The sequence below is a fragment of the Lathyrus oleraceus genome, chromosome 4 (assembly GCF_024323335.1).
Source record: "Lathyrus oleraceus cultivar Zhongwan6 chromosome 4, CAAS_Psat_ZW6_1.0, whole genome shotgun sequence".
NCBI lineage: Eukaryota > Viridiplantae > Streptophyta > Magnoliopsida > Fabales > Fabaceae > Lathyrus > Lathyrus oleraceus.
The window spans coordinates 132,764,513-132,836,601 of record NC_066582.1 but is presented as its reverse complement, the minus strand read 5'-3'; the positions used below and the strand labels follow the sequence as shown (position 1 = coordinate 132,836,601).

The 72,089-nt window shown below is 38.2% G+C and overlaps 1 non-coding gene across 1 annotated transcript; it reads right to left on the bottom strand.

Moving 5' to 3' along the window:
• Window positions 1–41,703: 41,703 nt before the first annotated feature.
• On the bottom strand, window positions 41,704–41,810 carry LOC127077859 (small nucleolar RNA R71). The gene has a single exon (XR_007787626.1). It is a non-coding gene; the product is annotated as a small nucleolar RNA R71 (small nucleolar RNA).
• Between the last annotated feature and the right edge of the window lie 30,279 nt (window positions 41,811–72,089).

Here is a 72,089-nt window from a genome sequence, read left to right as displayed (position 1 = left end):
TGATGCCTACTATCTAACCTATAGACAAACAAGTGTATGAAGAACAATCCTCTTCAACACCAACCCTTGTGTCCAACAATCCTGGATCACAAGTCAAACAGAAATAATTTCTATGAATGATTTTAACAAAGATGTAATAGTATCAATCTTCTCTTGATTGATCTTCTCCTTAGACAAATAAGTCACTCAAAAGATAATATGCAAGTGTTCAACAATAGAATGAGATGACAATTTTTATTATGAACACTTTCAAAAATTATTTAAGAAAAGAATATGAGAGAATGATTATTTGAAGTTTGTATGAAAATTCTTGGAGGTGAAAATTCATTTTGAAAATTTAATAATTTATATTGCCAAAATACCTTTTCAAAGAGGTATCATTTCTCTCATGAACTTTGATGAAAAGATATAATTTTTTCAAAAACATTTCTGCTGCAACGAACAGTGTTAACCGGTTAACCATATGGGTTAACCGGTTAACGCATACAAACGTTAACAGAGAATTTGAAAAACTGGGCTGTTAACCGGTTAACCCATATGGTTAACTGGTTAACACTGTTGAAATGCAGAAAAATACTTAAAAATAAATGTGTCTTGCATTTCAAGGTGTTAACAAATGGTTATGTTAAAAGATGCAAATGCAGATCATGATTGTTGAACACTTGTATACTAATCTAAGAGTGAGTTAGATATACCTAAGAAGTGAATCAACAATCTTGCAAATGGTTGACTTGAAAATGAAGCTTGATCAAAATGCATATGCGGCTTTGAATACATGATGCTTGAAATAACTTTGTAGCTCTTCTCTTTTTGCATTGATGCATGTTGTCTTCATCAAAATACTTCTTGGATTGAAGCTTGCTTCTACATCAAGCAATATCAATACACAAATAGCAAGATGAAGAGCAAGGTCATCAAATAAATATAGCCACATCCAAGCTTAGCAACTTCATGATCTCCTTCATAATTTCCCATATATCAGATGAATTTTAAGATAGGCACTAGGCACAGGTTTAAAGTAATAACTTCAATAAGACCATATAGCAGATGAACTCAAAGATAGGCACTAGGCACAGGTTCAAAGTAAAAGCTTCAATAAGACCATGTAGCAGATGAACTCAGATGGGATCACAATACTTGCTTCAGATGAAGTTTCAAATCACAAGCACTTGGTTTCATGAAAGTTGGCATTGGCCAAGTGCTTTTGCATCGAGAGTGTTGCCTAATTCTAAGTCTAATGTCTCAGATCAAATCCAACAGTCCACACAAATGTCTTTTAGGGTTTTGGTTGTTATTATGCACATTAAGGTCAAAAGACCAAAAAAATAAACAAGTATATACAATCATAATATAATTACAAAATGAGGCTCATATGAGCAAAGTGAAAATGGCATTAAAGTAAACAAGTTGAATGGTATGAATAATGGCAAATGAATAAAGACTTAAAATTAAAGTGCATAAAAGTAAATGACTTGAAATTAAATGTTAGTTGTTAGTTGATTAGAAGTTAGTATTGCTTTTGCTTTTGTTTAAGCCATTCTTTGGAGAACACTCAACCCATTATTCATAAGTATGGATCCTTGAACCAAGACATCTTCCAAAGGAAGGGAAAAAGGCCAAGTTTCCATATAATACCATGAAAGAGAGGAGACTTACAATCTCACTTACTAGAATGTTATGCCTTTTATGTCAACAATTTAGCGCTATGTTAATCAATCGTAATTGGACTTATGTAGAATTCACAACTATTTGAGGTCGGGCAATAGAAATTTTAGTGTTAATTCATGTTAGAGATATGGTATAATGAACCATACTCCTAAAACATACCACACTTAAAAAATATGCAAAAGGGGTGGACTTAATCTCATCCACACTTATGTTGATTTTGCAATCAACTAGCCTTAGGATATAGAGACATCATAGGTCCATGAAATGAATGAGAAGAGAATGGGATTGAGATGAAGAGGGAGGGGAAATGGAAACAACATAAATTGGTCAAAGTATGACTTTTATCAAATTAAAATCATTCATTCATTTTGGGATATGAAATGTATATTTCATCAATCCCCTAAATCCAATGATTTTAACTCAACAAAGTCAAATCAACCTTGACCAAGGCCCAACAACACAAGTCAAACTTAATAAGTCAATATCAAAAGCTCAACACAATTTATTTTGCATTTAAACAATTAAAATCAATTAAATAATGCATTAAATTAAATTTTGGTTGGTCAAAATCCTAAAACCTCATCTAAACACCAAGTAAAAGGCCATGAGATTTATCATAGGTCAAACAAGATCAAATGACCTTGGAGAAAAAATTTCATTAATTTTGGAAACTTAAAACTATTTTTAAACAATTAAAAATAATCACAAAGACAATTAAATCATGAAAAATATTAATAATGATCCAAAAAATAATTTTAATTCAGAAAATGAAAGAGGAGTTTATTTTTAAAAAATGGTGAAACTTTCATATTTTTTGGATCAATATTAAAATTAATATGAATTAATGAAAATAAACCGAATAAAATGAAAAATCAGAAAATAGAAAAAACGTGGACCACTTGATCTCCCTTATTATTTGAGGTGGCAGATCAAGTGGTTACTAGTGCGCGTTCCATGGTGGACATAATTCAAAGTACTGCAGAGATGGTATGCAAAACCAAGGCATGAGATTAAAACATTTGAAATGGATCATGTGGTTCAGATGAATGTCAGCACACCACCGGAGCCAAAGCTTCGGTATCCTTCTCTGGTGAGTTTCATCAGACTGGTTCACTCACAACCATCACCAAAATTAAAAAGAAGGACATGAATTTAAAGTAAAAATGCTCAGGAGCTCGAATCTGGCCTCAATTTCTCCTAACTCCAAGTATATTGAAAGATATAGGGAGTTGAATTTTGAGGTGTATGATCTTAGTTGCTTCGATTTAACCTCAAAGCAACTCAATCTTGTTGCCTACATTCGTAGGACTTTAGACAACCAAAGATCAAGAAGAATTATGGGTAATTGAGTGAGAATCGAAGAGATGAAAATTTCACGAAAATACCTTCAATGTACGTCTGTATTCAACCGATCTTGCTCTTGCTTGCTATTGATCTTGCTCAGGACACTTGATGGAGTGGAATTGGATGAACAAAAGGCACAAGACTCTTGGAGTTTTGAATCTCAAAATAGTGGAGATTCAAACTTAATTTCCAATGGAAATTCTCAAGATTATCCTTAAAATGAAAGGGTTTGAAGGTTGGGAATCAAAGCTGGCGTGCAGGGTGCTTAATTCTGATGGCAAGGGGTTCTATTTATATCCATATTGATTGATATTTGCACACTTGAAATGAAGATCCAAAAATAGCAATGTACATTGCATGGGTGCATGGGCGTGTGATAGGCCCATGTAATCACTCCTTCTGGTCCATAATTGAGTACAAACATTGCTGAAGTCATGTTGGAAAGCTATGCAATTGTGTATGAGAGTTTTGAGCTCACTTATGCCAAATGATGATCCAATGTTCAAGCCATGCGCATGTCACTCATATCTTGTCCAAATGGGATGAAATTAGACTTTTTGGAAAGGATAGATCAAGAGGAACAACTTTCATGTTGAACACGTTTTCATTTGAAGCTTGGGTCATGATGAATTTTAAAGTGGAAGTTGGGAAAATCAAACATGTCAAAAAAAATTCTAAGGGTCAAGCCATATGTTCACTTATTCCATTTTGGCTAACTTTTTATGTGAGCTTCAAATGAAAAAGGTTCCTTCATAAAAGTTGTATCTATCTCAAATTAATTCAAAATAGTCACAAATTTGACCTTATTTGGATTTAATATGAAGGAGTTATGCATTTTTGAAGTTGAGGAAAATCACTTGTTCAATGGCATTGGTCCAAAATGACCTATAATGTATCCTCATATCACATGCACATAAAAGTTGAATTTGCTATTCCTACAAACATAAACATTGAAGTATACATCTTTAATTTTATTGTGAAACTTGTAAATATTTCATATCATAAAAATTGAGCAAGTTATGACCTTGGGAAGTTGACCTCCAAATTAGGGTTTAGACAAAATGACCTATAATATTTCACTATAAAAAATGACTTTCCAAGAAAAAATAGCTCTAGACCTCAACATGAAAGTTGTTTGGAATGTCATTTAGAGTAACTTTGATCTTGGAATCATTTTCATATAAGAAAAATTGTAGGAGATAGGGTCTAGGGAACCCGAGTTTTGATAAGGTGAATTCCTCTGGTCAACCACCATGAACTAACTTGCTAGTTTGGTGTCCTCTTGAGTTTTGGGAATCATGAAGGATCATATATGCATAATATGATGGAATTTGAAGTATCCCTTGAAATATTTGATCAATTGGTGAAGAATCTTGTTGAAGAAGTTACACAAGATACCCAGATGAATTAGGGTTTCCAAGGCAAACCAACTCCAAACTCTTGATGATTTCTTGATCAAAATAACATGTGAAGACCATGGGGATTCATATATGATGCTTAAAGCCATAGTAAACCAATTTTTATTGAGCTCCTTGCCTTGAGGGTCTTAAACCCTAGATGTGAGCTTGATAGATCAAAGGTGAGCACATGCCCTACCTACAAAAGAGTTAGTTTATACAAAGACATATTTTTGGTATTTTGGTTAGTAAAGATGATAAAATACAAAGTATGATACAATCAAATGTGCTTGGTGATATCTCCCAATGCAAACCTAATGAATGAGGGGTAAGGAGGATTCCAAGATGTGATCCCAATTCCAATGCATATGATGAGATAGCATGAGGGATCTTAGGGTCAAAATTGGGGTCTTACAGCTGCCCATATTTAAGGACGTTCTAACTGAGGAGATGAAGGTTAAAATATTTGCATCAACTTAGTAGAATAGGCTTAAATAACAACATATAGAAACAAATTTTGGTCCCTAAGAGACCTCATGATGCATATGAAATGAATGTTAAAATAATCTTTATGGGGAAATGTTGCCACAAAGGAAAAGAATCCAAAGAGATTGAAAGTCCACAGGAGTATAATGCATTTCTAAAGGAAAACTCAATGGGGAGACAAAGACTCTGGGGAAAAAGGGTTGTGCGTAGGCCAGGCTACGACTTAAGAACAACTGGGGGACTCGAGGGATTCCATAAAAATGAATCGATGGAAAGACTCAGTTGGGGAACAAAAGGAACACTTGCAGGGGAAACGGGTAAATCATAACAAAGCTGAAATACTCGAACCAAGCAGGAAATAACGATTCCACAAACGGAATGCACACTCAAACTCGATTGGGGAATAAAAGATCTTCAACACAAGAGGAGCAGAAATCTATTATCCATTACCGGTTACTGGGTAAAGGGATGACAAAAATCTGACGGGGAGGACATCCGTTACCGGTTAGGGTAAACATATCAAGGATGACTTGCTGAAGGCAACCAGGAGGTGTATTCATTACCGGTTATTGGGTAAGAATAATAATGCTGGGAAAATCCAAAATAGGATTTACAACTACCGGTTACTGGGTAGAAGACCATAGAGAGAGAATATATTTCACTAGTTAAAGTGAACGTATCAAGGATAGACTCAAAAAAGGAAAGAAAATTTGTCGTCGTTTAGGATGAACATATCAAGGATAGACTTGCTTGGGGAAATCTATGGAGGATATCCGTCATCGGTTAAGATGAACATATCAAGGATAAACTGCCTGAAAAAGTAGGAATTACATCTATCGAATGCTGGATAGAATACTGAACAAAAGAGAATATCCATCATCGATTAGGATGAACATATCAAGGATAGACTCAGAGGGGAAATAGGAATTACATCTATCAGTTATTGGATAGAATGCCAAAAAGAGAGTATCCGTCATCGGTTAGGATGAACATATCAAGGATAAACTCTGCAAAAGGGAGAAAAGCAGGATTTACAACTACCGGTTATTGGGCAGAAAACTGCAAAGAGAAGGAAATTTGTCACCGGTTAGGATGAACATATCAAGGATTAACTCTCTGGGGAACAAGATAGGGATTACAACTACCAGTTACTGGGTAGAATACCAAAAGGATAGAATATCCGTCACCGGTTAGGATGAACATATCAAGGATAGACTCAAACAAGGGAAGAAAATATTCGTCATCGGTTAGGATGAACATATTAAGGATATACTTCCTGGGAGACGTAGAAATGAATCCGCTGGGGGAACAAGGTTACCTTCGCCAGGTATTGGACAAAAGTGACAAACATGAGAAGAATATTACCAGTTACTGGGTAATAGGCTCTCAGGGGACCAAAAGCATCTATCTAGGAAAAAACTAGAAAGAAAAGTCAATTAAAGACTCAACCCAATGAGGAAGTAACTCAAGGGGAGTGGTTCCATCCAGATAATCAACTGGGGAGGAAACTGAAATAATGATCATCCACGAGGAAACAACTCAGTGGGGAAAGAGAACGGTTAAAGTCTTTCTGCTTAATGGGCTGACACTCTACAATTGAAAGAGGACAGACAAATCAAATCTGCATGGGGAAAAAGTAAACCACCATAGCAGAGGATCAAAGTGAACGATGGATCACAAAGTGCAATAAATGAAATTATATGAGTGTATATATATATATGTATATATATATGATGATTATGCTGACAAAACAATCACAAAGGATACAAATGTCACTGATTTGAACCATCGATAGAATCCCTAGCCAATCCTCACGGGAGGGAAACAAATGCTGGAGAGAAACAAACATCTTGAAAACTCAACCCTGGCTGGGTAAAGCACAAGAAGAGGATCTGCTGAGGAAACTGCTACAAACTCTGCGGGGAATTTTAGGTCAACACCATATTAAATGGGAGACAACCCTGCAGGGGACTAACACAATAGCTGCTTAAGATCAGGAGTAACTCTGACGATTTACGGAGAAACAAAATTCTGCCAAAGCCGTGCTAACTGCCGAAGTAACACGCCTACAACTCAAGGGAGGCCAACAAACTTGGCTGGGGAAACCAACAGAACTCGGCTACTGAAATGTTTTGAAATGAATGATGACCTTCCAAGTTTCAAATGAATTTTTTATTAACATGAAAGTTGTTCATATGGTTCTTAAGAATAGTTTTTCTCTGGGGGTCATCTTCATCTGACAAACACATCAAAAGTTAGATCTCAGTGGATTTCAAAATAGTCAGATGATTTGACTGATCAACTTCTCAAGTCCAAACTTCAAAACTTGATGAATGAATGATTGAGGACACTCACATAGGCTCATATATGCATAAAATTATGAATGAAAGAACTTACCTTGATTGTATTTGATCAAAGGTTGAGGTTGCTTCAAGAGCAAGGCATAGTCAATGCACAGTTGAATTAGGGTTTCCTTGGGAAACAATCCTTAAGCCCTTTGGTTTATCTTGATCAAATTGACAAATTGAGATACTTGGGAGACATATATGATGACTGAAAGCTTTGTGAACCATTTTCATGCTTGCTTTCATCTTCATCTGGCCACTTCAATGGGCATAGGAGCCTCCTAGGAGCCTTGGATCACATGACTGCTTAAGCTTCAAAACAAAAGAGGTTAGTGACATATTTTTGTGCTTTTGGTTAGTAAACAAAATAAGAAAAACAATAATATACAATTCAAGCATGCTTGGTGGTCTCAAACCAACTTACACAAGTCCCAACCCTAGGGTTAAGGAGCCAAAACGCTATGATCCTTGAGGCAAAATGCATTGAGCAATGATATGATGTCATGAGGGATATTAGGGTCAAAATTAGGGTCTTACAGATGCCCCTATTTAAGGTCATTCTAGCCGGAGATATGAAGGTTAAAATCTTCGTCTCAACGAGGTAGAATGGGCTTAAATAATAAGAAAGAGACGAATTTTGGTCCCTAAGAGACCTCATGATGCAAATGTATGTATGCAAAAGTTAATACCCTTTGGGGATATATGTCCACAAAGGAAAAAGAAATCAGGAGAAAACTGAAAATCCATAGAAATAATACACCCACTAGGGAGACAGAGACTCTGAGGGGAAATAAGGGTAGAAATGCGTGAGCAGGTCACGACTTGAATCTTGCTGGGAGACACGAAGGGATTCCATGAAAATAAATCAATGGAAAGACTCGATCTGATGCAAAGATGCATATATTAGGGGAAATTGTAACACCCCAAATATTGTTAGAGTAATTTAAATATTATTTAATATGATTATTGGAAGGTAAAAGGAATTATTAAATAATATCGGGAATTATTATTATTATTATTATTATTATTATAGGTGTTATTTATTTTAATAATAATTAAATAATAAAATAAATGGAATATGAAGAGTGGAAGGGTAAAAGTGGAAATTTGATAAGAGGTCAAAGGGAGAACTCAGAGTGTTTTCACGTATTTTTGCCTCAGAGTCAGAGAAAGGGGGAGAAACGCTGAAGAGAAAGAGAAGGAAGAGGAAAAGGCCAAAGATTGCTCAGAGCTTCCTTCAATCCAAAGAGGTAAGGGGTTTGAACCTTATTAAACAATAATATGCTGAAAATGGTGAAATATTGGATGAACGAAAATGGGGATTTTAATCGAAGGAATTCGTAGAAATTATATGCAATGATGTTAGGATTTGTGAAATCGAATAGGGGACTATTGGTATTAGATGATATGAGTGATTTTGTGTGAAATTTGGACTGTGGAAGGATGAATTTGGATAGATCTCGTAGCAGAAAAAGCCATTGCAGATCTGGGAATCTGGTTCCTGGTCATACGCGTATGGCACTAGGCAATACGCGTATGAGATGGCTGGTACGCGTATGGCGCTAGGCAATACGCGTATGGATGAGGAAGATGATGTTTTGAACGTGTTTTGGTCTCTGTTGGTACGCGTATGGGAATGTGATACGCGTAGCATACGCGTATGGACATGGCAATACGCGTATGGATTTGGTCAGGCGTGGGCAATACGCGTATGGGCATAGGCAATACGCGTATGGGCAGACTTGTGGTCTTTCCTGGGCTGTTGTTGTGCAGTTTTTGGTTGTTTAGGCTGAGCGAGGTAACTTAGCTGATGCATAGTATACGAGGGATCATTTCCCGTTGCTTTGAGTGGTATAGATATTAGTAGAGTGTGATAATACTGTGTTTGATTATGTGGCATGATGTGATATGCTTTTGTGATAGAATGTGTTAATGATGATGATAACATGACTATATGATGCTGTTGTTGCTATGTTGATTATGATGCATGCTTGGTGTGCATGCATTCATGAAAGGCCGATGCCTAGTGATGAACGGACTGAGTTCCAATGATGTTGTTGACTCCGGGCTTGTTGAGAGGCTTGGTTCCTTGCGGGGAACTCGGATTCTATGGTGATGAATCTGGGAGTGGTGATCCTGTAGTTGGTCACAAAATGGGTATACCGAGTCGTGTTGAGTCATGCATGGGTGTGTGTATTGCATTTGATATGTTGTTTTGTTGATGTTCATGAATATGTTGATTATGATGATTATGATGAGCTGTGTTGGCATATGTGAAATATATTTATGTTTATATTTCTGTCGTTATATTATTATTTAATAATGTAATTCTCACCCCTTCTGCATGTGTTTATGTTCATCTATGATGAGCAATGTGCAGATAAAGAGGAGTAGCTATTGTTGAGGTTTGAAGAATAAGTGTAGAGTTATTCTGCAGAGTCGAGTCAAATGCTCTGGTCATGTGACACCGGGGTTATGGGATTCGATAGATAATTGGTTATTATTTACGTTGTTTATGATGACTAATATGTTGAGATGCTTGGTTGAGATAATGTTGAACCACTATTATGAATTGTTATATGATGAATTTTAATATTAATATTGTTGTCCGCTGCGAAGTTTTAATAAAATAAATAATATGATTTATGTTGTGATGCGATAATTGTTATGTTGTAAGAAATGTAAACTCTTCTACATGTTGTACTCTGATAATCTATTTAAATATGTCGTTTGGGTAGAAGGGTGTTACATTAGTGGTATCAGAGCATGGTCAGTCCAGTCGAGTCATAATGTGATGTTTTCCCTGATGATCGATTAGTGTAAATGACACTGTCGATATTTAACGGTTGTGGTGGTGTTGTGCAGAGTATGGCTGGAGAAAATGACCGTGTGATTGCTGAGGCTTTGGCTGTTATGGCGCAGGCTATGCAGGCGCAGCAGAATCCGCCGGTCGACGAGTTTAAGAATTTGGGAAGGTTTCTGAAGAATAACCCTCCTACATTCAAGGGGCGCTATGATCCAGATGGTGCTCAGATTTGGCTGAAGGAAATTGAGAAGATTTTCCGGGTGATGACGTGTACTGAAGCACAGAAGGTGCAGTTTGGTACGCATATGTTATCTGAAGAGGCTGAAAACTGGTGGGATAACACTCGACAGAGGATTGCAGTACCAGGTGCTGAGATGACTTGGGAAAGGTTCAAGACGGCCTTTCTGGAGAAATATTTTCCTGCTGATGTGCGATGTAAGAAGGAGATGGAATTTCTGGGACTGAAGCAGGGTAACATGTCTGTTGCTGATTACGCTTCGAAGTTTGAGGAGCTGGTGCAGTATTGTCCTCATTATAATAATGCTGATGCTGAGGAATCCAAGTGTGTCAAGTTTGAGAACGGGTTGCGTCCCGAGGTCAAACAAGGTATTGGTTACCAGGAGATTCGTAGGTTTCCTACACTGGTTAACAAGTGCAGGATATTTGATGAAGATAGCAAGGCTAAGACTGCTCACTACAAGAGTCTTAGTGAGAAGAAGAATAAGGATCGTGGTAGTCCTTATGCATCTCCGAATGGTAAAGGTAAGCAGAAAGTGGTAGCTGAGAAGAAGCCAAGTGGAGGAGGATCTCCCATAGCTGGTAAATGTTTCAAGTGTGGCGAGCCAGGCCACCGTGCTGATAGCTGTGCCAAGAAAGTGCTGAGATGTTTCCGATGCGGTCAGGCTGGTCATAGAGTTACGGAATGTAAGGATGCTGGTCCGACATGTTTTAATTGTGGCGAGAAAGGCCATATCAGTTTGCAGTGCTCGAAACCGAAGAAGGCGGCTACTGCAGCTCATACTACTGGTAGGGTGTTTGCTCTGAGTGGGACTGAAGCTCCTAAAGAAGATAATCTGATTAAAGGTACTTGCTTGATTAATAATGTTGAATTGCTTGCTATTGTTGACACTGGTGCTACTCATTCGTTTATTTCGTATGAGTGTGCGACCAGGATTGGTGTGATTATGTCGTCCCTAGGCGGAAGTATGGTGATAGATACTCCTGCTAATGGTTCTGTGAAGACTTCTGTTGTCTGTCGAGGTTGTCATTTGACGATCTTTGAGAGAGAGTTCGTGGTTGATTTGGTGTGCTTACCCTTGCACCAAATTGATATTATTCTGGGAATGAATTGGCTAGAATTCTATGGCGTGTTTATCAACTGCTATAGGAAGACGGTGCGGTTTTCTGAAGTTGGTGAGAATGATGAGGCAAGATTTCTATCTGCTAGGCAGGTGGGGGAATTTGTGAAAGATGAAGCTCAGATATTCGCTTTATTTGCGTCTCTGCAAGCGAATAAGAAAGTGGTGAGTGTAGATTTGCCTGTTGTCTGTGAATTTCAAGATGTGTTTCCGGAGGATGTAAGTGAATTACCTCCAGAACGTGAAGTCGAATTTGCCATTGACTTAGTACCAGGTACGAGTCCAGTGTCGATGTCTCCTTATAGAATGTCGGCAACTGAATTAGTTGAATTGAAGAAGCAACTTGAAGAATTGCTTGAGAAGAAGTTTGTGCGTCCAAGTGTTTCTCCTTGGGGTGCACCAGTATTGTTAGTGAAGAAGAAAGAAGGTACGATGAGGTTGTGTGTCGATTACCGGCAGTTGAATAAGGTGACTATCAAGAATCGGTATCCATTGCCGAGGATTGATGATTTAATGGACCAGTTGGTTGGAGCTCATGTTTTCAGTAAGATTGATTTGCGGTCGGGTTATCATCAGATCCGAGTGAAGTCAGATGATATTGCGAAGACTGCTTTCCGTACGAGGTATGGTCATTATGAATACACTGTGATGCCGTTCGGTGTGTCTAATGCTCCAGGTGTGTTTATGGAATATATGAATCGTATATTTCATCCGTACCTTGATAATTTTGTTGTGGTGTTCATAGATGATATATTGATATATTCTAAGACGGAAGAAGAGCATGCAGGACATCTGAGAATTGTTTTGCAGGTGTTAAGAGAAAAGAAATTATATGCAAAGTTATCTAAATGTGAGTTCTGGTTGAAGGAAGTGAGTTTCCTTGGCCATGTGATTTCGAGTGGTGGGATTTCTGTTGATCCGGCTAAAGTTGATGTTGTATTACAGTGGGAGACTCCGAAGTCTGCTACTGAGATACGCAGCTTTCTGGGGTTAGCTGGTTATTATCGCAGATTTATTGAGGGCTTCTCTAAGTTGGCATTGCCGTTGACGCAGTTGACTAAGAAGGGTCAAGTGTATGTGTGGGATGCCGCTTGTGAAGCGAGTTTTGTTGAGTTGAAGAGGCGGTTGACCAGTGCTCCAGTGTTGGTCTTGCCTAATCCTGGTGAGTCCTTCGTTGTCTATTGTGATGCTTCTTTGATGGGTCTTGGTGGTGTTTTGATGCAGAATGGTAAAGTTGTAGCTTATGCTTCTAGACAGTTGAAAGTTCATGAGAGGAATTATCCTACGCATGATCTAGAACTTGCAGCTGTTGTATTTGTGTTGAAAATGTGGAGACATTATCTGTATGGTTCCAGGTTCGAAGTGTTCAGTGATCACAAGAGTCTGAAGTATCTGTTTGATCAGAAAGAGTTAAATATGAGGCAGAGAAGGTGGTTAGAATTACTGAAGGATTTTGACTTTGAATTGAGTTATCATCCCGGTAAGGCTAATGTAGTTGCAGATGCGCTGAGTAGAAAGTCTCTACATATGTCTATGATGATGGTTCGAGAGCTTGAGTTAATTGAACAGTTCCGTGATATGAGTTTGGGTTGTGAAGTTTCCGCTGATAGTGTAAAGTTGGGTATGCTGAAGTTGACTAGTGGAATTCTGGAAGATATTCGGAATGGTCAGCAAGTTGATGTCGCTCTAGTTGATCATATTACTATGGTTAACCAGGGTAATGGTGGTAATTTTGAGATTGATGAGAATGGTATCCTGCGATTTAAAGGTAGAGTTTGTGTTCCTGAGGTGTCTGAATTGAAAAAGAGTATTCTTGAAGAGGGCCATAGGAGTGGATTGAGTATCCATCCAGGTGCAACTAAAATGTATCAAGACTTGAAGAAGTTGTTTTGGTGGGCTGGTATGAAAAGAGATGTTGCTAAGTTTGTGTATGCCTGTTTGACTTGTCAGAAGTCAAAGATTGAACATCAGAAACCGGCAGGTATGATGCAACCTTTGAAGATTCCTGAATGGAAGTGGGATAGCATTTCCATGGATTTTGTGACGGGATTGCCGAGGACGACGAAAGGTAATGATTCTATTTGGGTGATTGTGGATCGATTGACTAAGTCGGCGCATTTCTTGCCGATGAAGATTAATCACTCTTTAGAGAAGTTGGCAGAGTTGTATATTGAGGAGATAGTGAGGCTGCATGGTATTCCATCCAGTATTGTGTCTGATAGAGATCCCAGATTTACTTCTAGATTTTGGGAAAGTTTGCAGAAAGCGTTGGGAACTAAGTTGAGGTTGAGTTCAGCTTATCATCCTCAGACTGATGGTCAGACCGAAAGAACTATCCAATCCTTGGAGGATTTGTTGAGAGCTTGTGTGTTGGAGCAAAGTGGTTCTTGGGATATTTATTTGCCGTTGGTGGAGTTTACTTATAATAATAGTTTTCATGCTAGTATCGGTATGGCTCCATATGAAGCATTGTATGGTAGGAGGTGTAGAACTCCATTGTGTTGGTATGAATCAGGTGAAAGTGTTGTACTCGGACCTGAGATTGTGCAACAGACGACTGAAAGGGTTAAGATGATTCAGGAGAAAATGAAGATTTCTCAGAGTCGTCAGAAGAGTTATCATGATAACAGGAGAAAGGCACTTGAGTTCCAGGAGGGAGATCATGTGTTCTTGAGAGTTACTCCGACGACAGGTGTGGGTAGAGCTTTAAAGTCTAAAAAGCTTACTCCGAGGTTTGTGGGTCCGTACCAGATTTTGAAGAGGGTTGGGGAAGTGGCGTATCGGATAGCTTTACCGCCGTCGCTTTCTAATCTGCATGATGTGTTTCATGTATCTCAGTTGAGAAAATATATTGCGGATCCTTCGCATGTTGTTCAGTTGGATGATATCCATGTGAGGGATAATTTGACCGTTGAGGTGTTGCCAATTCGGATAGATGACCGAGAAGAGAAGACCCTGAGAGGTAAGAAGATTGCTCTAGTGAAAGTTGTTTGGGGAGGTCCAGCTGGTGAGAGCTTGACTTGGGAGCGTGAAGATCAGATGAAGGAGTCGTATCCGGCTCTATTTGCTTGAGGTATGTTTTCGAGGACGAAAACTTCTAAAGTGGGGGAGAGTTGTAACACCCCAAATATTGTTAGAGTAATTTAAATATTATTTAATATGATTATTGGAAGGTAAAAGGAATTATTAAATAATATCGGGAATTATTATTATTATTATTATTATAGGTGTTATTTATTTTAATAATAATTAAATAATAAAATAAATGGAATATGAAGAGTGGAAGGGTAAAAGTGGAAATTTGATAAGAGGTCAAAGGGAGAACTCAGAGTGTTTTCACGTATTTTTGCCTCAGAGTCAGAGAAAGGGGGAGAAACGCTGAAGAGAAAGAGAAGGAAGAGGAAAAGGCCAAAGATTGCTCAGAGCTTCCTTCAATCCAAAGAGGTAAGGGGTCTGAACCTTATTAAACAATAATATGCTGAAAATGGTGAAATATTGGATGAACGAAAATGGGGATTTTAATCGAAGGAATTCGTAGAAATTATATGCAATGATGTTAGGATTTGTGAAATCGAATAGGGGACTATTGGTATTAGATGATATGAGTGATTTTGTGTGAAATTTGGACTGTGGAAGGATGAATTTGGATAGATCTCGTAGCAGAAAAAGCCATTGCAGATCTGGGAATCTGGTTCCTGGTCATACGCGTATGGCACTAGGCAATACGCGTATGAGATGGCTGGTACGCGTATGGCGCTAGGCAATACGCGTATGGATGAGGAAGATGATGTTTTGAACGTGTTTTGGTCTCTGTTGGTACGCGTATGGGAATGTGATACGCGTAGCATACGCGTATGGACATGGCAATACGCGTATGGATTTGGTCAGGCGTGGGCAATACGCGTATGGGCATAGGCAATACGCGTATGGGCAGACTTGTGGTCTTTCCTGGGCTGTTGTTGTGCAGTTTTTGGTTGTTTAGGCTGAGCGAGGTAACTTAGCTGATGCATAGTATACGAGGGATCATTTCCCGTTGCTTTGAGTGGTATAGATATTAGTAGAGTGTGATAATACTGTGTTTGATTATGTGGCATGATGTGATATGCTTTTATGATAGAATGTGTTAATGATGATGATAACATGACTATATGATGCTGTTGTTGCTATGTTGATTATGATGCATGCTTGGTGTGCATGCATTCATGAAAGGCCGATGCCTAGTGATGAACGGACTGAGTTCCAATGATGTTGTTGACTCCGGGCTTGTTGAGAGGCTTGGTTCCTTGCGGGGAACTCGGATTCTATGGTGATGAATCTGGGAGTGGTGATCCTGTAGTTGGTCACAAAATGGGTATACCGAGTCGTGTTGAGTCATGCATGGGTGTGTGCATTGCATTTGATATGTTGTTTTGTTGATGTTCATGAATATGTTGATTATGATGATTATGATGAGCTGTGTTGGCATATGTGAAATATATTTATGTTTATATTTCTGTCGTTATATTATTATTTAATAATGTAATTCTCACCCCTTCTGCATGTGTTTATGTTCATCTATGATGAGCAATGTGCAGATAAAGAGGAGTAGCTATTGTTGAGGTTTGAAGAATAAGTGTAGAGTTATTCTGCAGAGTCGAGTCAAATGCTCTGGTCATGTGACACCGGGGTTATGGGATTCGATAGATAATTGGTTATTATTTACGTTGTTTATGATGACTAATATGTTGAGATGCTTGGTTGAGATAATGTTGAACCACTATTATGAATTGTTATATGATGAATTTTAATATTAATATTGTTGTCCGCTGCGAAGTTTTAATAAAATAAATAATATGATTTATGTTGTGATGCGATAATTGTTATGTTGTAAGAAATGTAAACTCTTCTACATGTTGTACTCTGATAATCTATTTAAATATGTCGTTTGGGTAGAAGGGTGTTACAGAAATGACAATACAGTAAAACTATCCACAAAGGATACTTCAGATAAAAATCTGGACTCAGGTGGGGATGTCCATAAAGGACTCAGCCGAGGAAACAACAAATGAGGTATTACCGGTTACTGGGTAATAAACTCAAAAAGAGACATGTGATCCCAAACACCGGTATAAGGGTGAGAGAACAACACGCTCAGGGAGAAAGAATATCTAAGACCGGTATAAGGGTGAGAGATATCAATCGTCCAAAACATTTGAGGAAGACCTAAAAGGTATATTTCAACTCAGGGAAATCTGACTCCATAGGGGACAAAAAGTCATAATAGGGAGCAGAAGGAAGGAACACCAGGGATACCAGTTACTGGGCATATAATAGGTGACCAACCAGGCGTGAATTGGGGAATATTTCCAAGACACTCATCATCCGAAGGGAGGGATGAAAAAGCAAACTCGACTACAGGATGGGCATTCGATTCCATAAGGAAATTCAAATCTTACTCAACTGGGGAAGAAAAAAGACTTCAACTGAAGAGCGCATGAGATATATTATCTATTACCGTCAGAACGTAGATAACATACTCGCATGGAAGATTATCCACAACCGATTACTGGGTTAATAAAGGATAAATCAACCGAAAATAAAGCACATCAGGATACCGATTACTGGGTATAAAATGATGACCAATCAAGGGGAGAAACAATCATTTCCGAACAAAGGGTAAATGAAAGATAACTCGATGGAGATGCATTGACAAAAGCAATGGTCCCAGAAATATATCACCGGTTACTGGGTGGTATACTAAAAAATGGAGGAATATCAATACCGAATATTAGATAAAGATAACCAACAAAGAGGGGATTTCATCTACCGGTTACTGGGTAGAAAACCAAAGGTGAGAGTACCCGTCGTCGGTTAGGACGAATAATATCAGGGATTAACTCTGCAAGGGGACAAAATGGGGTTTACAACTATCGGTTATTGGATAGAAAACCACAGGAATAAGACTTACAACTACCGGCTACTGGGTAGAAGGCCATAGAAATCCGCTGGGGAGAAGAATGAACAACTACTGTTTATTGAGCAATTGGTCACCTGAACCACAGGGAACTGTAGGGGAAATAACAAGAGGAATCAATATAGGAACAAACTAGAAAGACACAATTAACAAGACTCAACCCAATGAGGATATAACTCAGGGGAGTAATTCCATCCTAATACATATTTTGAGAGGAAACTAAAACAACAATCATCCACGAGAACATAACTCAGTGGGGAATATGGAAGAAAATATAGACACTTTCTGCCTAATGAGGGTTGACTCTATAGGGAGAGATCAGACATAAACATCTGCTTGGGGGAAGAGTATTTCACCAATAGCAGGAGATAAACAAGCAAAGATATATGGCACAGAATGCAACATGAATATCTGAATACTATGATTATGCATGTATATGTGTGGTTTATGTATGATTAATGCTGAAAAACAGGTATATCTAACATAAATAGGTCCAAGAATCAATGGACAGACATCCGGTACAACATCTCAAAAGAGAAGGCCATGCCCATAGGAGAAAATCTAATCTGGTGGGGAGAAACAAATACCAGGAAACACCAATCACCGTTGAGAATCAAGCAGAGTCGTTGTCGGGGACCAAGACTACTGCTAGGGGAACAAGCAGGGTCGTCGGGGATCAGATACCGCTGTTGGGGACCAGCCAAAGGACACAACTATCAAAGCTAGGGATCTTCCAACAATTCTCGGGAACATGCAGAAATAACAACAAGATCCAACATGGATGGACTCTCCTGGGGATCTCATCGGGGAATAATGAGAAATTTTATGGGGAACAACCTCCAAACAGAAACACATTAATCAAACATTCACTTCTAACCACTGAAGGAATATCTCTGCTGTGGAGAAGAAGAAACAAATTACTCCACCGGGGAAGGAAACAACACATCCTCCTCAAAGTTCGAAAGTCAAACTAGGACCAAATAAAGTCTCGGCTGGGGAAGCTACAAAGCCATTGCCAGGGATTTGCTGTTGAACAGACAAAAGATCTGATGCAGAGGAAACTCTATCGGGGAGCTCAACACGGATAAGATCCATCATAGAAGAGATTCTACTGGGGAACTTATCAGGGAATGATATGAAATTCTGTGGGGATTAACCACCAAACAGAAATTCCAATAATCAATCAAATTTCCTCATCTCTGCTGGAGAAATATCTCTGCCAAGAGGAGAGAGAACCATTGCTCCGCTGGGGAAGGAAATTATCCAATAAGGAGGGAAGAACAAATATATCATGCTCTGATCAGGCAGCTCCACTAGGGAAAGACTGTTGGTGACTGAACTGGGGATAATCTGTTGGCGACCCAACTGGGGAAAGTCTAACGTGAGTAACCCTACTGAGGATGAGTGGTAAGAAAACTTGTTGGGGAAAGCTGCAAGCCAACCTGCTGAGAATTTCCACTCATGCTGGGAATTCTTGCTCACTCTGCGGGAGATTTGCATTCATAATGAGGGAAAACCAACCTCCTTGGAAAGATAGCATATTAATATTTATCAATCTATAAGGGATTTTAGGTTAATCCACACAAGGGATGACAACCATATATTTGATAAAACACAGATGCTAGACTCAGACTTCCTGGGGGATCTGAGGACGGAGGTATACATCTCTCCAAAAGACCAAGGTCAAAACTCCAGCTTCCCTGGGGCTTGATGATGTACCACCTTCCTCTGCTCGCTGAGGAGACAACCTGAAAGATGATGAAGAGGAATACAAATATGCTAGGAATATGAACAAATGTCTTACCCTTTTGGAGATCATACTATCCTTGGGAGAGCACTGAAGACGTTTCAATTATCCTTTCAGTCATTGTGAATGTTCACTTTGTTTAAAAACAGTTTATAAAAACTTTATTTGCTTAAAACAATGATATTTATCAATTAAAACATGCAAACATTTGTTAAAACAGAAACAAATAAGAGTGCAAAGAATTGGATAAAGGCTCAAACTTATTTGATAGGATGGTAGTCTGTAAATGGCAAGACTCCATGGATCTTTACAAATTTGAAATTGGTGATATACATTGGAAAAAGGGCTACATTGAACATAATGACCATTTCTCTACCAACTCTGAATCCAATGTATTTGAAGTTTTAGTTGACGATGACTGAGCGAGAATCTTTGACAGATGACAGATGTATAACAAAGTCTTGTCAGGATGCAGTTACTTGCCAAATCCCTAATTTTTGCCTAGATTTCCCCAGGGTGAGGTACTCAATCTAGCAGGATATATATATTTATTCTTTCATGTCTCTAACTTTTGCCTGGACCGCCCTTTCGGGTTTTCAATCCACCGAGACGCTCATTTTTGCCTAAGTCGCCCTTTCGGATTTTCAACTTAGCGAGTTATTCTGTTTTTATTTTTAGGCGAAGTATTTCTTGACTGCATCTGAATTCACAGGACGAGTGAAATCCTCCCCATCCATAGTTGTAAGTATCAAAGCACCGCCTGAAAAGGCTCTCTTAACAACATATGAACCTTCATAGTTTGGAGTCCACTTGCCCCTGGAATCGGGCGCGAAAGACAAAACTTTCTTGAGCACGAGGTCACCTTCTCGGAACACACGAGGCTTGACCTTCTTATCAAAGGCTTTCTTCATCCTTTGCTGATATAACTGACCATGGCACGTGGCAGTCAATCTTTTCTCTTCAATCAAATTCAGTTGGTCACAACGACTTTGAACCCATTCAGCCTCAGTCAACTTGGCTTCTATCAAGACTCTCATTGATGGGATCTCAACCTCCACGGGGAGCACAACCTCCATGCCATATACAAGGGAGAAATGGGTTGCCCCTGTTGAAGTGCGGACAGATGTACGATAACCGTGCAAAGCAAATGGCAGCATCTCATGCCAATCCTTGTACGTAACAACCATCTTCTGGATAATCTTCATGATGTTCTTGTTAGTAGCTTCAACAACCCCATTCATCTTGGGTCTATAAGAAGAAGAATTATGATGTGAAATCTTGAACTCGCTACACAGCTCTTTCATCATCTTATTGTTCAAGTTAGATCCATTATCAGTAATGATCTTATCTGGCACACCATAACGGCATATGAGTTGATTCTTGATAAACTTCACAACCACCTGCCTGGTCACATTTGCATATGATGTCGCTTCAACCCACTTAGTGAAGTAATCAATTTCTACGAGAATAAACCTGTGACCGTTCGACGCCTTTGGCTCTATCATGCCAATCGTGTCAATTTCCCACATGGAGAAAGGCCATGGTGATGAAATAACATTCAGAAGTTTCGGGGGAATATGAATCTTATCCGTATAAATCTGACACTTGTGGCATTTCTTCACATATTTGCAGCAGTCATACTCCATTGTCATCCAATAGTAGCATGCTCTCAACATCTTCTTGGTCATGGCATGTCCATTGGAATGAGTACCAAATGAACCCTCATGGACTTCAGTCATTAACAGGTCTGCTTCGTGTCTATCCACACATCTGAGCAAAACCATGTCAAAATTCCTCTTATAAAGCACATCACCATTGAGGTAGAAACTGCCTGATAATCTCCTCAAAGTCTTCTTATCCTTAACAGATGCCCCGGGCGGGTAAATCTGACTTTGGAGGAAGCACTTGATATCATAATACCATGGCTTATCATCTTTCACTTCTTCCACTGCAAATACATGAGCTGGTCTATCCAAGTGCATCACAGTAATATTGGGGACTTCATTCCATAATTTCACCATAATCATCGAAGCAAGCGTAGCAAGAGCATCTGCCATCTGATTCTTATCTCGAGGAATATGATGGAAGTTAACCTCAGCAAAGAAAGTTGAAATCCTCCTCGCATAATCTCTATATGTGTAAGACCCCAATTTTGTCCCTAAGATCCCTCATGGCATCATAAGCATTGCATTGCATAGCCTCAAGGATCATTTGAGCATCTTGTCTTCCTTTCCCTTTGGGGAGAGATCTCTTGTGAGTGGTTTGAGATCACCAGGCATGCTTGCATTATATATCATTGCTTTTCTTGTTTTAATCACTAACCAAAAGCATAAAAATATGTCACTAACATTTGTTTTGTAGCTGAAGCAAGCATCAGGTCAAGGCTTTCAAGGATTTCCTTTGAGCAAGAATTGATGGTATTTTCTTGAGATGAGGACCACATGATATCATCTTGAGCTTATATGAGCTAGGGTTTCATTTTGAAGCAATATCCCCAAGTGGTAAAGGCCCAAGTTTATTCAAGCATGTCAAGGTCATCTGAGGACCAAATAATCAACTGTGCAGTTAACTGAGGGCTTTGAGGTGGGGGAAATGATTTGAAACATCCTAACCATGTTCAAACAAGGCCTATTCATCATGTCAAATATCTATCTTGAAGATTTTGAAGTAATTGCAAAAGTTTCCAAAAATGGAAAGTGACCTATAATTTCAAGTTTCCAAAAATGGCAAGTTTTTGGTCCACATTCAACTTGACTTTCCAATATCAAAGAAGCTTCAAATGGATTTTTGGTGAACATGAAAGTTGAATATTTTTCTCTCCTCTTTTCAAAAAGTCCTATTTCATGATCATCTAATAATTGTTTGAGAAGTTATGGCCAGATGATCACAAAGTATGCATGGAAGTTCAACATGGCATAACTTTTGATTCAAAACTCCAAATTGGTCCACTCTTTTTGCAAAATGTTCCTTGTGACCAATACTTTCCAAATGAATCATTGCCTTGCATGAAATAAGCTCATATGATCACTTGTTCACACATGTGCATTTTGGAGGGAATTTTGATAATTCAAATTTGGATGATCATGCAAGCCAAATACCAATTCCATGATGATTATTGAATGATTTTAAGTGAATTTGAACCTTGCATGGGTATTGTTCACGTGCTACATGGCCATGCTAGGTGCATTTGGAAATTTTGCAATTCACCTCATATCTCTCTAATCTTAATTAACCAAAGCCTAATCCTGATTTCAGTGTGATTAGTGAGTGGTATATAAGCCAAACCCTAACCGTTTTGCAAGGGAGAAGCATTTGAGATCTGAAAATTCACATTCCCTCCATTTTTTCTCTCTCTTCGAATATCTCTATTCTTCACACAAACCTTCAGTTTCTTTGCACATTCATGATCCTGGAAGAATCCTGAGCAAGATCCAACCACTGGTTTGAGGAATTGAGCAAGATTCGAGCAGATTCATGAGCATTCACCTATTGATGGAACTTGAAAATTGAGCTAGATCCAAGTGCTTTCAACCATTACTTCTGCATCAAGCTTCAAGGCACGGATAATGGAGTAAATCTGGAGCTCTAGAGCAGTTGAACACGCGATTTCAGTGCATTGTATCTCAAGTAGGTTAAAAATTGATCTTCTCTTTTTGCCAATTTCTTGCCATGATTGTGTAGATCTTGTTATGCTGAGCATGCTGCTAGGTTTAGATCTTGATTTGGCTGAATATTGATCATGATATGTGAACTTAAAGTTTTGATGTTAATAATGTTTTTGCTCGATCCGTAGAATCCATGAGGTTTTAGGTTGTTTTAATGTGATATTCGTGATCCTGGTGGAAAGAGCTTTCGATCCATATAAAATTTGCTCGATTCTGGAAAATTTCGCATGAATCTCCGCCGGAGACGGCCGGAGAAGACGACCGGAACTACTGTTCCGGCGTCTGGTTATGTTCCTAGGGTTTTGTCCACCGTGTACGCTGACTGTGCGCTTGCTTGGCTGTTTCATTGGCTATGGTGCGTTTGACCGGCTTATGTGTTGTTGACCGTGCTGAGTGTGTAGGCCATGTAATAAATGAAATGTTGCGTTTCATTTAGATGCTTGTGTGTTGCTGACTATATGCTAGCGTGTATGAATGATAGGTTGCCATGCTTTTGACTTGCTTGTGTGTACATTTGACTGCTGACAGTGCATGCCATGTCAATTAATGATACGCAGCATTTTGGCTTGAGCGCTTTGGATCCTTAGAGCGTGTGTTCGATCCTTGGTTATGCATATTCTGAATATTATTTGAATTGTTTCATTTTCCCTCCTATTTTCCATATTATTTCATTTTATTTTACTCATCTTGAAAAAATCATAAAAAATAGTAGAATAATCCAATTTGAGCCCAATTTTTTTTTCACATTCTTGTTTTGATTTCTAGTTTTTTATAGCATTTATTTCATGATTTGTTTGTTGTTGGATTTTTAATTGTGAATTTTTGTTTGAACCTTATGCCAAATTGATATGCTACATTCATTGCTTTGTGAAATGCTCATCTTTAATCCAATGGATCTGAAATTTTGCATGTCTGATCCTCACATGTGATATGATTTTTGAGCTTTGGTTTGGAATTTTTATCATATGCTATCACTGTTTTAGACATATGAAGATATGTTGTGACAATTTGTGTCACATTTTGGATGTTGCATTTGTGCATTTTTGATCACCTATCATCTGAGCTCTTCTGGATTTAATTTTTGGCATGATGTTTATTCATGACATGATGAATTCATATAAAAAATTTCATAGCCATTGGATGCATTTCTGTTTTGATTTGGATTTTCTAACTTGGATGTCCACTTTGCTTACCTTTGCTTACCTTTGCTTTACATTGATCATTTGATACCTTTGCCTTGTGAATTGATGCTGGTCCTTTTGAGGATATCTTATGACATGTTTGAACTTGCTTTGTGCAAAAGATTGAGTTCTGTTTTCATCATTTGATTTGGTTTTGAACCTAGTCTTTGTACTAGTGTTTTGTACGTAAACTAATTGTGCTTTGTGTTTCAGGTTTGGGCATTTAGCATTGATGGTTGGTTTGATCTCACTTTGTGAGATACAAACGCCTTTGAGTACTAACTCTTGCTGTTTTGTAGGATTTTAAATGATAGGCTTGAGCTCATTGCTTCATTTGATTGCTTGACCATTGCTCATTGAATTGTGTAATAGTTGGACTGTTTGTCTGTTTGTCTATTGGTTTTCTGTCTGAGATATTAATTGTTTAGCTTTTGTACAGGTACATTAGTTGCTTGCTTTTAGCTCTTGCTTGAGCTTTGGGTTGTGGTTGATACACCACTTAGGTAGCTACTCTCTTACTTCATGTAGTCTGGAAGTCCTGTCACCTTTTTGGCAGGCATTTTGGCTAAAGTCCTCCTTATGAGGCTCTGTTTGTGATTGTTTACATTTGTGCCAAAGACCTCTAAATGAGGCATGTTATTTGATAAGTCCTCCTAAGTGAAGAGGCAATTGACAGATAGAAGGGATTAGCAATCAATCCCCTGTTATTCAGTGAGTCTTTCATTATGCTCGCACTACGTGCTGATGCTTTTGAATAACACCCAAGATCTTGTTTAGAGTCTGTCAAGTGGAATAGGATCCCACATTCTGGATCCCCACACTTTCTTTATCATAAGCTCACCCAGGCCAGGGTTAAGAGCATGAGGTCTCATCCTCATTTCCTATTTGATCAGCTTCACCCTAACTCTCAATGTAAGTGGTTAAGAGCTATAAACTACACTTGTACAGTTTGGCTTGTTTGTCGAGGTTGATATGACCCCTCTTGACTAAAGCTCACCCATTGCTTGAGCCTCTTGTTTGTATATAGAGTGTGATGCATTGTTTGCTTGATTGCTTTTGCATGTTTGCTTTTGACATTTGTTTGTTTTGAGGAGTTAGATATAAGTCCATCTATTGGCATTCTGTTTCCTGTTTGTTTTGAGGAGTTGGATATAAGTCTATCTATTGGCATTCTGTTTCCTGTTTGTTTTGAGGAGTTAGATATAAGTCCATCTATTGGCATTCTGTTTCCTGTTTTGTTAGGAGTTGGATGTAAGTCCATTGATTGGCATTCTGTTTCCTCTTTCTATGGTTCTCTTATGAGACTTGCTTATTGTTTATACCTTGTGTTGCCTTATTCCAAAGGATGGGACTTACTTGGATCATCCATATGATCTCAAGAGAGAAATCCTACTCATGATTGCATTCTTTTATTCCCCACCTCTTGCATGCTTAACCTTGATCCTCTTTCATCCTTAACCCAAACCAAAAAACCTTTTGTGCAAACATTTTGACTTGTTTTCAACATTAGAAACCTAGGCCTTATGCTTTTGATTTTCAAACTTTCTTTTCATAACACTCATTGTGAATTGAATCTTTAAGTCAGCTTTGACCATTTTGTACATACTTCTAATTGGTTAATGCAACCCACTCAAATGTGCTTTTGTGGCTCCATGTCCACTTCTTAATCAAATTTTTCATAACCTTTAGCTATTAGGTTTGAATTATCTTTGTGGTAGATGTAATACTCACCTTTGTCCTTAGTGATTGGACAATAAGTCTTCCATGCTTATTATAGGGCTAACCCCTCACTAGCATGTCGAAGCTATCCTCACATGGTGGACTTGTGGTTTTTCAGGTCAAGTTTTCTCCCTTTGATAACAAAAGACCTTAAGGCTTTTGGACCAATCAATCCACTCATTGTTTTGAAATCTTTTACCCGAACTACGGGGTTTTGATCCTTATCTTTCATGAGAGGGTACGTCGGCAATGGGTTCATCCATCCAAACAGAAAATGTAAATAAACTTGTATATTCTTTTCTCATCTCTTCAATCATGTTTGCACAAAATACTTCATAAACAATAACCTTTTGCGACAAGCGTGAAAAGGGCTCCCTAGTAGTACCTAGGATGTTGTAGGTGCCTAACACCTTCCCATGACATAACCAACCCCCTTACCCATATCTCTGTCTTTTACTAGTTTTGTTTGTAAAACTCTTTAGGTTTTTGTTCGCTTTCTAACCATTCCTTTGGATAAATAGAAGTGCGGTGGCGACTCGACTTTGTATGATTTACCTTGGATTTAGTTAATATCTCCAATGGTAACGAATACACCGCTACAATATGGGATGAGGCCAGGCTGATTTGTTTCCCATTCACCCTTAATCTGATTAACAACAAGGGCTGAATCACCATAAACATCAAGATGTTTGATCCTAAGATCAATACATTCTTCCAAACCCATAATACAGGCCTCATACTCTGCCATATTATTCGTGCATTTGAAAGTTAGCCTTGCTGTAAAAGGAAAATGTGTGCCCTGAGGAGTAATAATCATTGCCCCAATACCATTTCCATATTGGTTTACAGCGCCATCAAACACCATACCCCATCGGGAACCAGGCTCTGCACCTTCATCGAGTGTAGGCTCATCGCAATCTTTCATCTTCAAATACAGAATTTCCTCATCTGGGAAGTCGTATTGAATAGACTTCAATTGGTTGATGTGCCAGGTGGTCAGCCAAGATACTACCTTTAATAGCTTTTTGAACTCGATACTCAATGTCATACTCAGACAATAGCATCTGCCAACGGGCAATCCTCCCAGTTAAAGCAGGCTTCTCGAAGATATACTTGATTGGATCCATTTTGGATATTAACCAAGTCGTATGATTCAACATATACTGGCGTAAATGATTAGCAGCCCAAGCCAAAGCACATCATGTCTTCTCAAGCATTGAGTACCGAGACTCACAATCAGTGAACTTCTTACTCAGATAGTATATAGCATACTCTTTCTTCCCTGATTCATCTTGCTGACCCAATACACAACCCATAGAGTCTTCAAGAACGGTCAAGTACATAATCAAGGGTCTCCCTTCCACAGGCGGAGACAAAATCGGAGGCTCAGACAAATACTCTTTGATACTGTCAAAGGCCTTCTGGAAATCCTCGGTCCAATCATGACACTGATCTTTCTGGAGGAGCTTGAATATTGGCGCACATGTGGCAGTCATGTGGGATATAAATCTGGAAATATAATTCAAGCAGCCAAGAAAACCTCGGACTTGCTTCTCAGTTTTGGGCGCAGGCATCTCTTGTATTGCTTTGACCTTGGCAGGATCAACTTCAATACCTCTTTCACTGACAATAAAGCCCAATAACTTGCCGGAACAGACTCCGAATGTACACTTGTTCGGATTCAGACGGAGTTTGTACTTCCTCAAACACTGGAAAAGCTTCAATAAGTGCTTTACATGTTGCACTTCCGTTCTTGACTTCGCAATCATATCATCAACATATACCTCAATCTCCCTGTGCATCATATCATGAAACAAGGTAGTCATAACTCGTTGATACGTGGCTCCGGCGTTCTTCAAACCGAAGGGCATCACTCGATAACAGAATGTTCCCCAAGGCGTGATGAATGTTGTATTCTCCATATCCTCGAGTGCCATTTTAATCTGGTTATAACCGGAAAATCCGTCCATAAATGAGAAGACATTGAACTTAGTTGTATTATCTACCAACATATCAATATGTGGTAGAGGAAAATCATCTTTCAGACTAGCTTTATTCAAGTCTCTATAGTCCACACACATTCGGACTTTTCCGTCTTTCTTAGGCACGGGCACAATATTGGCCACCCATTGAGGATATGTAGAAGTCACCAGAAACCCCGCATCAATTTTCTTCTGAACTTCTTCTTTAATCCTCACTGCCATATCAGGATGAGTTCTTCTGAGCTTCTGCTTCACAGGCACGCAGTCAGGCTTCAAAGGCAGGAAATGTTGCACGGTATCAGTATCCAAACCAGGCATGTCTTCATATGACCAGGCAAAGACATCGACATATTCTCGCAGCAACTCAATCAACCCCTTCTTCACAGACTCTTCCAGGAGTGCCCCAATCTTCACCTCACGAACACAATCTTCAGACCTCAAGTTGACTGTTTCCAAATTCTCAAGATGCGGCTGAATGATCTTCTCTTCATGCTCAAGCAGACGGGTAATCTCATCAGGAATCTCTTCAACATCATCTTCTTATGCCTCAAATACAGGGAACTCAAAGTTGGGAGATGGTGTTGGATCATTATATTCAATGGGTTTGATCAACCTGCATAATGATTTTGGATATAAAAGATATTTCAGATTTCAAACAAAGCAAATCATTATGCAGATGAAAAAATTGATTTTATTCTCTTTTTAGGGTTTTTTAGTGATCACCAATTTCATGCAAAAAGCAAAAAGGCAAAATAATTTGGAAAAACAAACATTTAACATGTAATTATTGAATGAATATCATTGTATTAATGTGCCAACAATGTTATCACTTCTCCTTTTGGCATGGGAGAAGGGTTTTTAAATAAAAGTGAACACATTACGTGGACTTATGGACAACTGTTGGAACATCAACAGCGACCCAATTATTGCAGACTCCTCCAGGGATGACAAAGTTGCCCAGATCTTCCTCTGCATCATCTTTCACTATAGCAGCAGCCTCTTGGTCTTTGACCATGTGGATGAAACCTCCACTCTGGAACAGCCCATGCTTGTTGAATGTGCCTGAAGAGTATCCTATGCTAGCCCTGGATTTATTGTCTTCCAAGTTAATCATTTATCCTAAATCAGTAGTTGCGCCATGCTCAATGGCGAACTTCGCATCATTGTAGGACGCAAATGAAGAAAGTCATTTCCTTAAAGGCCCGACAATAGATAAGGCTTGGAACGGTGTCCCAACCTCATCCTCAACATCTATATAAGAAAAGGAAGACAAATGGCTTACCAAGAGAGCCTTCTCTCCCTCTACCACCACCAACTTCTTGTTCTTGACGAACTTTAACTTTTGGTGTAGGGTGGATGTCACGGCGCCTGCCTCGTGAATCCATGGTCTGCCAAGCAAGTAGCTATATGATGGGTGGATATCCATGACCTGAAAAGTGATCTGGAAATCACTAGGTCCTATCTTGATTGGGAGCCCAACCTCACCAATCACATTTTTCCTGGATCCATCAAAAGCCTTAACTACCACTCCACTCTGCCTCATGGGAGGCCCCTGGTAAGAAAGTTTAGCCAAAGTAGATTTTGGCAACATATTTAGCAATGATCTTGTGTCTACCAGCACATTAGACAAGGTGTCATCCTTGCAATTCATGGAAATGTGTAGAGCCAAATTGTGGTCTTTTCCCTCCCTGGGAAGATCAGCGTCGCAAAAGCTCAAATTGTTACAAGCAGTTATATTTGCAACAATGTTATCAAACTGTTTAATTGTCACATCGTGATCCACGTATGCCACGTCCAACACCCTTTGCAACACTTCACAGTGTGGCTTTGAATTCATCAACAAATACAGGACATATATCTTTAATGGAGTTTGAAGCAACTGATCAACAACATTATACTCGCTCCTCTTGATGAGCCTCAACATCTCATCACAGTCCTCTTTCAGAATGCCATGCTGGCCAACAGGGACAGGAGCTCTAGCAACAACGGCGGGTTTATCAACAACAAGTGCCGGATTCAGAGAAGAAGAAAAAGTCCCCACAGGACTGGCAGAATTATCAACAACATTAGTTCTTCTCGAGACGTCTACATGGGGTTTCGGCGGCGCCGAAAAAACACGACCACTGCGGGTCACATTACTAACGTCTAATATACTTGTAACAGAAGTGGAGGGCAACGGCACCTCCTTCCCATCTTCCAATGCAACCACGTTATATCGGTAGGGAACAACTCTATCTGAAGAGTAGGGGACAGGTCCCGCTGGCTTGATAATAAGAGAGGGAGAAACCTTCTTCTTGCTGCCATCATATTTGACAACAACAAGTTTGGGCATTCTGAATACAGGTGATATAACATTCACTTCGTCCTCATCACGATTTTGAAGTATCTCGATCACACCCTGATCCAACATCTCTTGGATGTCCTTCCTGACTTGGCGACATCCTCTCTCGTTGACAGTGCATACTCGGCATCTATCATGGTCATGCTCGTAATGATTGTATCCACATAACAGTTTGTGCATCTCGGCCAACGATTGTGTTATATGACTAACATACCGGACTTTGTACTTGCCAGGGCAACCCTGAACCATGTTAACAGCAGCTTTCCCATGCTTGGACAATGGGTTTTTCTTTACATTCGGACCTACGTCCTCGAAAAACAAGATCCCACTTCAAACAAGGTCTTGAACCTTGGTCTTCAGGGGATAGCAATTCTCCATATCATGTCCGTGAGCATCGGAATGATAAACACAGTGAAGCTCGGGCTTGTACCACCACTGAGGATTGGTCGGTACAGCAGGTGGGTCACATGGAATAATCAACTTTTGGTCTATCAATGAAGGATAGAGCTCGGCATAGGTCATCGGAATTGGATCAAAAGTGACCCTCTTCCTATCATAGCTAGTGTTGGTATTATTGTTGTTTCGAGACTGGTAGGTCTGCTGTTGCGGACAATGTTGTTGTTGTTGATATTGTTGATGTTGATGTTGTTGATGCTGGTAATGTTGAGTTTCCCTGAAGGCAGGTGTTATATGAGCCACCTGGTGTTGGTTACTGGCAGGGCGCACAGTCTTCCTCTTCACAGGGGGTCTTCTTTAAGTATGGGAAGACACGGCATGTGCCTCTCCCTCTTTCTTTTTTGCAAAAGCCCCATAGTGTTTTGCAGAAGAGCCTTCATCTTTGGTCAGGCGTCCTTCCCTGACTCCTTCCTCTAGTCGCATCCCCATGTTCACCATCTCGGTGAAGTCCGAGGGAGCACTAGCAATCATCCGCTCGTAGTAGAAAGAGCTTAAAGTCTTTAAAAAGATCTTTGTCATTTCTTTCTCTTCGAGTGTGGGCAATATCTATGCGGCCAACTCACGCCACCTCCGGGTGTACTCCTTGAACGTATCCTTCTCCTTCTGGGACATAACCATCAGTTGGTCCCTATCGAGAGTCATATCAACGTTGTACTTGTACTGCTTGACGAAAGCTTCGCCAAGGTCGTTGAAGGAGCGGATGTTCGCACTATCCAGACCCATATACCATCTGAGTGTGGCACCGAACAGGCTGTCCTGGAAATAGTGGATGAGAAGTTGATCGTTGTCGGTCTGAGTTGACATCTTGCGTGCGTACATCACAAGATGGTTGAGAGGGCAAGTGTTTCCCTTATATTTTTCAAAGTCAGGCACTTTGAACTTGATAGGAATCTTGACATTTGGCACGAGGCACAACTCAGCAGCAGATTTACCGAAGAGGTTTTTCCCTCTTAGAGTCTTCAGTTCCTTGTGTAGCTCAAGGAATTGGTCATTCATAGCATCCATTTTCTCATAGACATATGGGCCCTCAGATGGCTCAGAGTGATAAATGGTGTCATCAACTCTCGGTAACGTGTGCACAACTGGAGGTGGCACAGCAAGGACCGGGCTAGATGTCGGCATAGAAGCAAAGGTCGAAGCAAGACCCTCTAGAACAAAATTAGCGGGCATCCCCCAGGGAAACTCGACCGGCATAGCAGACGAAGCGAAATGAGCACTGGTAGCAGGCACGGTAGAGGAAGCTACCTCTGAGATGACCGTCCTCTGGGGAGGAGTTGGAGAAGACTGATTTTGGGCGGCCAGGAATGACTCCATCAGGGCAGTCAACCTAGCCACTTCCTCCTTAAGTTCTATGTTCTCTTGTTCAAGATGATCCATTAGCTTTGAAGAATTGGCCATGGTGTTGTACCGGTGCGTCAGCTTGTCTTCAAAATAAATGAAGAACACAGAGTTAGACCACTGATCAAGAAGCCTTGAACAAAACCTGCTTATGTATATGATGCATACAATGCTTGTGCATATGATTTATTTTTATTTGAGGAACTTTTTAGAGATCTATTTGCAAATATTTGGAAATATTAGCCTTTTAAACATATAATGGAATATTCATATCAATAATATTTGGAAAAAAATGAACATCCTATGGAACCCTAGAAACAATCGTCCAAAGCTCTCGAGACCGGAAGGTAAGCTGCACGAAGCCTCTTCACCTCTCTCTCATAGGCTGCCTCCATATCTGCCTTCTCCTTAGTGAGTCGATCATACTTTCTCTTCCAAAACCTGGAAGACTGGGGAAGAAGAGAAGTTACCACATCATCAGGCTCGTTGATAACCTGATGCTCCAGAAATTCTATCAAAGCATCCTTATCTCTGAGTTGCTGAAGTAGCTCCTCTCGCTCACGGACCCAAGCACGTGAGCGGTCTTCATCTCTCAACTCCTCTACTCATTGGTTAGGGAGGGTTGAAGGCCCAACCATAACCATAGGTGTAGGTCTCGGGTAGTCATAGGACATGCGGTACTCAGAAGCTCTCTTCCTCACCCACGAGGTGTAGGATTCCAAAGCAATACAATTCTTCGGACCAAGCTCTTTCCTTCCCTTCCTATGGATCTTGCACCAAGCGCGGACCATTTTGCCCTTCAAGTTTTCGGGATCTTTACCCTCTTGAAAGAACACACCTTCCAACAGAATATCATTAGGTTTATCCTTTAAGGGGAACCCAAGCTGACGGCGAGCCAACATAGGGTTGTAATTAATTCCACCACATGTACCAAGAAGAGGCACATTGGAGAACTCACCACAATAATCAATGATCTGGACACCATCATACACACGGTTATACCAAAAGATATCATCATTAGTGAGAGACATAAGTCTCGTGGACCACCGTAGACATCCTTTGTTCTCCTTGAAGGCGAACGTCTGAGGCAAGTGCGAAATAAACCACTTGTACAACAGAGGCAAACATCACACAATGGTACCACCACCCTTTGCATTCCTCATATGCAAAGAGAAATAAGTGTCACCCAACAGAGTAGGAACGGGATTAAGAGTAGAGAAAATCCTAATAGCGTTCACATCCATAAAATTGTCGATGTTGGGGAATAACACTAGCCCATAGATGAGAAGTACAAATATGGCCTCAAAGGCGTCCTCACTCATGGCCTTCCCAAACAAAGTAGCTTGAGCAATGAGGAAATCAGATGGGAGACCTTGAATTCCACCTTTGGTAGTCATATGAGCACCAATATCAGATTCATCTATGTGCAACATATCAACAATCTCTTGGGAAGAAGGAATTCTCTCTAAGCCACTGAACAACAACTGATCTAAGATAGGTATACCCACAAGATAGGCATACTCCTCAAGTGTAGGCAAAAGCTGGAAATCCGGGAAAGTGAAGCAATGGTACAAGGGATCATAGAACTGCACCAACACACTTATCAAACCTTCATCCACCTGAGTAGAAAGAATAGACAAAAGCTTCCCATGGCGAGCTTTGAACTCCAAGGGATCTAATACATAGGATGTCAAACTCCTTAACTCTTTCAAGTCGGGTTGTCTGAAACTGTACTTCTTCGTATTCCTTCTTTGCTTATCCATGTTTGAAAATTTGCAAATAGACCTCTTAAGTTCCTTGAAAATTTTCTCATTGTTGATGATATGGATGCAAATGAATGCATGAATGCATGGATGCAACAATCACACTCAAGGATCAAGCAAGTCACACCACACAATGGTCACGGGATGGATCAAGTCATCCTTAATATCAATCATCCATTTTGGTGGATTATGGTTTACACCTTATCAACACCCAAGTTCCATTGATATTAAGGATATACGAGAACAGATCAACCGCGAATCAAGGGTTTGTAAGTCACGAGCATGGAGTCTCGGTTAAGAACCACCCAAAGGGAGTGTACTATGGTTAAACCTGACGATCATGTTCTAAAAGAGGTTCCCATAGTCATCATCTCATCTTTCGGATATTATCGGATAAACGACTACTCGTGTTCCAAAAATATTCTCAAGAGAGACTCTTATGAGTGTAGTATCGCGTAACAATCGTACCAAATCTTACACTTGAACGACCTTCGCACTACATCCTAAAATAGGCTAAGATGGGCTAGGTAATTTAAGGTCCTTGGCTTATAAGGTTTATATTGGAAAGAGTAATGCCTAACCACAACTACTCGTGTGACATTATTGATCCCAACAAAACCTCCACCAAGCGAATGGACTTGCAAGTCAACTTGCTAAGGAATAACTCCACACAATTCAACAAGACTATGTCATTTTCCTATCATAAGTGCACTCGAGTTCGGGTATAGAACTCATCTCACAAAAGACCACCAAGCACACAAGCAATTGATATGTCAAGCAATTCATACATTACAAACAATACAGTCATCCCAAATTTGCACAAAAATATGTCACAAGTAAATATAAACATACAATACAACGAAGGAAAAAAGTAGGCTAAACCCACTATGAAGTTTCTTTTTCCCCAGCAGAGTCGCCACTTTTTTGTAGCGGGGCATTCGTTACCTTTAGATTTATTGACTAAATCAAAAGTAAACATACAATTCGATTCGCCACCGCACTTCTATTTATCCAAAGGAAAGGTTAGAAAGCGAACAAAAACCGAGAAGTTTTATCAAATCAAAAACTAATAAAAATGTCAGAGATCTGGGTTAGGGGTTGGTTATGCAATGGGAAGGTTTTAAGCACCCAAAACATCCTTAGTACTCTAAAGGAGCCCTTTTTGCAAGTGTGTATTGTAGGTTGGTATTTATGAAAATATTTGTGCAAACATGATTTAGGAGATGAGAAGAGAATATACAAATTATTTACAATTTTGTTGTTTGAATGGATAAACCCATTGCCTACATACCATCACAAAGGTAGGATCAAAACCTCGTATTTCGGGGTAAAAATCTCAAAATAAGTTGGTGAATTGGTTTGTCAAAAGCCTTAAGGTCTTTTGTTATCAAAGGGAGAAAACTCAACCTAAACCACAATCCACCATGTGAGAAGAGCTTAAACATACTAGTGAGGGATCCACCCTATAATAAGTATGGAAGACTTATAGTCCAATAACTAAGGATAAGGTGAGGTTTATATCAACCACTATGATAACTCAAACCTAATAGCTAATGTTTATGAAAAACTTTAACAAAAGTGGTCATTGGAACCACAAAAACAATTTGAGTGAGTTGTATTTACAAATTAGAAGTATTCACAAAATAAAGTCAAAGTTGACTTTAGATTCAATTCAAAATAAGTATTAATGAAAAGAGTTTGAAAAAATCAAAGGCATATGGCCTAGGTTTCTAATTTTGAAAACAATGTCAATGTTTGCACAAAATGAGTTTGGCTTGGGTTAGAGTGGAGAGAAGAAGAGAAGGGCTAGTCCTAAACATGCAAAGATGAGGGAATAGAATAAAAACATTGGAGTTCCTTTCTTGAGATCATAAAGATGATTCAAGAGCTCGTTTCCTTTGGACTTAGCAAGCAATAAGCAATTAACTCAAGCAATCAAGCAAATATTCAAACAAGCTCCTAGGATCTTCCAATTTGGATTTGTCTTTCTTATCTTGGATGCTCATGACAATGGTCCTTCTAACTAGCTCAAGTTTGGTGTCCCTATCACACAAGAACAAACAAATCAAAAAGTTCCACAATTCAATAATAGAAATGAACAAAGAGAGAGTTTAGATTAGGGGTCCTTTCAATGTCATCTTCAAGATTACGCATTCTAAAGGCATGAGACCTAGTTGCTCTTCAACAATTTTAGCATTCTAAAGGCATGAGGCCTAGTTGCTCTTGAACTCCATTAAGCATAGGTAAGGTCCTAATTCTAAGTCCTTTCTCCTTTTTCATTGGGTCACACAAACAAAAACAAAACAAGCACAAGGCAAAAATATATTTACACAATAATGTGCTTAAGTGAGCAAAAGGCAAATGGCATAAACATAAACATGAACTCAAATGAGCAAATGGAAAAGACAAATGAATAAATGAGCAAGAAAGTAAATTGCATTAAAGTAAATTGCAAGAATTAAATGCTTAAATTAAATGTTAGTAATTAGTAGTTAGTGTTAGTGTTCCATAAGGCAATTTAGCGCTATGTTAAGCAATCGTAAGTGGACTAATGTAGTAGTCACACCTATCTGAGGTCGGTCAATAAAACTATAGGCAAATAAACACAAGTTAGAGACCATGACTAGTAAGCCAAGCTCCTACAACTTGCCATGCCAAAAGAAAAGAAGAATGGCCTTGTATGGATTTCAGGTTCTTTACTTGACCAAGAAGCAACCTATCTTGGACACAAAGCAATTCACTTGATCTTTGATGAAGATGAATTTGATTTGGATCAAAGAAGGTTAAGCCTCTCATATGTCAAGGCTAACCACAAATCATTAACTCATTGGTCAAAAGAAAAAGAAGAAGAAGAGAGATGAAGATAGAATGTACAAAATAGAAATTTAAATGACATAACCAAAACACATTGATCAACATGAATGGAATCAACATCAATCAATGGTAAACAGAAGTGAAGTGAAGATTAGAAGTCCAGAAAGATCAAACATATTTTTGGTATTTTTTTGGAATTAAAATAATACATGAAATAAAATGAACAAATGAAGGCCAAACTTCGAATCCAATTCAAATCAACATGGATATGTCCAATTGGATCATCATAAGTCTATCATGGTCAAACTAGGTTTGACAAATTTTCTCAACATTTTTTGAAAACAGAAACTAATTTTAAACAATTAAAAATGAAGAAAAATAACATCATTGGACTAAAATCTCAAATAAATCTCAAATTAATTAAGAAATTGATGAGAATATTTTTCATAGACTTATCATCATCCAAAGATGTTAAGAAAATATGTTTGGCATTTTTGAATATCTAAAAGTATTTTAAATGAATTTAAAAAATCAGAAATGAAATAATTCACAAAAAATATTAAATGGAATCACAAAAATAATTAAAAAGTCATTTTATGAAACTAGGATTTAAGAGAATTTTTTTGCAATTGGTCCCATATTTTTGTGATTCCAAATAAAAAAGTTATGAATTTTTGAAAATAAATGGAATAAAAGAAATTAAAACAGAAATTTTGAAATTAGAAAAATCCACAGGCGTCTGATCAGAGCTCATTAATTGACGTGGCTGATCAAAAGGTCATGAGACGCGCGCGCATGGTATGGACAAGTCAACAGCATAACACGTTGTATTTAAAATAGTAAACATAATGCAAGGCCAAGATTAGATCGTCGTTAATGGATCCAAGGGCTATGAGGTCAGCCACGTGTGGACGGTGGTGGAAACCACCGTCTTCTCCGGTGAGAAGCCAAAATTCGGCTACCAGTTGCAGGTTTTGCAACTTTAACCAAACCACATGATCTATACACCAAATTAAAGCTGGGGTGATGTACATCACCCCTGTAACCTTGGATTGTGCTCTAGATCTCTATGGAGAGAGAAATCATAGATGGAAAATCCAGGTACTTGATCTGAAGTTCAACAATTCACAAAATTAAAGCCACCATTGACTTGCCTCTCACATGAGGACTTCAGAAAATCAAACCAACACAAGCAATGCACAATATTCAATAAGATTCGAAGCAAAACAGTTGAGGTATAAACCTTTGTAGTGCAACTTGTTTGAGCTCGATTCAACCAATCCTTTGCTTGCAGCTTGATCTTGATGTGTGATATGAGAGCTAGGCTTAGGAATTAGTGTTGATAAATCAACTGATGTTGTTGAAAATCACACTTGAAAAATGAAATAAAAACTCAAAATTCCTTTGGTGTGAGGTTGGGAAATGAATTCAGCAGGGATTCAGGCGCCTTAAGGTTCAGATTTGAGTGAGGCAATGCATTCTATTTATAGATGGAAATGATGCAAAGAGGTGGAGAACTCGTGTGCATGAAATTGGGTCCTCCATGCATGGGCCTGTACAGGCGCATGTGAGGCCTAAAACCAATTGTAAATAAATGCTGAACATCAACCAAGTTGAATTGGATGTGCAGATTGCATGGTATTGGATTGTGCATGAAGATTTTGCTTGGATTCCATAAATGGTCACAAATATTCATCTCTTCAAAAGTCCCAATTGGAAAATTCAAACATAGGCATGTGAGTAATGGTTGGAAAGGTCTTGACATAAGGAACAAGAGCTATGTTGAACAAAAATCCATTTGGAGTTTGGAAATTTATGAAAATTGGTCATGAAGTTCAAGGTACAAAACATGTATTTGAAAAATTTGCCAAAAAGGACCAACTTCAAGCCCTTATGTTTCAATGGTTCAAGCCTCAAATGGAAAAATCTCCAACATCAAATTTGTAGGTATTTTCAAGACAATCAGTTTGGACTTAAATTTTGCATCATTTGGATTTTTGATGAGAACGTTATGGGCACTTGAAGTTGGACATTTTCAAGATTCAATGGCTTTGGTCCAAAGTGACCTATAATGTTTTGTGTTATCACATGTGTTTATTTTAGGATTATGAAATTTTGTCCAACATAACATTTGAATTAGACATCTTAACGTTTCCAATGCACTTGGTCTCACCCCAAAATTAGGGTTTCAGTCAAAATGATCTATAATGTTTTGAAATGAATGATGACCTTCCAAGTTTCAAATGAATTTTTAATGAACATGAAAGTTGTTCATATGGTTCTTAAGAACATTTTTTCTCTTGGGTTCATCTTCATTTTACAAACACATCAAAAGTTAGGTCTCAGTGGATTTCAAAATAATCAGATGATTTGACTGATCAACTTCTCAAGTCCAAACTTCAAAACTTGATGAATGAATGATTGAGGACACTCACATAGGCTCAAATATGCATAAAATCATGAATTAAAGAAATTCCCTTGATTTTATTTGATCATAGGTTGAGGTTGCTTCAAGAGCAAGGCACAGTCAATGCATAGTTGAATTAGGGTTTCCTTGGGAAACAATCCTCAAGCCCTTTGATTTATATTGATCAAATTGACAAATTGAGATACTTGGGAGACATATATGATGATTGAGAGCTTTGTGAACCATTGTCATGCTTGCTTTCATCTTCATCTGGCCACTTCAATGGGCATAGGAGCCTCCTAGGAGCCTTGGATCACATGACTGCTCAAGCTTCAAAACAAAAGAGGTTAGTGACATATTTTTGTGCTTTTGATTAGTAAACAAAATAAGAAAAACAATAATATACAATTCAAGCATGCTTGGTGGTCTCAAACCAACTTACACAAGTCCCAACCATAGGGTTAAGGAGCCAAGATGCTATGATCCTTGAGGCAAAATGCATTGAGCAATGATATGATGCCATGAGGGATCTTAGGGTCAAAATTAGGGTTTTGCACTTGATAACATGAAATAATATCACATTCTTGGACTCGATTTAATTAAATTATATTATTATTCGCTTCAATTTATTTCATTTTATTCGATACTACTGGGTATTTTTCCTTCTATTTATCTCAGGTAGCTTATTTGAAGCATAAGTGAAAAAGGAAGAAAAGGAGGTGCGACAAGTAATGAAGAGAAGCAATTTCACTAAAGCCCAGCCCAAAACTACAAGCCATGAGCGTTGAGCCTGTGACGAGCGCCACACAAGGTGTGACGAGCGTCACGCCCTGCTGCCTTGTGTTACGAGCGTAACACATGGTGTGACGGACGTCACACCATTCTCCTATATTTTTGGCTTCAGAAATACAACAGACGCACGTTGAAGCCTATTATTTCGTTTGACTCTTGGAACGTGAGGATTTTACACGGAAAGCTTTGGAAACCGTTACAAAGTGGACTAGTATAAATAGTCACTTCCTTCCAACCCTAAAGGCTCTCTCTTCTTCGTTCTTTTTTCTTTTCCGGCCGTGCAAGCATACTTTACAGCATTACCTTTTTTACAGTTTTTACTTTAATTGCAATTTTTATTTTCTTTTCCAGTCAATCTTTCAGCACTTAATTAATTTTTCACACAATAGTTTCTACACCGGAAGCTATTGTGTATCTTTTACTGGATCTAACCTTACGTTAGATCCTAGATTTTTATTCCTTCACTTTTTATTTTTCTGTCCGATTGAAGAATTCAAGAACAAATCCAACCGGTCTGTGGTGGAGTGTTCAAGATTGCCATTAATTATTCAGGTTCTTTAATTATTGTTTGAATTTATATATGCCCTGCATTATTGTTTATTTATATTGTTTGCATGAGATGGATTTATTTAAGCATGATGATTGTTTAGATCTGTTTAGCATGTCCGGCTAATTTATTTAGGTATCGGTATGTAAAGTAAGCGGAATGAAGGAATCAAAACTAAGTTGGTTTAATTACGTTTAAAAATAAAATCACTCTTTTTATGGTCTCAATTTACAGGTTTAATACCTAGGTTTTTGTACGAGAGTAAAAGACTAAAGAAGTTAAAATCAATAGAACGAAAGTTTGAGTTTTTAACTGGACAATGTAAATTGGACATTAATTCTAGATCAGGGCGAAAGCAATTTTTAGAGTTAATTAAATTCTAACCTTTTTTAAAAAGTATTTTTAAAAGTTAAATGTGAGGACGAGAGTTAAGCATTTGAATTTAATTATATAATCTAAGTCAACAGAGCGAGAGTTTGAGACGAGGGTGTTTAAACGATTAGTATTTTCTTAAAAAGAGTTTCTATAGATTCTATTGTTTTCATAAAGTGATTTTGGACTTAACTAATAAGTGACAGCTACGTTAATTTAAAGTCATGGTCTATTCAACAGAGCGAGAGTTTGAGAGAAGACTTTTAATCAATGGTGTCCACTGAAAAGATTTATTTTAAAACCAAGAAACCAACGAAGACTTGATTCCCTAATTACGACGAACTACATACCAATATCCGCTTAATTGATATTTAACCTAGATCTTATTTTAGTTTTAACTTTTCCCCCGAACAATCAAAGTATCATCCGCCTTAGCTTTACGAAGTAACCTTAGAAAACGGTATATCGATTCATAAGTCCCTATGGGATCGATATCTTTTAAAACTACGCGATAGAACTGTGCACTTGCAGTTAGTACCCCAATCGACTCATAAAGTCGCGATCAAGTTTTTGGCGCCGTTGCCGGGGACTTTTATTTAGTCGATATCGTAACTCTTCTGTTACGCTGTAGAGACTAAGGCAATTTTTATTTCTTCTTCTTTCGTTGATTTGTATGCCACACACTCGCTCACAAGGCGAGTCGTTTTACTTACGAATCAACGACATCGAACTATATCTTTGAGTCTTACGACGAATTCGGGAATATCGTGCTGCAAACAATTTCCCTCCTATCGAAATTCCTGAGATTACGCCGCTCTTGCTCCTTCCTTCACCGATACCCGAGATGGCAGAACCAACTCGTGCTCTTCGAGATTACGCCGCTCCATCGCAAGATGAGTCGCATTCGAGTATTGCTCCACCCGCAATCGAAGCAAACAACTTCGAACTTAAGCCTTCGCTGCTACAGGCAGTGCAACAGAATCAATTCTCTGGAAATCCCACCGAGGATCCAAACCTTCATTTATCCGTATTTGTCCAATACGCTGATACTGTTAAAGCTAATGGTGTCACTTCAGAGGCAATTCGACTTCGTCTTTTTCCTTTCTCGTTAAGAGATAAAGCTAGAAGATGGCTTCAGTCTCTTCCTTCCAACTCAGTCACAACATGGAATGAGTTGAAGAAAGTTTTTCTTGCCCGATATTTTCCTCCGAGCAAAACAGCTATGTTGAGAGCCCAGATAAATGGATTTAAACAGAAAGATAACGAGTCTCTTTTCGAAGCATGGGAAAGATACAAAGACATGATGAGACTTTGTCCACACCATGGTTTAGAGGACTGGTTAGTGATTCATACCTTCTATAATGGTCTCTTGTACAACACAAGGTTAACAATAGACGCCGCAGCAGGTGGTGCACTTATGGATAAACCTTATGCCGATGCTTATCAACTTATCGAAAGCATGACCCAAAACCATTATTAGTGGGGAAGCGACCGAGCAATGGTAGAGAAACCTCAAACGAAAAGTGGCATGTACGAGATAAGTAGCCTTGATCATGTTAATGCAAAAGTGGAAGCCCTTGCCCAGAAAATTGAAAGTTTGAATGTATCACCTCCAACCACCGTGGTTGCCGCAACTCAGAATTGCGAAGTCTGTGGAATCCAAGGTCACACTCCTGCAGATTGTCAACTCCTAACAGGAATCCAAGCAGAGCAAGTGAATTATGCTCAAGGAAATCCCTACTCGCACACCTATAACTCAAACTGGAAGAATCATCCTAATTTTTCATATAAGAGTAATAATGCTTTATACGCACCAGGACAAGCTCCAAATCAAGCCCCAGCTATACCTCCTGGATATCAAAAGCCGACCCCATCTACACCTAACAATAATGTTCCTAGGAAATCCAACTTGGAAATAATGATGGAGAACTTCATAGCTTCTCAACAACAAACCAATAAAGATTTCTTAAACCAGAATATACACACTAGCGAACAAATCAAACAACTAGCAAGTAAAGTAGATGCCCTGGCTACCCATAACAAAATGCTGGAAACACAAATATCACAAGTAGCTCAACAACAAGCGCCTACTGCTGCCCCAACTGGTACATTTCCTGGACAACCCCAACCTAACCCGAAAAGCCACGCTCATGCAATCATACTAAGAAGTGGAACAGAAGTGGAAGGACCAGTAGATCCAAGAACTGAAAACCAAAACTCTAAAAAGTCAACTGAGGAAGAAAGTACACCTAAGGAAAAGGAAGAGAGTAATAAGGAAACCGTAGAAAAGAAAGAACCTTATGTACCTCCACCACCTTATAAACCACCTATCCCTTACCCTCAAAGGCTTATTAAAACCAAAGATGCGGGCCAATTTAAAAAATTTGTTGACCTACTGAAACAATTAAACGTCACAATTCCGTTTACAGAAGCTATTACGCAGATGCCCTCATATGCTAAGTTCTTAAAAGAAATTCTTTCTAATAAAAGGAAACTTGAAGATAGTGAAACTGTTACACTCACTGCTGAATGTAGCGCTATAATCCAGAATATGCCTCCTAAACTTAAAGATCCAGGTAGTTTCTCTATACCCTGTCACATAGGAAAATTTGTCATAGATAAAGCCTTATGCGATCTAGGAGCCGGTATTAGTGTTATGCCTTTATCCATATGCAAGAAACTAGAAATGGGAGAATTCAGACCAACTAAAACGTCTGTGCAACTAGCAGATCGTTCAGTTAGATATCCTGTAGGAATTCTTGAAAACGTTCCTGTGCGCATAGGTCAATTCTACATTCCAACCGATTTTATAATTATGGATATTAGAGAAGATGAAGTTACACCCATTATATTGGGAAGACCATTCTTAGCAACTGCCGGTGCGATCATAGACGTAAAACGAGGACGACTCACTTTCGAAGTAGGAGAAGAGAAAATTGAGTTCATTCTTTCCCAATTTTTGAAAGCACCTGCAATAGAATATACATGTTACTTCATGGATATCATCGATGAATGCATAAAAGAAACAGAGTTAGAAAATGACAAATTGTCTGACTATCTTGTAGAAGACAAACTCAACCAATGTTTAGCAATAACACCGGACCCTACGCAATGCCTTAAGAAACCAACCCTATACCTGAAAACACTTCCCAAAAATCTGAGATATGAATTCCTAGACTTAGAACTTGAACAACCAGTGATAGTTAATGCAGACCTAGGAAAACTCGAAACCGAAAAACTCCTACATATCTTAAGAAAATATCCAACCGCACTAGGGTACAACATCACCGATCTTAAAGGAATAAGTCCTTCTATTTGTATGCACCGCATCATGCTAGAAGAAGACTGTAAAACTTCTAGGGAACATTAGAGGAGACTAAACCCGATCCTGAGTGAGGTAGTGAAGAAGGAAGTAACCAAGTTATTAGAGGCATGTATCATATATCCTATATTTGATAGCAAATGGGTTAGTCCTGTACACGTAGTACCAAAGAAAGGAGGTATAACAGTTATCGAAAATGAAAAAGGAGAAACTATAACCAAACGAATCAAATCGGGATGGAGAATGTACATTGACTATAGGAAACTAAAAAAAGCAACCCGAAAAGATCATTTCCCTTTACCATTCATTGACCAGATGTTAGAACGATTAGCAAAACATTCTCATTTCTGCTATCTAGACGGTTATTCCGGCTTCTTTCAAATACCAATTCATCCTGATGACCAAGAAAAGACAACATTCACGTGTCCTTTTGGCACCTTCGCTTATAGACGAATGCCGTTTGGCTTGTGCAATGCTCCTGCAACCTTCCAAAGGTGCATGATGGCGATATTCGCCGATTTTCTCGAAAACATCATGGAAGTATTTATGGACGACTTTTCCGTATGCGGATAAAGCTTTGAAAAATGTCTTGAAAACCTAGAAAGAGTTCTAGAACGATGTAAAAAGTAAACCTAGTACTTAATTGGGGAAAATGTCACTTTATGGTACAAGAAGGAATTGTTTTAGGACACATCATCTCAAATAGAGGAATTGAAGTAGACAAATCCAAAATAGAGGTAATCGAAAACCTTCAACCTCCGAAAACTGTGAGAGAAGTACGAAGCTTCTTAGGACATGCCGGTTTTTACCGACGATTCATTAAAGACTTCTCTAAAATAACTAAACCTTTGACCGGACTATTGATGAAGGATGTTGAATTCATCTTCGACAATCAATGTTTAGAAGCATTCCAAACGCTTAAACAAGCATTGATCTCCGCACCCATAATGCAGACACCAGATTGGAATGAACCATTCGAAATAATGTGTGATGCCAGTGATTACGCCGTGGGCGCTGTTTTAGGACAACGAAAGGATAAAAAGCTTCACGTCATATATTACGCAAGTAGAACTCTAGATGAAGCACAAATGAATTACGCCACAATCGAGAAAGAACTCTTAGCAGTGGTGTTTGCACTAGATAAGTTTCGTTCTTACTTGGTCGGAGCTAAAATAATCGTTTACACCGACCACGCTGCTATCAAGTACCTCTTAACAAAAAAGGATGTTAAACCTAGACTCCTAAGGTGGATCCTGTTGCTACAAGAGTTCGATCTGGAAATCAAAGATAAAAAAGGAACTAAAAACGTAGCAGCAGATCACCTCTCTAGACTTGAAAACCTAGAACCGGAAACAACATTGATCAACGATGATTTCTCGTACGATAAACTTATAGCTACTTTGGAAGAAAATAAAGCTGATAAACAGGTAGAAACCACCTTAGCTATATGTGTTACACCATGGTACGCTGATCTCGTCAATTATTTAGTTGTCGGAATAGTTCCACCTACTTTATCCTACCAGCAAAAGAAACGATTCTTCTATGACATATAACACTATTACTGGGATGACCCTTTACTTTTCAAAAGAGGCCCCAATGGTATTTTTCGTCGGTGTATACCTGAAGAAGAGGTAGAAAATATAATCCAACATTGTCACTCCGCTCCTTATGGTGGACATGAAAGTACATCCAAGACCTGCTCCAAAATCCTACAAGCCGGTCTTTATTGGCCAAACATATGGAAGGATGTGCATGCGGCTATCAAGAAATGTGATAGATGTCAACGCACGGGAAACATATCTAGACGTGACGAGATGCCACAAAAGGGCATTTTGGAAGTAGAGATTTTCGACGTGTGGGGGATAGATTTCATGGGACCTTTTCCACCTTCTTTCGGTAACAAGTACATACTCGTAGCGGTTGACTACGTATCAAAATGGATTGAAGCTATAGCTTCTCCAACAAGCGACACACGAGTAGTAACTAGACTCTTTAAGAATATAATATTTCCAAGATTTTGTGTCCCAAGAATAGTAGTCAGTGATGGTGGATCGCATTTCATATCTAAGGTACTCGAAAAACTACTGTTTAAGTATGGCGTAAGGCATAGAGTAGCGACACCTTACCACCCTCAAACCAGTGGGCAAGTGGAAGTGTCTAACAGCGAAATCAAACGAATATTAGAAAAAACAGTCGCCACCTCAAGGAAAGACTGGTCATTGAAACTACCAGAAGCTTTATGGGCGTATCGAACCGCTTACAAAACTCCCATAGGGACAACCCCATTTAAGCTTATTTATGGAAAATCCTGCCACCTCCCGGTAGAATTAGAACATAAGGCCTACTGGGCTATTAAAAATCTAAATTTAAACTATAAGGCCGCCGGTGAAAAGCGAATCCTTGATATAAACGAATTAGAGGAACTCAGACGAGACGCTTACGAAAATGCCAGAATCTACAAAGAAAGAACAAAACAATGGCATGACAAGCGCATATCAAGGAAAATCTTCAAACAAGGCGATACAGTCCTGTTATTCAACTCTAGGCTAAAGTTATTCCCAGGAAAACTACGATCTAGATGGTCAGGTCCTTTCCAAGTCACCAATGTTTTTCCCAGTGGAGCGGTGGAAATTAAAGGAAAATCCATTGAACCGTTTATCGTAAACGGGCAGCGTCTAAAACATTATCATCATGCAGAGAACATTGAAGATTCACAAGTCCTGCACTTAGACGTAGTGCCCCCAAATTTTATAGATTATATTTGATAGTGTTTATGTCGAGCTTGCGACATTAAACAAAGCGCTTAGTGGGAGACAACCCACAAATATTCTTTATCTTTATTTTTATTTCTTCTTTAATTATTCTTCTAAATTTTATTTAGTATTCATTCTTAATTTATTTTAACTTATAAAATTTTTATTCTTTTCTTCTTTCGGCATTTGGCCAAATCCTGACTAAAACTCTTGTTTTTCTTTTCTCTAGCTAACACTAACATGATGGGACAAATTGATCGTATGGGTATCAAATTCAGAGGGAAAGCTCAGAAACAAAAGTTTGAGGAACTAGCAGAGAGAGAGATGCTACCTAGTTTGTATGCTGATGATTGGGCATTGACTGCCCTTGGACTAAGAGAGAGTGTCTTGTATTTGCTGAGTCAAATAGGGTGGGAAACCACTCCTATCCATAGACAATTCGTCACTTACCGGAGACTGACTCTAGAATTCCTTAGTTCTCTGATCTATCTACCCAGCCATGGAAAAGGAATAAGCAGAGGTTTCATCCAGTTCAGAATGTTCAACATGGAGTATCAATTTAACATTCAAGACTTTACCAACCTTTTAGGTTTCCCTACCTCTTTTGATACATTCACAGTGAGCCAAGAAGAACTTTTTGAATATAGAGAACTTGAACACTTTTGGGGAAGCTTGACTGGAAATGACAATCCCGAGGAACATGAGTTTCTTTCTGGAAACATACATAACCCGGCCTTTCGTTATTTCCATAAGATCCTGACCCACACCTTATTTGGGAAGAAGTCAAACAGTACCTCAGTTTCACGTGATGAACTCTTCATCATATTTTGTGCTTCCCAAAACCGTCCAGTAAACGGTGCCATTTTTATGTTGGCAAATTTTGACCGCCTTATCCAAGATGAACGAGCACCAATTCAAATAGGCGGCTTGATAACCATGATTGGTAATGCTATCGGATTACGTCAACCTATGCTTGACTTAAGCCCTTTTTGTGGCATTGTGACTATGAGTATACCCTTCCTCTTCAACACTATGTTTATAGCAAACCTAGGGTCTGAAGAGTTTGAGCTTATAATTAACAACCAAGTTCTTTGCCTATTCACCTTGCCTAGTCCAAAGACTAGTGTTCATAACCGCAATAATTGGCTCTACAACCTGAACGGAATACCCTCTCCTGCTAGATCTACTGAATCCATCCAGGACTATGAGATTTGTGACGACCAGATCCCTTATGCTGAATCTGACCCTCAGACACCATCTGGTTATTATGATATTGATCCTCCTCCTCAACCTGTCTCGACCGAAGAATCGGCGACACCCGATCTTAGACATCATATGCCCGGAGCAAATTATAACACCACCATTCAGGCTTTGATGTCAGAACAGGACGCCCTCAGAGAAGAGTTAGCTAACATGGGACAAGAATTTCTGGGATACATGAACAGTATGACAAATCAGTTCCACGAGTTGCTAAACCGTGTTAACTCCTTTGCTCCTCCGGCCAGAGATCATGCAGATGGATAGATGCTGTTTTTCTTAGTTACTTAGTTTTAGTTTAGGTTATTCATTAATTTTGTTTCAAATTATTTTAGTATTTGTTTTACTTTCGCATGTTTGCTTTTGTCTTCCAATGTTACATTATGATTATTTTATGAAGCTATTGATTTATTTTACTTTATTATGACTTATGCAATATCTATCAATAATGCTCTCTACTATTGCTACGCACATAATTTATTAAAGATATATATAATATATATATATATATATATATATATATATATATATATATATATATATATAATATATATATATATATATATATATATAATATATATTATGAAAGTAGAATAGCATGCAAGGCAATTTAAAAATATCACAATAGCAAAATAAAATAAACATATGCATAACAAAATAACAACAATAAAATATAATGATAAAAACAAAGTACGTTGCCATAATGACTGTGTGACGAGCGTCACACAATCCATTACGGTCGTCACACCAAGTGCCTGTGACGCCCGTAACACCCCTGTCACGAGCGTGACACCTACAGACTATGTGAACGTTACTAACCGCTGGAGACACGACCGTTGCACCATCCACTTTTTATCTTCCCTATTTATTCACATTTACCCACATTTATTTACTTTTCAACCACTCCCTTTCCAACTTCCAAATCTTTTCCTATAAATACCCACCATACCTTTCTTCATACACCACAAACCATTCTATAAAATCAATTTCATTTCCCTTCTCCCCTTATTACCTCTTTCAAACCACTTATCGGTATGGCGGGAAACCAAGATTTCGGAAATATCATTTTCCGATCCGAAGATGAAAATTATCAAAGGGAGCAGTTTGAGCGTTTCCAACAGCGAGGCGTCCAATCCACCAGGTATCCTGATTTAAATTGTTTACAAGAATTAGGATTACTTCAAGGTATATAATGGATGCTTCGCCTCGCTGATTTAACCTTTCTTTGCACTCATAATTAACCTACCTACCCCGCTCTCACCTTAGAATTTTTAAGTTCTTATTCGTACAACACTCCTACCGGTGAAGACGAGTACTTAACCGGTACCGCAACCTTCCGCATGTTCAACACCGAGTACTCCCTATCCCAACACCAATTGAGCACCATGCTACAATTCCCTGTAGAAGGTCAAGTCCACCCTAGGATACCTCCGAACTCCCAGTGGCATATAAACGCCTTCGACCTCTTTAGAAAAATTTCCGGTGTGGAAACCAACAATTGGGATGTATTACTTGCTTCGCATATACATAACCCAACCATCCGGTACTTCATCCGCATCCTGCAAAACACTATTTTTGGTCGACCGAACAACAGCAAAGTCAACGCCAAGGAATTATTTTTCCTCCACTGCGTCTTTGCAGCAGATACACAGGTAAACGCTGCCTCCTTCCTATTTCATCATATCCGCACCCTATGTGCTAGAGACCGTCAACCTTTTGTAATTGGTGGATTAATCACCACCATAGCACTTGGCTTAAATCTTGGGGATCGACTTCAGAATTTACAATCTCTCCCACCCCTATCTATGGATATAAGCTACTGTCGGTCCAGTCGCCTAATCAAAAACAGGGTAGGCGGAGGGTATTACCTTATGGTGAACAACCAGGAAGTCCCAAGCGTTGCTTTACCCAACATTGCCCTAACAGATGTCACCAATCCCAACCGCCACATCTATGATCTGAATGCTCCCGAAGCTACCGAACCTACGCAAGCAAACCCGCCTCTAGACGAGTTTGCAGAAATGGTGCAAGGTGATCAGGTTCCTGCACAACAATCAGTCCCGCTCAACCCTTCCGATAATGTAGCTGGTCCATCCTCACGACGTCGTCGACGAAGAAGGCCAGCAACCAACGACGACATCATGGATGCTATCAATGGTATGCAAGTGCAGAATCTCGAAGTGATGCAGATGATGCGCCAGATGCAACAACAACAGGAAGCGAGGAATGCAATAACCGATCAGCGGTTCGCTGAGTTGCTCAGCAGGTTTGACGACTTAGAAGTACGTCAACGATCACCAGGTCCAAGAACCAGAGGCGGCAGGCAGCATTGATTTTAGTTTCCTTTTCTTTTTTTATTATTTCTTTTGTTTTCTTTGAAACATTGGGGACAATGTTTCATTTACGTCTGGGGGGGAAAAACCTTGTTCTTTAAAGCTTCCCTTTTTCAAGTATGTTATCTTTCCCTTTTCATTGTTATTTCCCTTTCTTATATATATATAAAAAAAATTAAAAAAATATATAATATATATTTATATATATTCTAAATTAAGTCCCTAGTGTGAAAAATTTCCATTATCTATTCCCCTCAATTTTCTTGAGCCATAACAAAAATTTAACACAATCAATAAATATAAAGGTTGCTTATTTTATCAAACTTGAGTGAAATCAAGACAAAATTATTACCATACCAACGCTCTAAACAAACCTCAACATGTTAGATCAGAAAGGTACCTGTTATACAAGTCCCTGGACTTTTAACTTTATAGTAACCCCGAGTAGTTTATACAAGAAGTCAGCACCATCTTAATAGCAAACTACGTGGAGGGCCGATGAATATAAGTGAATGATTCCCAAAACAAAAATATATATATATATATATATATATATATATATATCAGGAAATGCACTAACTAAGTTAGGTGATCCTTACCAGATCATTTAATCTAAAGGTTGCAGATCATACAAAAACATAATACGAAAGATCCATTATGAGTTGGTTGAGCAGGTATCTGGTGCTGAACTTGGTAGGGCGGACTACGGTCCGATCCCCCGCAATTTGCAATGGACCGAGAAACGAAGTTATCCGACTAATGTACCAGAGCTTCAAGCTAAAAAGGGGATCAGAATCACTAACCGGTCACTCCACTATGTGCGCGAAACGATAAAGGGCTTAATGTGATTTCGCTAGAATGAAAACGGGTGAAATAAGAGAAAAAGAACTAGGCTGGTTATAACAGCATGACTCGAAATGGTTTGCATGAGGTAAGGTTACCGGATGTTGTAACGGTAGTTCTTGATGTCAAGATTAGACTCAGGTTATTTCTAAACAAGGTTTACTTGCAACTTGGTACGAATTGATGTGTGTTTTGAAATTTCATCTGGCTAATTTTTAAAAACGATTTCTATACTTTATCTTGCTTGAGGACAAGCAAAAGTCTAAGTATGGGGGAGTTTGATAACATGAAATAATATCACATTCTTGGACTCGATTTAATTAAATTATATTATTATTCGCTTCAATTTATTTCATTTTATTCGATACTACTGGATATTTTTCCTTCTATTTATCTCAGGTAGCTTATTTGAAGCATAAGTGAAAAAGGAAGAAAAGGAGGTGCGAAAAGGAATGAAGAGAAGCAATTTCACTAAAGCCCAGCCCAAAACTACAAGCCATGAGTGTTGAGCCTGTGACGAGCGCCACACAAGGTGTGACGAGCGTCACGCCCTGCTGCCTTGTGTTACGAGCGTAACACATGGTGTGACGGACGTCACACCATTCTCCTATATTTTTGGCTTCAGAAATGCAACAGACGCACGTTGAAGCCTATTATTTCGTTTGACTCTTGGAACGTGAGGATTTTACACGGAAAGCTTTGGAAACCGTTACAAAGTGGACTAGTATAAATAGTCACTTCCTTCCAACCCTAAAGGCTCTCTCTTCTTCGTTCTTTTTTCTTTTCCGGTCGTGCAAGCATACTTTACAGCATTACCTTTTTTACAGTTTTTACTTTAATTGCAATTTTTATTTTCTTTTCCAGTCAATCTTTCAGCACTTAATTAATTTTTCACACAATAGTTTCTACACCGGAAGCTATTGTGTATCTTTTACTGGATCTAACCTTACGTTAGATCCTAGATTTTTATTCCTTCACTTTTTATTTTTCTGTCCGATTGAAGAATTCAAGAACAAATCCAACCGGTCTGTGGTGGAATGTTCAAGATTGCCATTAATTATTCAGGTTCTTTAATTATTGTTTGAATTTATATATGCCCTGCATTATTGTTAATTTATATTGTTTGCCTGAGATGGATTTATTTAAGCATGATGATTGTTTAGATCTGTTTAGCATGTCCGGCTAATTTATTTAGGTATTGGTATGTAAAGTAAGCGGAATGAAGGAATCAAAACTAAGTTGGTTTAATTACGTTTAAAAATAAAATCACTCTTTTTATGGTCTCAATTTACAGGTTTAATACCTAGGTTTTTGTACGAGAGTAAAAGACTAAAGAAGTTAAAATCAATAGAACGAAAGTTTGAGTTTTTAACTGGACAGTGTAAATTGGACATTAATTCTAGATCAGGGCGAAAGCAATTTTTAGAGTTAATTAAATTCTAACCTTTTTCAAAAAGTATTTTTTAAAAGTTAAATGTGAGGACGAGAGTTAAGCATTTGAATTTAATTATATAATCTAAGTCAACAGAGCGAGAGTTTGAGACGAGGGTGTTTAAACGATTAGTATTTTCTTAAAAAGAGTTTCTATAGATTCTATTGTTTTCAAAAAGTGATTTTGGACTTAACTAATAAGTGACAGCTACGTTAATTTAAAGTCATGGTCTATTCAACAGAGCGAGAGTTTGAGAGAAGACTTTTAATCAATGGTGTCCACTGAAAAGATTTATTTTAAAACCAAGAAACCAACAAAGACTTGATTCCCTAATTACGACGAACTACATACCGATATCCGCTTAATTGATATTTAACCTAGATCTTATTTTAGTTTTAACTTTTCCCCTGAACAATCAAAGTATCATCCGCCTTAGCTTTACGAAGTAACCTTAGAAAATAGTATATCGATTCATAAGTCCCTGTGGGATCGATATCTTTTAAAACTACGCGATAGAACTGTGCACTTGCAGTTAGTACCCCAATCGACTCATAAAGTCGCGATCAGCACTTCCCATGACGTTGCTTGAAGTCCAAGGGATCTAATACAAAGGATGATAGCTTCCTTAACTCTTTTAAATCTGGACATCCGAAACTGTACTTCTTAGTGTTCCTTCGTCCATAATCCATGGTCTGAAAATATTTGCAAATAAGACCTCAGTTCCTTGAAATTAATTCTGGTGTGATGAATGTTATGATGCGCATGAATGCATGAATGCAACAATCACGAATAAGGTATCACACACAAGGAAAACAAACAAAGGTCAAGGGATGAGTCGAGTCATTGTCAAGATCAATCATCCATTTTGGTGGATTATGGTTTTCACCTTATCTACACCCAAGTTCCATTGATATTGACAAGACTTGATTGGATCAACCAAGAATCAAGGGTTTATTGTGAGTCACGGGCATGGAGTATGGGTAACAACCATCCCAAAGGAGTGTACCAAGGATAAAACCTGTAGATCATATTCTAAAAAGTTCCCAGAGTCTTAATTCCTTCTATCAGATATTACAGGTTAGGATGACTGAATCATCAACCCATAATATTCTTAAGAGAAACTCGTTTGAGTGTAGTATCGTGTAACAACTGTTATCAAGTCTACACTTGGACAGTCCCTGCACTACGTCCTAAATAGGCCAAGATGGGTTAAATGTTCTACAGTCCTTAGCTTCTCGGACCCCAAATTAGAGAAAGTAATGCCTAACCCCAAATAACTTGTGTGACATTCATAACTCTAAAAGGGTCTCCACTGAGTAGATGAGTCTCAAGCCAACTTGTTAAGGACTACTCCACACAAGTCGAACATGACTATACCATCCTCCTATCTTAATTTCACTCAAGTTCGGGTTAGAACTTATCTCACCACTCAGAGATCACCAAGCACAACAAGTAGATTATATCACACAAACAAATATACATACATCAAATATACAATTATATACACACAAAAATGTAGGCTAAACCCACTGGAGACTACTCCCCAGCAGAGTCGCCACTTAATTTCTGTAGCGGTAAATTCATGACCATCAAGCTATGGATAAGCTAGACGTCAATCAAACCAGAGTCGCCACCGCGCTTTTATTGTTTCCAAGGGAAAATGGAAAAGTACAAACGAAACCCAAAAATAAGAAGTTTTCAAATCAAAACTAATAAAATGCCAGAGATTACAGGTAAGGGGGGTGGTTACACAGAGGGAAGCTATTAGCACCCAAAGTATCCCAGGTACTCCTAGAGAGCCCTTTTTTGTGTGCATATGTATTTTTGTACAAAATGATGTTTGCAATAAATAGAGTGGAGGGATGAGAAAAGAATTCATTGATTATATTTTTGTGTTTGATAAGACCTTCGTACTTGTGCCTATGTACCAACATAAAATGAGTGATCAAAACCTCGTAGTTCGTGGTAACAATTTCAAAGTGGATGCATTGCTTTTAACAAAAATTTAAGTTTAACAAAGGCACAAAAGGCCTAAAAAGTTTTGAATGAGTGTTAGTTCTTTTTGTCCTTTTGAAATTTTAAGTCAAGTATAGTTTTGTTCATTTACAAATTTGATTAAGAAAAGAGTTTAAAAGTTCAATGGCATAAGGCCAAAGTTTCTAATTTGCAATATGGTCTAAGTTTAGAAATCACAAACAAAGAAGATTTTGAAAGATGGGAGAGATTTGAAATTAAAGAAGTGGGGAAGAGATGAAGAGACTAATCCTAAGCAAAAAATTTAAAAGTTAAAAGTTGAAAAGATCTGACCAATGGGCTGCAATCCAATAGACAAGAATGTCATAAAGAAACCCAAATTTCCCTTGGACTTTAGAATCAAGAAATATCAATACACAAATAGCAAGATGAAGAGCAGGGTCATCAAATAAAGATAGCCACATCCAAGCTTAGCAACTTCATGATCTCCTTCATAATCTCCCACGTATCAGATGAATTCAAAGATAGGCACTAGGCACAAGTTCAAAGTAACAGCTTCAATAAGATCATGTAGCAAATGAACTCAAAGATAGGCACTAGGAACATGTTCAAAGTAACAGCTTCAATAAGACCATGTAGTAGATGAACTCAGATGGGATCACAATACTTGCTTCAGATGAAGTTTCAAATCACAAGCACATGGTTTCATGAAAGTTGGCATTGGCGAAGTGCTTTTGCATCGGGAGTGTTGCCTAATTCTAAGTCCAATGTCTCATATCAAATCCAACAGTCCACACAAATGTATTTTAGGGTTTTGGTTGTTATTATGCACATTAAGGTCAAAAGACCAAAAAAATAAACAAGTATATACAATCATAATATAATTACAAAATGAGGCTCATATGAGCAAAGTGAAAATGGCATTAAAGTAAACAAGTTGAATGGTATGAATAATGGCAAATGAATAAAGACTTAAAATTAAAGTGCATAAAAGTAAATGACTTGAAATTAAATGTTAGTTGTTAGTTGATTAGAAGTTAGTATTGCTTTTGCTTTTGTTTAAGCCATTCTTTGGAGAACACTCAACCCATTATTCATAAGTATGGATCCTTGAACCAAGACATCTTCCAAAGGAAGGGAAAAAGGCCAAGTTTCCATATAATACCATGAAAGAGAGGAGACTTACAATCTCACTTACTAGAATGTTATGCCTTTTATGTCAACAATTTAGCGCTATGTTAATCAATCGTAATTGGACTTATGTAGAATTCACAACTATTTGAGGTCGGGCAATAGAAATTTTAGTGTTAATTCATGTTAGAGATATGGTATTATGAACCATACTCCTAAAACATACCACACTTAAAAAATATGCAAAAGGGGTGGACTTAATCTCATCCACACTTATGTTGATTTTGCAATCAACTAGCCTTAGGATATAGAGACATCATAGGTCCATGAAATGAATGAGAAGAGAATGGGATTGAGATGAAGAGGGAGGGGAAATGGAAACAACATAAATTGGTCAAAGTATGACTTTTATCAAATTAAAATCATTCATTCATTTTGGGATATGAAATGTATATTTCATCAATCCCCTAAATCCAATGATTTTAACTCAACAAAGTCAAATCAACCTTGATCAAGGCCCAACAACACAAGTCAAACTTAATAAGTCAATATCAAAAGCTCAACACAATTTATTTTGCATTTAAACAATTAAAATCAATTAAATAATGCATTAAATTAAATTTTGGTTGGTCAAAATCCTAAAACCTCATCTAAACACCAAGTAAAAGGCCATGAGATTTATCATAGGTCAAACAAGATCAAATGACCTTGGAGAAAAAATTTCATTAATTTTGGAAACTTAAAACTATTTTTAAACAATTAAAAATAATCACAAAGACAATTAAATCATGAAAAATATTAATAATGATCCAAAAAATAATTTTAATTCAGAAAATGAAAGAGGAGTTTATTTTTAAAAAATGGTGAAACTTTCATATTTTTTGGATCAATATTAAATTAATATGAATTAATGAAAATAAACCGAATAAAATGAAAAATCAGAAAATAGAAAAAACGTGGACCACTTGATCTCCCTTATTATTTGAGGTGGCAGATCAAGTGGTTACTAGTGCGCGTTCCATGGTGGACATAATTCAAAGTACTGCAGAGATGGTATGCAAAACCAAGGCATGAGATTAAAACATTTGAAATGGATCATGTGGTTCAGATGAATGTCAGCACACCACCGGAGCCAAAGCTTCGGTATCCTTCTCTGGTGAGTTTCATCAGACTGGTTCACTCACAACCATCACCAAAATTAAAAAGAAGGACATGAATTTAAAGTAAAAATGCTCAGGAGCTCGAATCTGGCCTCAATTTCTCCTAACTCCAAGTATATTGAAAGATATAGGGAGTTGAATTTTGAGGTGTATTATCTTAGTTGCTTCGATTTAACCTCAAAGCAACTCAACCTTGTTGCCTACATTCGTAGGACTTTAGACAACCAAAGATCAAGAAGAATTATGGGTAATTGAGTGGGAATCGAAGAGATGAAAATTTCACGAAAATACCTTCAATGTACGTCTGTATTCAACCGATCTTGCTCTTGCTTGCTATTGATCTTGCTCAGGACACTTGATGGAGTGGAATTGGATGAACAAAAGGCACAAGACTCTTGGAGTTTTGAATCTCAAAATAGTGGAGATTCAAACTTAATTTCCAATGGAAATTCTCAAGATTATCCTTAAAATGAAAGGGTTTGAAGGTTGGGAATCAAAGCTGGCGTGCAGGGTGCTTAATTCTGATGGCAAGGGGTTTTATTTATATCCATATTGATTGATATTTGCACACTTGAAATGAAGATCCAAAAATAGCAATGTACATTGCATGGGTGCATGGGCGTGTGATAGGCCCATGTAATCACTCCTTCTGGTCCATAATTGAGTACAAACATTGCTGAAGTCATGTTGGAAAGCTATGCAATTGTGTATGAGAGTTTTGAGCTCACTTATGCCAAATGATGATCCAATGTTCAAGCCATGCGCATGTCACTCATATCTTGTCCAAATGGGATGAAATTAGACTTTTTGGAAAGGATAGATCAAGAGGAACAACTTTCATGTTGAACACGTTTTCATTTGAAGCTTGGGTCATGATGAATTTTAAAGTGGAAGTTGGGAAAATCAAACATGTCAAAAAAAATTCTAAGGGTCAAGCCATATGTTCACTTATTCCATTTTGGCTAACTTTTTATGTGAGCTTCAAATGAAAAAGATTCCTTCATAAAAGTTGTATCTATCTCAAATTAATTCAAAATAGTCACAAATTTGACCTCATTTGGATTTAATATGAAGGAGTTATGCATTTTTGAAGTTGAGGAAAATCACTTGTTCAATGGCATTGGTCCAAAATGACCTATAATGTATCCTCATATCACATGCACATAAAAGTTGAATTTGCTATTCCTCAAAAAATGAAAGTTGAAGTAGACATATTGAATTTGGTTGTGCAACTTGTAAATCTTTCATCTCATAAAGATGGAGCAAGTTATGACCTTGGTAAATTGACCTCCAAATTAGGGTTTAGACAAAATGACCTATAATCTTTCACCATACAAAATGACTTTCCAAGAAAAACTAGATCTAGACCTCAACATGAAAGTTGTTTATAATGTCATTTAGAGTAACTTTGATCTTGGAATTATTTTCATATGATAAAAATTGTAGGATATAGGGTCTAGGGAACCCCAGTTTTGATCAAGTGAATTCCTCTGGTCAACCACCATGAACTAACTTGCTAGCTTGGTGTTCTCTTGACTTTTGGGACTCATGGAGGATCATATATGCGTAAGATGATGGAATTTGAAGTATCCCTTGAAATATCTGATCAATTGGTGAAGAAGCTTGTTGAAGAAGTTACACAAGATACCCAGATGAATTAGGGTTTCCAAGGCAAACCAACTCCAAACTCTTGATGATTTCTTGATCAAAATAACATGTGAAGACCATGGGGATTCATATATGATGCTTAGAGTCATAGTAAACCAATTTTGATTTAGCTTCTTGCCTTGAGGGTCTTAAACCCTAGATGTGAGCTTGATAGATCAAAGGTGAGCACATGCCCTACCTACAAAAGAGTTAGTTTATACAAAGACATATTTTTGGTATTTTGGTTAGTAAAGATGATAAAATACAAAGTATGATACAATCAAATGTGCTTGGTGATCTCTCCCAATGCAAACCCAATGAATGAGTGGTAAGGAGGATGCCAAGATGTGATCCCAATGCCAATGCATATGATGAGATAGCATGAGGGGTCTTAGGGTCTAAATTGGGGTCTTACAAGTTTGTTTTATTACGAACGCATGATTGTCAGTGCCCCTAGTGACTTTACTGAAATGTTAAATATGGGGATGAGGTTAGAAGAGGGAGTCCGTGAAGGACGATTGTCCAAGGAAGAGGTGTCGTCTAGGAAGAAGTATGGTGGTGGTTTCTCCAAGAGGAAGGAGGGGGGAACCAATTCAGTATCAGTGGGGAGGTAGAAGAGGCCTCATATCCAAAGGAATCCCCAACCGCGTCAGCATCAACATCAAGTTTCATCAGTAATTCCAGTGTTTTCCAATAATTCCAACAATCAATCTATTCCAATTCAGCAACAACAATGTCAACAATAACCGCAACAAAGAACCAACAACAACAGTAATCAACAACAGAACTTCGAGAGGAATAAGGTCTCTTTTGACCCTATTCCTATATCATATACCTAACTATATCCATCTTTGGTTCTCAAGAAGCTTATCCAACCAAGAAATCCACCTCAAATTCCCGAGCCACTTCCATGGTGGTACAAGCCTGAACTCCGTTGCGCCTTTAACCAGGGAGCCCCTGGCCACGACATAGAAAACTTCTACCCATTGAAGTACGAGGTACAAAAGCTTGTAAAGAGTTGGATAATGTCCTTTGAGGACCGTGCACCGAATGTGAAAGCCAATTTGTTGCTCGCTCATGGTAATGCTTCAGTCAACATGGTAGATGGTTGTCTTGGAGAGTATAAGGTTTATGATGTTCACCATATCAGACAGTATTTGGTTGTAATTCATAAAGATATATGTTTGGTAAGTGATTGTGAACATGACCATGATGGTTGTGTGATATGCAGTGTGAACCCTCGAGGATGTGTCATTGTCAATAGGGACATCCAGAGGTTGATGAATGAAAGGCTTATCCAAATTTGTTAGTCAAGGGAGGTAGATGATGTCAATGTAATTGTGTCGGTGTTTAAGACCCCTGAGCGGGTAGTACTTCAATTTTATAGCAGCAACAACAACAACAACAACAGATCAATATCGCCATTGGTTATACGGTTAGTGGGTCCCATCCCGTACGTATCTGATAAAGTTATGTCGTATCAGTATAATGCCATGATGGTGGAGAATGGCCAGGAGGTTTCGTTGCCTGTGGAAAATTCTATGGTGAATATAGCTGATATTGCAAAGGTGACACGTAGTGGTCGTGTCTTCGGTCCAGTCTTTCTGGAGGAGGTAGAAGAGTCTGCAGTTAGTAAGAAGGTTGATGTGCTTGTGGTAAACCTCGTTAGTGCTCCCATGTGTTAGTCTGGTGAATCCAGCAAACTAAAGCCTAACGATGATGATGAGGTATTTATATTAATCAAGAAGAGTGAGTTTAATGTGGTGGAGCAGCTGCTTCAAACTTCGTCAAAGATTTCGGTGTTGTCTCTGTTGATGAATTTTGAAGCACACAGAAAAGCATTACAGAAGGTACTAGAGCAAGCCTACATGGAGCATGAAGTTACTGTGGATCAGATTGACCATATTGTTGCTAACATTACTGCTTGCAATAATCTGAGCTTTTGTGATGAAGAACTTCCCGAGGAAGGTAGAAATCACAATTTGGTACTACACATTTCAATGAACTGCAAGGAGGGTGCGCTTTCCAATGTGTTGGTATATATTGGTTCTTCTCTGAATGTACTTCTGAAATCAACTCTTTTTAGACTCTCTTATCAAGGCGCTCCTATGAGATATAGTGGCGTGATTATCAAAGCATTTGATGGTTCTCGCAAAACTGTCATTGGAGAAGTGGACCTTCCAGTGAGGATAGGTCCGAGCGATTTCCAAATTACCTTCCAAATAATGGATATACACCTGGCCTATAGCTGTTTATTAGGGAGGCCACGGATTCACGAGGCAAGAGCTGTGACGTATTCTCTACACCAAAAGCTCAAATTCGTAAAGAATGACAAGCTTGTCGTTGTTGGTGGGGAGAAGGCATTGTTGGTGAGCCATCTGTCATCTTTCTCGTATTTTGAAGCTGAAGAGGAGGTTGGAACTCCATTCCAAGCCTTGTCTATTGCTAAAGTGAAGAAAGTTGGGGCACCCATGTCTTTTTTCAAGGATGCTCAGAAGGCTATTGAAGCTAGTTGTACTAATCAGTGGGGTCGAATGGTGGAGGTTGCTGAGAATAAGAACAGGGCTAGATTGGGAACTCAACAAGGGTCGTCCAACACCAAATCTGAAGAAGTGAAACCTAGTTTCCGCAGTGGAGGGTTCATCCATGGTAATGAATAACACTCAGCTGTTGTAATTGAAGATGATGAAGACGAAGACTGCGCCAACTTTATGACGCATGGCGAGACTTGCAACAATTGGGTTGCTGTTGATGTTCCTGTTATCATTCACCGCTCTAAGTTATTTGTTTTCATGTTTCCAGAAAAATCCTTCTCCTATGCCTAAGGGAGAAGTGAACATTGTTATGCATTTTAAATTATCATTAGTAAAATGCAATTTTATTCATCCACATCTATGATGTTTTATTCTTACCTTTTGCTTTTCTGAAAATGGTAATCACAAAAAACATAAATAAATAAATAATAATTGTCCATCTGCATAATATTTGGTCACAAATCACTTCTTTAAAATCAAAATATCAAATCATTATGCATGTTGGTTCCTGAACCCATTGAATACAATGATCCTACTCCTTTTCCAAACTTTGATTTCCCTGTGTTTGAGGCCGAGGAAGAGACTGATGATGAAGTATCTGATGAATTCTCTCGTCTACTTGAGCACGAGGAAAAAGCCATTCAGCCATTTGAAGAACAGATCGAGTTAGTCAACTTGGGTTCCAAGGATGATGTGAAGGAAGTCAAGATTGGGTCTCAGTTGTGTCCAAAAGCTAAGAAGGGGTTGATTGATCTTCTTCGAGAATATTCAAATGTGTTTGCTTGGTCCTATCAAGACATGCCTGAGTTGGATTCTGAGATTGTATAGCATAGATTCCCGTTGAAGCCAGAATGCCCATCAGTTAAGCAGAAGTTAAGGGAACTCATTCTGACATGGCAGTGAAGATCAAAGAAGAAATGCAGAAGTAGATCGATGTTGGTTTTCTAGTAACCTCTGAGTATCCGTAGTGGGTGTCCAATATTGTGCATGTTCCGAAGAAAGATAGAAAAGTCTGCATGTGTGTTGATTATAGGGATTTGAACAAAGCTAGTCCGAAAGATGATTTTCCTCTGCCACACATTAACATGTTGGTAGAAAATTGTAAGATCCCAATTTTGTCCCTAAGATCCCTCACGGCATCATAACATTGCATTGCATAGCCTCAAGGATCATTGAGCATCTTGGCTCCCTTTCCCTTTGGGTAGGGATCTCTTGTGAGTGGTTTGACATCACCAAGCATGCTTTAATTGTATATCATTGCTTTTCTTGTTTTGTTTACTAACCAAAAGCACAAAAATATGTCGCTAACATCTTTTGTTTGTAGCTTAAGCAATCACCAGGTCAAGAGCTTCAAGAAGTTCCTTTGTGCAAGATATGAGGTATTTTCTTGGGATAAGGATCACATGATTATTATAAGGAGCTTACATGAGCTAGGGTTTCATTTTGAATCAATTTCACCAAGTGGTAGAGGCTCAAGTTAATCAAGGCATTTCAAGGTCATTTGAGGACCAAAAGCCAACTGTGCAGTCAACTAAGGACTATGAGGTGGGGAAATGAGTTGAGACACCTCAATCATGTTCAAATGGGGCCTATTCATCATTATAAACATCCATCTTGAAGATTCAAAGGTCATGGCAAAAGTTACTAAAAATGGAAAATGACCTATAATTCAAAGTTTCCAAATTTGCCAAGTTTTTGGTCCACCTTCAACTTGACTTTTCAACATCAAAGAAGTTTCAAATGGATTTTTTGTGAACAAGAAAGTTGTAGATATTTGTCTCCCCTTTCCAAAAAGTCCTAATTCATGTCCATATGATGAATGGTTGAGAAGTTATGGTCATTTGATCACAAGGTGTGCATGGAAATTCAAAATGGCATAACTTTTGATGCAATGCTCCAATTTGGTTCATTCTTTTTGCAAAATGCTTCTCATGTTCAAGTCATCTCAAAATGATATCATTTGGCTCAATTGTGCAAAGGAATCATGGCCAAATGTTCATTATGTCACACATGTGCTAATTGAAGAAAATATTCAACATTCATTTTTTGGCTTAAGTTACAAGCAATATAACACTTCCATCATGACCATTGGTTGATTTTGAGTGAATTCAAGCATTAACATGGGAAAGAACACGTGCATTATGGCCATGCTAGCTTAATGTGAATTTTTGCAATTTGCTTCAATACTCACTAATCATGATTAATCAATGGAAAAGAGGATTAGCATGGTGTCGCGGCGAGATTTTTCACGAGATTAAGTATTGATTGAACTTAACCCGTTTGAAAAATATTTTAAATGCAAGAGTCGCCACCGTCTTTTATTTTATCCAAAAAGAGGAAGGGAAAAATAACGATAAATCCCTTTAGAGTTATGGGTTCGGGGGTTGGTTATGCAAAGGGAAGGTATTAGCACCCTCTACATCTGTGGTACTCCACAGGAACCTTTTTGCTTATGTTTATGTGAATGCTTTGCTTTTTTCGCTTTGATCGTTTGATTGGGGAGATGAGAAAAGAACTTGATTTTATTGCTTTTTGGACTCGATAAAGTCGTAGACTTCATGCCTACGTATCTCCAAGACGCAATGGAGAAATCAGAATCCACGTAGTTCTCCCAAAAGAAAAGGGGAAAGTCTGTTTTGTTGATTTTAGATTGGCGTGTCTTGCCATCTCTTGCTCGACCTAGGCGGGAGGCTTCGAGACTGACACGTCCTTTTGAAAATGTTTTTAAACTGAAAAACCAAAGCTGGCAAAAGATTTGAATGAGCCTAAACCCTGAAACAATACATAAATGGGTTCATTATAAGGAAGCCCAAGAGTAAGCTTGTGAGTGTGTGAAAAGGGTTTCTTAAACGGCGACCGTTGGAATCGCATCGGGTTTCTCTTTTTTTGGATTTTTCGATTTTTTAACGTAAAACGTGAACAATACGATTAAACACACAATACAGACAATAAAAAATGCGAGAAAGTAAATTATTACAACACAGTTAGCTATGAATAGTTAGTATTACGAATAGTTAGTGGAGTTAATCGAGCTGAAACTGAAACGAAACGGTTAGTAACAACATAAACAATATAAAAAACAATATAAACATTTACTTTAGACAAAATAAACATTTGATATAAATAAACATTTAATAAAATAAACATTTAAACAAATAATTAATTAACTAACATTTAAATAAAACATATATGCAAAATAATAATAAAGATAAACAATATTTAGTAAACAAAAGTATTATATATATATATATATTATATATATATATTATATATAATATATATATATATATATTATATATATATATAATATATATTATATATATATATATATATATATATATATATAATATTATATATATATATATATATTATTTTTGTCTATTATATATATATATATATATATATATATATATATATATATATATATATAATAGACAAAGATAATATATATATATATATATATATATATATATATATATTTATTTATTTAGATATATAATAGACAAAAATAATATATATATATATATATATATATATATATATATATATATATAGAGAGAGAGAGAGAGAGAGAGAGATAAATAATATATTAAAACACATGTCGGCAAGCCGAAACTTTGCCGATTTCAGAGATAAGTGAAGAATATTACCTTGTGTGAAGCGGATGAACTTCTGATCGTCCAAATGATCGACCGAAAGCTGGAAACCGTCACCGATGCAGTGCTGGCTGCCTTCGTGAGTACCTGACTTCAACGTCGCTTTTGATCGGTGAAACGACGCCGGAATGAAATGAACCTTGGATATTTGTGACCTGGACTCAACGAACTTCAAAGATATAAAATCGGTTTTGTGTTTCGGTGAATAATCGGGACGATTTTGGGTTACCGAAAATGAAGAACAAGTGAAATACGGTAATGCTTTTGGAAAAATATTTCTTTTCAATTCTCTGTTTCTCTCACCACACGTTTTTTTCCTTACTGATCCACCTTTCTCTTTCTTTTTCTTACTAACCACATCTATATATATATATATATAGATTACAATAAAAAACCTAAAAAATATCTAACATAAATTAATAATATATATTTAGATTACTTAAACAATAAGAAACCTAAAAAATATCTAACATAAATTAATAATATATATTTAAATTACTTAAACAATAAGAAACCTAAAAAATATCTAACATAAATTAATAATATATATTTAGATTACTTAAACAATAAGAAACCTAAAAAATATCTAACATAAATTAATAATATATATTTAGATTACTTAAACAATAAGAAACCTAAAAAATATCTAACATAAATTAATAATAAATTTATATATTATAAATAATAATAATAATAATAAACTAATATAATATTAATCCTAATTAAATAAACTAATTAACAACTAAACACAATTAATATTAAGCACAAATAATATTAAACGGCACACGATTAAAATACGATAAAATCGAGCGACACGAACGCGATAAAAACGATGACAATTTGCACAGCAAAACAGACAAATTGATAAAACCAATAAACCAGTAAACCGGTAAACCAGTAAAATCAACAACACGACTCAAACAAACTCGATTAAATCACACGGCACAACACGTAATTAAATAAACAACCCTAGGCAATAATAAAATCAACACGACATCACGAAAAACGCTGACAAACACAATCACAAATAATCAGACAATACGAAAACTCTAATATATTCGAAATACAGTCAAAATACCGACAAACAAACAATTAAATAGATAAAAACGCACAAAACCTAATCGAAGCGATGCCACGCACAACAGAGATAAGCGAGATAAATACGAGGCAACGATATCGGCCAGGTTTTGCTAAAACAACGAAATACAACACGGTAAGCAACGAAAACACACAAAACCTAATCAAACCAATTGTCACGCGAAGTTTAAGAAATTGAGATGAATACGAGACAACGAGATTAATCAAGATGTGGTCAACAAAACCAAAGTCAAATTTTGGGGTGCGACAGATGTCCTTATTTAATTAACTTAGGCCAGATAGCCGGAGGCTATCGAATGGCGTAAGGTAATTAAATATGACAAACGCCACAAAATTTGACCGCAAATGCATGTATGCATGATGCAAAAGACAGACAGACACAGAGACACAGGAGTGCAAACTCTACTGGGGAAGGACATACACCGACTCAATGCATGAAGGTAAACACTGAGAACACTCAGCTGGGGAAGATTCACTACCTATTCATAGATGGAAAATATGAGGAAAAGAGATATCGACTCAATGTTGACGATACATCACTATCTCATAGATGAAAGTGGGAAAAGATCAATATAACAAGAGTACTGATATGACAGTACATTACCAACTCAAAGATGGAGGTAACAGAAAAGATGAATACCAACTCAAGGATGAAGGTATAACAAGGGTATAAGAATCGAACTGCGTTAACTCATGGTTGACAGCTCACTACCCACTCATTGATGAGGTAAACAGGACATGCCCACTCAAAGTTGAAGGCAAGCTTCAAAAGATTGATAATAACACTGCTAAGGAAATCAAATTCTAACTCATTGATGATGGTGTAGATTAAAAATCAGATCTAAGGATCATTGTGCAGACTTACAGTTGAATGCACACTACCAACTCATTGATGAGGTAGACAGAGAAATGCCGACTCAAAGTTGAAGGCAACCAACGATTCATTGACAAAGGTGTTTAAAAGAATTTAGAACATATTCTCTTGGAGATGTTTATCATTACCGACTCAAAGATGACGGTGGAAGGACAAAATGTACCTAACTCATAGATGAAGGTACTCCATCAACTCAAAGACGAAGATGGAATCAAAAGTTATCTGTGCAGACTCAAAGATGAAAGCACACTATCAGTTCAACAAGGATCAAACATACCCTACTCATAGATGAAGGTACTCCATCAACTCAAAGACGAAGATGGAATCACAGGAAAATGTGCGAACTCAAAGATGAATGCATATTACCAGCTCAAAGTTGCAGGTACTTCACCAACTCAAAGACGAAGGTGGAATCAAAAGGAATCTGTGCTAAACTCAAAGATGAAAGCACGCTACCAGCTCAAAGTTGCAGGTAGAACCATGGAACTTTCTGTGAGGATGTTATCAACTCATAGATGGAGATAGTAATTAATTTATCCGAGGGATAACAAAGGTTACCACTCATGGATGTAGGTAACTCAAGTTTGTAACGGGTACCAACTCAAAGATGAAGGCATAAAGGACTTGAACACAATATCTGTCATGTCTGTTTTACTGAATGAGAGTCACAAAGACTATATTGTTGCCTTCTTTTACTGGCAATTTCTGAGCTTTATCTTGAGACACGAGGTTCAAACTAGGATAGAACTAGAATGAAACGGTCAAACAAGATTTCAACTGAAGAGGAATGAACTCATCAGGATTTACAACTGAAACAACCATCTTCCACGAGGCATAGATCTCTGTGGGGAACATGACCAATAAAAGGTATTTTGCTGCTTATGAGGATACTCTATATGGAGAGATTGACTCAACCCACAATATAAACAAGGAAACAAGGTGCATATGAATGCAAGCATGATATGTCATAGATATGCATGAATATTTAGTAATGAATGCATGATGGACAGACAAAACTAGGAATAACTAAAAATGTTAACAGCTGCATAAGGACTTGCTGGAGATTTGCACTGAGACTCGCTAGGGAGTAGTACAAAGACTTGTTGGGGAATTGGTACAAGAGCACCATATCCAGGTTTCTTTAAAAGTCTGTCTCTGCTGAGGATTCCGTAGAAGAATGGAGATGCCTTCTACTTCAAAAATGCAGGAGATTCCCTGTGGTTCTTGAATTTGTGAGGTATATGAGGATTGGACCTTTCTGAGGACTCCGCTAGGGATACAAGGTGTTATCCTCTGGAAATAAGATGATATTGTAAGAGAAGTCCTGCAATTCTTGAATTTGCTGATAATGCAGAAGGGATTATTCTTCTGGAAGACTCCGCTGGGGATAAAGTTCGCTGGGGATAGGTGGCATCTTTCCAGGGAATAAGAATATAGGGGAAATCCATCCTTGATTTTTTTGCTTTAATTATCATGGAGACTTTCTGTATCTGAAGACTCTGCAGGGGATTATGGTGTCTGATATCTAGTTACGAGATCTTTCCTCTAGGAGACTCTGCCGGGGAACAGTGATGTCTGACCTTTGAATATAAATGAGAATTCAGGAGAAATCCTGCAATTCTTGAATTTGCTTAAAATGCATAACACACTCTTCTTTTACTACAAAACATTACTGAGGCGGAGACATATCCTTCTATTGAATGGACAGAGAACAACAGGAGATTCCCTGTAGTTTCTGAATATCAACTTTCTTCACTCGCTGAGGGATGGAGACCTCTGTATTACTCCTGCTCAGGGAAATCAAATCTTCCTTCTCATCCTCTGCTGGGGACATTGCTGATCCCGCCTTAATAAATTACTGGGGAAATACCTGTAGTAATCCCATAGGCCAAATCTGTAACTTAAAACCTGGATCAAAGTCTTCATGATAAATTAACCGGGGAGTCTTCATGATCAATTAAACTGGGGAGTCTTCATGATCAATTAACTGGGGAGTCTTCATGCCCCAAGTGAAGGGAATAAACTTCTTGAAATATTTCTTGCATGATCTCTTGAGGAAAACTAGGAAGCATAGCTGGGGATATCCAGAATCACAACCTCTGCTGGAGAAATATTACTACCAAGACACCTGTGGAGATTTTTTCATCATATACATATAAGGATAGTAATATGAACATGTCTAGTTGGAATCACATGATTTCAGAATTACTGGGACCACATGTCTCAATCCTTTTATTGATGTCCACAAATCAAAATAAATAATCTTTATATTTTTCAAAAACTGTTTTTAATTCAAAACTTTTGTTTCAAAACATATCTGTCAAAGTAAAAGAACTTTCGTAAATTGAAATGAAAATTAAGAGTGCCAAGAAATATAGAAAGGCTCAAATTGATTTGATAGGATGGTAATCAGCCAACAGCGTGATTCCATAGATCTTTACAAATTGGAAAATGGTAATTTCGTGGAAAAAGGGTACGTTGAACTACAATGACATCATTCTCTCTTCCACTTTTGACCTGTATTGCAGCCTTGAGAAAGTTGGAGAACTGTTGAAAATATTCTGATACTTCAATGATCTTATCTCTGTTATGCAGTTACTTGCCTGAAATCCCTAACTTTTGCCTAGATTGCCCTTTCGGGTTTTCAATCTACCGGGATAATATTCTCTTTGTTTTTTTATGTCTCTAATTTCTGCTTGGACCGCCCTTTCAGGTTTTCAGTCCACCGAGACGCTCATTTTTCCTAAGCCGCCCTTTCGGGTTTTCAACTTAGCGAGCTGTTCTTTTCATTTTTTAGGCGAAGTATTTCTTGACTGCATCTGTATTCACGGGACGTGGAAGCTCTTCACCATCCATGTTTGTAAGAATTAAAGCACCGCCTGAGAAGGCTTTCTTGACAACATAGGGTCCTTCATAGTTAGGAGTCCACTTGCCCCTAGAATCATTGTGAAATAGTATCATCTTCTTGAGCACAAGGTCACCCTCTTTGAATTCTCTCGGCTTAACCTTCCTATCAAATGCCTGCTTCATTCTCTTTTGATATAACTGTCCATGGCACAAGGCAGTCATTCTTTTTTCTTCAATCAAATTCAACTGATCGTATCTGCTTTGACACCATTCAGCCTCTGACAACTGAGTTTCCATTAGTATCCTCATTGATGGAATTTCAACCTCTATCGGTAACACAGCTTCCATACCGTATACAAGTGAAAAGGGGTTGCCCCAGTTGAAGTACAGACTGATGTTCTATATCCGTGTAGTGCAAAAGGCAGCATTTCATGCCAATCTTTGTAGGTAACAACCATCTTTTGAATGATCTTCTTGATATTCTTATTTGCAGCTTCAACTGCCCCATTCATCTTGGGACGGTAAGGAGAAGAGTTGTGATGCTCGATCCTGAAACTTTCACATAATTCATCCATCATTTTGTTGTTCAGATTGGAGCCATTGTCAGTGATGATCTTGTTTGGAATGCCATATCGGCAAATGAGATTATTTTTGATGAATCTGACCACCACTTGCTTTGTCACCTTTGCATACGAAGCTGCTTCCACCCATTTGGTGAAGTAATCAATTGCCACGAGAATGAAACGGTGTCCGTTGGAAGCTTTGGGTTCAATCATACCGATCATGTCAATGCCCCACATTGAGAATGGCCAAGGAGCAGAAATCACATTCAAAAGGTTGGTGGTACATGAACCTTATCAGCATAGATCTGACATTTGTGACACTTCTTTACAAATTTGCAGCAATCTGATTCCATGGTCAACCAGTAGTAACCAGCTCTCAACATCTTTCTTGACATAGAGTGGTCGTTTGCATGAGTACCAAAGGACCCTTCGTGAACTTCTTTCATCAACATTTGTTTCCTTTTTGTCAACACATCTGAGTAAGACCATGTCATAATTCCTCTTATAGAGCACATTCTGATTAAGGAAGAAACTGCCTGACAATCTTCTCAAAGTCTTTTATCTTTTTCTGTTGCTCCAAGAGGATACTTCTGAGTCTGAAGGAAATGCTTGATATCGTGGTACCATGGTTTATCATCAAAACTGGCCTCAGCTGTAAACACATGTGCTGGTCTATCAAGTCGCTTGATCACAATTCTGGGTACTTCGTTTGGAAAACCCACTTGATACATTGAAGACAACGTAGCTAGAGCATCCGCCATATGATTCTCATCCCGAGGAATGTGATGCAATTCAACCTTGGTGAAGAAAGTCAACAATCTTCTTGCATAGTCTTTGTATGGGATCAAGCCAGGGTGGCGTGTTTCCATTCTCCTTTGATCTGATTGATAACTAACGCTGAGTCACCATAAACAGTAAGATTTTGATGCGGAGGTCAATGGCTTCTTCAAGACCCATGATACAGGCTTCATATTCAGCAATGTTGTTTGTACATTCAAAGCAAATTCTTGCCGTGAAAGGAATATGAGAACCTTCTGGAGTGATAATGACTGCACCTACTCCATGTCCATAAACGTTGGAAGCTCCATCAAATACTAAACCCCATTGAGAATCTGGTTCAGGCCCTTCTTCAGGAAGTGGCTCTTTACAATCTCTGGATTTTAGGAACATGACATCTTCATCAGGAAACTCATCCTCATTATCATCGTGATCTTCAACGGGTTGGTGAGCAAGGTACTCAGCCAACACACTGCTCTTGATAGCTTTCTGGGTATGATACTCAATGTCGTATTCTGATAACAGCATCTGCCATCTTGCAATCTTACCAGTGAGTGCAGGCTTCTCAAAAATGTACTTGATTGGATCCATTTTGGATATCAACCAAGTGGTGTGACTTAACATATACTGCCTCAATCTCTTAGAAGCCCAAGCCAATGCACAACATGTCTTCTCGAGTAAGGAGTATCGTGATTCACAGTCAGTAAATTTCTTGCTTAAGTAGTAAATGGCATGCTCTTTCTTTCCAGTTTCGTCTTGTTGACCCAGAATACAGCCCATAGAATTCTCAAGCACTGTCAAATACATAACCAACGGTCTTCCAGCAACAGGTGGTAACAAGATAGGAGGCTCCATGAGGTACTTTTTGATACTGTCAAATGCTTTCTGACAATCCTCTGTCCAAACACAATTCTGACTCTTTCTCAGCAATTTGAAGATAGGTTCACAAGTGGCAGTCATGTGAGAAATAAACCGGGATATGTAATTCAATCGTCCTAGAAAACCTCTCACTTGCCTTTCTGTTTTTGGTGCGGGCATCTCTTGGATAGCTTTTACTTTATCTGGATCAACTTCAATGCCTTTTTGGCTGACAATGAAGCCCAAGAGTTTACCTGACCTGACGCCAAATGTGCATTTGTTCGGATTGAGGCGAAGACGGAACTTCCTCAATCGTTGAAACAGCTTCAATAGATCCACTAAGTGACCTTCTTCTGAACGAGACTTCACGATCATGTCATCCACATAAACCTCAATCTCTTTGTGCATCATGTCGTGAAAGAGCGTTGTCATGGCTCGCTGGTAAGTAGCACCTGCGCTCTTCAACCCAAACGGCATCACTTGATAACAGAATGTTCCCCATGGTGTTATGAATGTAGTTTTTTCCATGTCTTCGGGAGCCATTTTGAT